General features: G+C 38.9%; 1 protein-coding gene across 1 annotated transcript; it reads left to right on the top strand.

Annotated features, from left to right (window-relative positions):
- The first annotated feature begins 27525 nt into the window (after positions 1-27525).
- sorcs3b (sortilin related VPS10 domain containing receptor 3b) lies at positions 27526-71886 on the top strand. Its single transcript, XM_042433943.1, has 27 exons — positions 27526-28351; positions 46488-46555; positions 49960-50059; positions 50229-50387; positions 50568-50641; positions 51509-51573; positions 52204-52322; positions 54119-54208; positions 54491-54670; positions 55082-55228; positions 55937-56039; positions 56461-56537; positions 56662-56753; positions 57553-57660; positions 57936-58053; positions 58238-58371; positions 58934-59047; positions 59667-59838; positions 63466-63652; positions 63967-64100; positions 64486-64609; positions 64922-65034; positions 65361-65495; positions 66116-66215; positions 67147-67252; positions 67374-67534; positions 71145-71886. The coding sequence occupies exons 1-27, from the start codon at positions 27644-27646 to the stop codon at positions 71207-71209; spliced, it is 3753 nt and encodes a 1250-aa protein (XP_042289877.1). The 5' UTR covers positions 27526-27643; the 3' UTR covers positions 71210-71886.
- The last annotated feature ends 203 nt before the right edge of the window (positions 71887-72089 follow it).

The raw sequence follows: 72089 nt of genomic DNA, 5'->3' as shown, positions 1-72089 counted from the left end.
AAGCATTCATCCTTTTGATCATCCGGCATTCATGTCAAGTTCAATGTATGCCAAGGCCTCCTGTAACGCATCCAGAGAGCACAAAAATATACACAAACACAAATTCTCTCGCTCCCTCTCTGCATCCCCTCCTCTCCTTCTCATTCTCTTGTTTCTTTCCTGCTCTTTTTCCAACATTTGCAGAGATCAAAATGGTTTCAACCCTATGCACCTCATTTCACTTAGTCCTCATGGCAGAAATGCTGCTTATGTGTTTGAAAGACAATACTTGCATTTATCACCGCTTGTCATTTTGACAGTGTGCATGTTCTAGTACCCACTGAAACACTTTATTGTTATAAAAGCAATTAGCAACTTAAAAACAACACCGGCTCACTGTAGTGCTAAATTAAAGTAATGCGAGGCAGATGACATTTAATTGCTATAATTACTGTATAATGACAACTGCTGTAATTATAGTATAACATTTTTTTTCCCCCACTATTATCATCATGATTGGCATAACCTAGTGTAAGTTCATGTCTAGTCTGAGTTACAACAAAGATTTTTCTCGCGTTCCTCAAGATAAAGTCATCTTTGCCATCTTAGATTGATTCAAATTCCATGTTAGAATATTTAACTTTGTTTGTTTGAATGTTTGAATAGTGTCATTAATATTGATCCAAACACATGACACTGAAATCTGTTATTATCCTTCCTCAAACATGCCTTTGTCAAATTTTCAGTCTGCTGTCTACGCTTTGTTGGCTTTCATTGGCATCAGGATGTCTCTCGGTTTGGAAAAGCATTATTCCCAGAAATTCAGTTTCCTTAGCTTTGAAATTAAGTCTGCTCCTCCAACAAGAGTGATGTAAACTATTTTTTTTTTGTGTATTTTTGGAAAGCACTTCATGAGGAGAAAGTTAATGTTTTGTTTATTATTTTTGTTCATTCTTGCCATGGTGGAAGCAATATTCAGATTATTTCCTTAAAATCCCCTCCAGACATGTTTTAAGATGTAAGTAAAATACTCTGAATGATAATTAGTGTCTAATATGTTTTCTTTTTCACAAAAAAAGTTCAATTATTTTGTTAAAATGACATCTACTCCTTCGCCCTCATTAAAAATTCCAGAATATATGAATATATGAATAGTAAATATTTTTTATTTCAAAAGTTTTATTTTTGTACACAACATATTTCCTACTTCACTGTAAAGTCCAATATCACTGTATGTGCGCTGAAGGTTTTATGTTTCAACATCACACTGTAAATTGAATACGGGACCAGGATTGGCTGCAAACTAATTGTGACATCACAAATCATGCTCGTAGGTACAAGCATTAAACTCAGATTTAAGGTGAGCACAGTAAGACTTTATTCCCCCAGCAGATGAATGTGAAAACAGCCTTCTAGTGTCAAACTCTGCACATACATCATTCTGCACAGTGAAGCTCAAACATCCAGCTGATGGAACAAGAAGCAAAACACATTTTGAATGGAGGGGGACTTGTTGCAATACAACAATGTATCACAAATAAACGTCATTCATTCCTAGTTTTACAGGAATGTCCTCGGCAAAATGTGCTTGTTTCAAAAGTAAAAGTATTCATCGGGCAGGATGGGCTCTCATTGTACAGTATATAGGCTGCTATTGGTTTGGTAATACAGATTTGTGAATTGATTGTGATTGTGATTTGTGATTTTAACCTTTTTAAATAGTGTTGGGTATTTCGCTCTACAGGAATGCATCATATTTTATAAGCTGGTCATTTGTTTTGTATGAAAAAATCTTTATCAGCAAAGTGAACAGAAAATATAGCTATCAAATACATGTAGAGGAGTAAAACGTACATTTCCCTCTGAAATGTAATAAAAGTAATAATAATAACTTTATTCATATAGCACCTTTCAAAAACAGTTACATATACAATAAAAACAGATAATACAAGTAAATAAGATTACAAATGTAAGATATAGACAAGATAAAATAATAGAAATATTTACAACAAATACCATCAGTTAAGAAAAAGCCAGGCAGGGAGTTCCACAGCTGAGGGCCCGAACGGCAAAGGCCTGATCACATTTAGTGACAAGTCAAGATTTTGGAACCATTAGTAGGGCTCTGCTGGAGGATCTCAGGCAGCGATCAGGCTCATAGGGAGTTAGCCGATCACAGATATAGGCAGGAGCCTGACTATTCAAGGCTTTAACAACAAGCAGTAAAATTACTTCTCTTAGTATGTGTTAAAAGACTGGCAGCATGTGTTTTGTATCGACTGCAGTCTTTGGATATTTGGCCTGCTTATACCAGAATAACGTACATTGCGATAGTAAAGCCTGGAGGAGACAAAAGCATGGATGACCTTTTCTAAGTCTGCAGAGGAAAACAATAAACTGATCTTGGTTAGCTGTCTCAGTTGGGCAAAGCAGGACTGCAACACTTTGATCACCTGAGCATCAAAAGACAACTCTGATCAAAAATAACACCTAGGTTGTGGGCCTCTTTATCAACATTATTAGATAAGGCACCCAGACTAGAGGAGAGATTGTTAACACTGCTAGTGTTGGGCCAGTGGGGGTAATTATTATCACTTCTGATTTGGAGTCATTCAACTGCAGGAAATTTTTGGACATCCAATTTTTAATTTCAACAAGGCAGGACATAATATAAGAAACGTTGGTGGTACAAGGCTTTAACAGGACATACAACTGGGTGTCATCCGTGTGGCAATGGATATTAATGTCATGCCTATGCATGATTTGTCCCAGGGGTAGCATGTGTATAGTGAATAAGAGGGGACCCAAAATAGACCTCTGGGGGAGGAGGAGGCATCTCTGAGCATTACAGAGAGGGACCTGTTTGACAGATAGGAGATGAACCAACATAGTTCTTCAGACGGCTGCGGTATTATGTTCACTTTCCATACCCTTGGTATTGTTCAGATCAAACTGACCTGAGACATTATTGGGGTTTTAAAAGCAATACAGAAATAAAAAGATACATAAAAAAACTCCTTAACATATATTGTCTATCTCAATTCCAAACAATATAGATAACATATCTGATTGATGTTTGCAATTAATCTCTGCTAGATCACATTTAACAATGGAAGTGTTGTTTTTCATGATAAAGCTATAATTTATGTAAAAAATCCACAAAAATAAAGACTTGGGTGGCATAAATCATGCTTATCTAGGAAAAACTGAAATGAAACAATGTTTTCAGTGATATCCTCAATTGATTTTCACCTTTATCATATTATAATCAAAGCCATAAAGCAAATACAGGTGATGAACAACAATAGAAACATGAGAACCAAACTTAGATTGTTTTAGTCATTTCATTTTCTTTATTGGCTCCATCAACAGGAGACAATACGATATGGAAGTCAACATTAACATGATGTAGAGTTATTAATCTGTTTATCTGTGGGAGGTAGAGTGTGAGAAAGAACGTTTTGGAATAACATTGTGCAGGTTCCCAGACTACACAGGGTAAAGAGAGCGGGAAAGCAGATGTCTTCTCAGTGCTTGGATTGTAACAATGTAGCAGGTGTATTTGTGTGTATGTCTCTCTTTATTTCTATCTGTGTGTGTGAGTGAGTGAGTGAGTGAGTGAGTGAGTGAGAGAGAGAGTGTGTGTGTTTTACATGTTCTTCACAGACAATAAGCTAATGCCATGAAGTTTCAGGTTGAAAAATTGTGTCCTTTTTCTTTTAGTAAAAATTTGAAATGGGTCAATTTGACCCGAAGACCTCGTTAAGGTTAAGACATTACGGTCCACTGTGTCAAAGGCTGAGCTGAGGTCAAGGAGAATTAAAACCAAGTCATTGAGTCATTGGTGACCTTGACCAGAGCAGTCTCAGTGCTATCTAAGGGATTGGAAACCAGATTGAAATTTTTCAAAAATTTGATTTTTGTTCATAAAAGAAAACATTGGATTGGAGCTATTTTTTTTCTTCAATAAAAATGGCAGCTTGGAGATGGGTCTAAAATTACTTAAAAGAGAGGGATCTATTGAGGGCTTCTTAAAGAGCAGGTAAACAGTGGCAAATACCAGTAGACAGCAGTTAATAATGGCTAAAGTATCTAAACCAACTGTCTGAAATACAGCTTTTAGAAACCAAGTGGGAATGCAGTCTGAAGGGCAGGTGGATGATTTTGAAAGTGCAACAGTGCGTTCCAGGGTTGACAGAGAGATTTCACTGACGTGGATTAATGTTGAAAGTGGGCAGGAGTCAACATCAAGCTCTCTGAATTCAGTGTTAAAGTGCTGCCGCATCTCCGCTATTTTGTTAAAAAAGTAATTAAGAAATTCTTCACATCTCTCTGGGTGGCTAAGCAGGGGACCAATCACAGAATTTACGGTTTTAAAAAGGATTCTGGGATTATGACCCTGTTTAGTAATCAGTTCAGAAAAATAGGTGTTCCTTTGATTTTACACTGACAAGTGAACATGAGATCTTTTAGAGAAGCAAGGGAGAGAGTAAGTCTATCCTTTTTCCATTTCTGCTCTGCCTTCCTGCATTGTCTCTTTAAAATCCTTAATTCTTCATTTAACCATGGCAGAGAAGAAGGTTTCAGCTTCTTATATGTGACTGGAGCTACAGAGTCTAAAATATTTCTGCAGGAGATGTTAAAAACATTGACAAGCTCCTCTACGGTGAGGCCATGTTGTTCACTGGTATTAAAAAATGTGTTTGAGGTAGTTAAAGCTTGACAGAAGCGAGGAACAGAGAGTGAATTTAGGGAGCGGGAGTGAATCAGTGTGGTGCGTTTGGGTTCAGGAGAGAGGAGTGGAACCTGGAAGAGCACTGTGTTGTGATCAGAGATGGCAAACTCAGTGAAATTCACATCATCCAAACAGACACCATGAAAGAGCACAAGGTCAAGTGTGTGCCCTTTGTCATGGCTGGGGTGCTTCACATACTTGCTCAAATTAAAAGAATCTAAAAATTTTATTAAAGCAAAATCAAATGAAGAGGAAAAAGGGCAACAAACATGGATATTAAAATCACCAAGAATAAGAACTCTGTCATATTGTAACATAATGGCTGATAAAAGGTCTGAAAACTCCTGAATAAAACCAGAAGTAAGTTTAGGGGGTCTTTAGATTAAAACACATAAAATGGTCAATTTATTCTTTAAAATAAAACTAAGACTCTCAAATGCAGTGGTGTACAAGTAGGAAGTAGCATATGGAACGGAATCCTTCATGTTAAGTACAAGCACCTCAAAATTGTACTTACTTTAAGTACAGTTATAAATGTGCTTAGTTGCTTTCCTCCACTTTTACTGCTTTTCATTGTGCAGATTTTTTTTTCATATAAAATTATATGGTGTATGGAAAAATCTTAATGTTGATGGCTTGGAAATTTAAAGAGAGCCTCAGCTCAAGGGATATAGTGCCATGCTTGGTTTTTGTAGTATAAAACCAACGGTTATATATCAACACTGGGGACAATTTAAACAAGAACACACACAGATAGAAACACACACAGTCACCCTCATCGGGGACAAGGATACAATCGTTTTTTGACATGAATCAATGTTGACATGTTCTTATTTCCAGAGCTGAAGCTTTTCTTCCAAACTCTGAGACGAACTGAATGGAAATTCTGCGGCATCAGCTTGTGCGGGCGACACAGCTGCCTCGGTCAATAGGCCAGAGCTGCTCATGGACTCCGCAGCAAAGCACAGGAGCAGACGGCAGAGCCAGTGGAGCTGGATCAAACAGTTTGATCTGTAAAGGCCTTGACTCAAGACACAAATTGACTGAGGGTGCAGGCGAGAGCACCTCTTCCCCAGTCAGATTGCTTTCACAGTTCATAGACACAGAGAGGGACACATTTTTGGAACAGTTCCACAGTCATTAAATCCAGGCTATTTTTGGATTCTGCGCACGCATCTGCCGAAGATCTGTCGCTGTGGTTCTGATAAAACGGGAGGCAGAATCACCTTTGCCCCCGACTCCCTCCCATGTTGGTGATGGAAGGACTTATGCTATTAGACACCACAGGAAAGGATTTCGCTCTTGTTACACTCCTGACTGCTGATTGAACACCCTAGCACGATCTGTTACCATGAGAGAGGTCTGCTGCCAGAGGCGCTTCTTGTAGTAGTAGATTATTTGCTTCCATTCAGATGGATGTACTTTACATGACATTAAACAGAAGCAATATGGGATGTGCCTGCTAGAAACCCATCCACTCTCCCCTGCCTCCCCCTCTTTTGAAACGTGTGGGAGAATTTCATGCATGATTAATCTTATAAATCTAACATCACAATCAATGATTTTTATTTTAAGGGGATATGATGTGGAATTAATGGTCACGTACATTTAAAAAGACAAAGATAATTTTGTTTACACGTGGCAATCATGTAATTTGAAATGAAAATTGGGCCCACTTCCAGTGTAGAATTTTTAAAACATGCACCAGCAAGTCATAGATCTGGAAAGCACTCTGGGCCACAAAGTGTTTCTAATGTCTTGAGAGAGTAAATAAAGAGCCTAATGTGTTTTAGTGCACACATCTAAATAAGACCCGTCAAGAGAACATAATCTTCTCTTCCCATGATGCCTTGTATATTGTAATGCCTTGGCTTGTTTGTTTTGCGTTCAAGGGACTGCTTTGAAAGGGAAATGATAGTGATATTTTCTCGTCAAATGTAATGACTTTCATTTTAGAAATCTTAAAAGTCAGCAACAGAGGGACACTATGCATCCAGATAAGCTTCGGGCCTGGACAAGCTTTATTCACTGGAGACTTAAGTGTTCGTAATTACAAAATAATGTGAAGGATAGATCCTTTTCAGCATCACAGATAAAGACAATTATTAATTGAAGCTGCATCAATGTTTTATGATATCCAGCTGACTCTACACTTTATAGTGTCAATTTGAACATTAAAGAGGAAATAATCAACTGTCAAACTGCTCTTTGTTCAAGATCGGAAAACACTGTAAATTGTTTTTCTACAATAATTGCGAAGAATTAACACATCTGTCATTTATGTTGTGTAAAAAAATTAATTTGACATCAGTGCTACCGTACATTTTTTGGCTTAATGGGTCCAAAACAGCCTATTTTCTGAGTGGCACAGCTGATGTTGTGTTAATGCGGATGTCACAGTACAGCTTTGGTTGTCATAATTGGCATTTCCTTACTGTATGCTTGAAGCTGGAAAATGACACATATTTATGTATTCTGGACACTTTGCTGAACAGTTTTCATGTAGTAAACAAACAAACAAACAAACAAACAAAAAAATCTTTTAGAGCCTTATATCAATGGCCAATTCTTAAAGACATGCTTTAAATTATATAAAATACTCTGCTTGAGAAAATATTGTGTCTGGTATTGTTGCATTTTGTCAAATACTGTTGTGTTCCCTAAAATGTTTTCTGATTTGTTCATGTGTTTTCTGAAATGATGTTGTTGTTTTTCCTTTCGTAGTTTTGTTTTCTAATTGGTTAATGTATTGTCAGTTTTGTTGTTGTGTTTTATGCCTCAGGGCCACCGTAGTTTCCAAACTAGTGTTAATGTCACAAATCCTGCTCGTATATACACGTGTTTTTGAGACAAACATTCCCTCTTCAGAGGATGGATGTGAAAACAGCCTTCTAGTATCAAACTCTGCACATACATGCACAGTGAAGGTCAAACATCCAAGTGAAGGAACAATGAGTGAAACACATTTATGAAAGGAGGAGGACAAACCTCCTCCACAACTGAGGTAAAATGTTAATCCCTCTCAGTGGATCAAATACCTGACATCATTATACAACAACAGCAACATCTCTGCAGATCTTGAATGGATCTGATCATCAGAACTCCAGACTCCATTTACTGTTTACTAAATACTATTTTCTTTGGTGTAAATAATCTTGTTTTGTCAAGTGTTGCTTTTTTCAAAGGACATACTTGCTGTAACAGTAACCAAATATTGCTGAGTACAACCATTTTAGTAAAAAAAAATATATCAGCAAAAGAGAAAACTAGTATAAACACATTTTATTCTGGCACAAGTCACTGTAACTGCAATGAATCACTGTATTGTAAATAATTGTGTGGGCAATATTAATGCAGGTAGAGGATTTTCAGTGTCTCCAAAATGCTAAATTCAACATAAAATGTATACATAAATGTGTACATAAATGTATGTGAGTGCTGCACAGTGGTATTGTAAATTTCAGAAGCAGGCTCAGTGTTTTTTATCTTGTATCTTGTTGGTACAGTTTACCTGCAGAGTCAGAAAACAGTAAGCTGTCACTACTGTGGAGCCTTTGTTGTGATTGTTTTATCTTCTTCTGTCTTTCATGAGTAGCTGACATGACTGATATTTCACACTCAACAACCTGTATTTTGGCCAAAGTTAGAATGTCTAGCAATTCATCATTTTCAGGAACATCAGGTTACTATACAGTAGGAAACTCCAGCCTCAGCTACAAAGGAAATAGTATAAAAAGTGTGTTTTTTAATTTCATTTTAAAGGAGCGTTCTCTTGTTTTTGTTGGGATTTTGTGTTGAATCAAGACAAACTGAATTGTTTTAGGTCTACAGATGAATGGATGTTGGTCTCTCCAACTGGAGATTATGTACTACAAAAACAAATCAGGACCTCAGGATGCTTTTTATTTAGAATTTTTTTTGATTATTGCTCTCAGCCCCCATCTGGGCCAGAAAACAGGAAACAGTGAAAAATAAAGTTGAAAAATGTGACAGAGCATGCATTGCTTTCTGACCATTTTTTCACCCCGAATCACATTTAAAAATCAGGTTTTACAGTGTGAGCTTCTCATTTTTGAGAGGAAGTTCTTAATAATTTCTAAGCCCTGAACTTTGTGATTGTGAGAGTGGTTAAAAATACTCAAAGCTAAGGCTGTCACTGAATTTTTACTATATACGATGATAAATTATTGAAAACAACATTTCTAAAAGGTTTGTCTTGTGTTATTGCACCTATTAGAAGTCACTGACAGTAGCCAACTGTTCATAAAAAGAGCATACAGTATTTTTAACTAGTTATAATAATTAAAATTGTCATTGGTCCAGTTCTTCTTCAAATCATCTGGGCATGTGAATGAGATGACCAGGTTTGGCGCAGCTACTCTGGATGAAAGGAGAGAATTCATTAATTTAACTGGTAAAGCAATTATGAAATATGTATGTGGAACACATTGCATCAGTGCGATGAAAGTCTGTCATTGTCCCGACTGCTGGTTTTAGCATTGACATTTTAATTGGTGATTTTCAGCTCTCATTCTGCACCAAAAATACACTGACGGCAGAGAAAGTTTCTAGGACATTTCAGAAAGAATGTTAGCTTCTAAGCTGGTCACATACACAATCATGCACACTGACACAAACACACACAGAGTGGAGTCATTGAAATTGAGTAGTCTGACTGAGCCTTGTGTGGGCTCAGTGACAGCGTTGATTAAACATTAAGGAAGAGATATAATGCCATTTTACCATTGTGAGTTATCCAACCTCTTTGTACTATCATTTCATCTTTGCCCTTGAACTCAAACACATTGCCGACTGACAGGATAGAAAGAATAATGATAATGAATTATGCATAAATGAGAACTTGAATTCATCTTTATCCAACTTCGGAAAGTTGGTGCTTTTGAGGACCCCTGAGTGTTATTTGTCACGCAGCTGACAGGAAACACTGCGGTTGGTGCTTGTAAAAATGTGCTGAGTGCCTGTGCCAAACAGAACGATTATGCGCAGTGTCGTGGACCCTGATCCTCCTCGTCTTTGGGGGGCATAGAAGGCCATGCAATGGAAGAAAAATGAACTGTTTTCTCCTTCCTTTTGTAATCCTCTGTATAACAGTGGTGAAGTACCCAGCCAGGTTTAATCCTGGAGGTGTTTTCACTTTCCATAAGAAAGACAAAACAAGAAATACAAAACAGGTGCAATATAAAAAATACAATACCATAACATTTTATTTTTAGGTTATTGCATGACACTTTGTCTGTAGCCAGCTATCTGATACTCTAGGATGCAACCACAGTTGAGTTTTCATTTCTGAAAAACAGTAAAGAGACAACACAGCCTGTGATACCAGATGAAGTGTCTACTGAGATATGAAGGAGCAGCAGACATTCACAGAGAGATTAGGATTGCCTGCAGCAGTGGTGTCTTACTGATTGCTGTTTTGTCTTAAGCTTGTCTGATCTATTGCATTGTAGCCATATTTGGAGGTCATACATGTCTTTTCCTATCCATATCATTAATGTCTAAAGCATGAGCTTTGAATCCACTCGGACAATAAGAAAAAATGCACCGTAACACACTGATATATTCATAGCTTTGTTTCCACCCAGGTTACACACTTATCACTTTCATTTTGGCCAAGATATTGCTGTTTGGATGTGTGTAATTTTCTCTCTGGGCCTTTGAATTTCCTGGATATCTTATCATCAGCCAGTGCCCTTTGATATTATGAACTTTTGAGCATGATATGAAAGGTGGTTTTGTGTCACTACAAATTGTTTCTAGAAAACATTCACACAACTTTTTGTGTTGGATGCAGGATGAGTTTGTGTGTGTGTGTGTGTGTGTGCATGCAGGCTACAAGTGAACGGCTGCGATTCAGAGGTGTTGAAGTCTCATTAAATCTGCTGCTCACCACACTGTAATAGGCAGCAGTAGGCTGCCCAAACTCTCCAAATAAGCATTAGTCAAAGGGTGAAAAGCCTGTTGGTGTATATTTTGTCTTGGAAGAATAGATTATCCCTGGTTTGGATCTCTGTCTGATTGTGAAAAACCACTACATACTTTTTTCATTTTTTGGGGGAGTTGCTCCTTATCTGAACTGAGGGTCTAAGGATAGAGGCTCATATGGATAGAGTGTCATATGGTGTACAGAATTTAAAGCCTCTTGAGGCAAATCTGTGATTTGTGATATTTGGCTATATAGATAAAATTGACTAATGATCTGAGTGTGTTTTTATTTAGGAAAACTATATTTAAACTGTCATTTTGTCTTATATTGTATACTGGACATACAGCTTTTAAAGGAGGAAATAAATATTAAAGCCCTTGAAAACTTGGTTTAATATCTTATGTATTTTTCTATAACATTAAATATTCACCCTCAGCTATTATTTATCAAAGACACACAAAAACTCTTCTGATCTGCTTCATCGGGACTGTGTGGGTGTGATCCGATCTGTTTTGACTGACAGTGGCCTGGTAACATAAGGTAGCAACCCCACAACTGTCATCATATTTTGATTCAAAATTGCAGAAAAATACGTGACATCACCTTTTTCCAAGTGAGCCCCGCCCAGAGAGAAGAGGACAGAGAAAACAAACAAAAATACAGAAATCTGTCATGTGAAATAAGCAGAAATGGAGCCTCATGGTAGTTCAGGCAGGCCCGAAGTCAATTTATAGTCACAGGCTCCATACACTCCGATCATGTCCACAACCTACCTAACATCTGGTGCTCATTCAGTCTGACAACGACTTTGAGTTCTGCCCTTGCTCCTGTGCATTGCTGCCTACTCCAGAGATTTAACTCCATCGACCTCCATTGCCTCCTTCTCCTGTATCGGCATTCAGTTGTTGTGATCTAGTTTGAAAAATGTTTATTTTTAATATGTGTTCATGTTCATCAAATGTTGTGTATCTCAGACTCTGCCAGGTGGGGTTGTGAGCTCAGGGACAGTCTGCATGAAACTTTCAGAGATTTGTTCCAGAGTATCACATGAGCCATGTTGCCATACTAAAATGCATATTGTTACAGTGAATGCTTAAAACCTTGATGTGAGTGAACTCCTGCCAACTTTGGCAGCAAATTGTGTGTTTATGTATAGTTGGACCCCATCATTCATAGTAAGGAACTGACTGAGAAAATAGATTTTCATTGCCTTTAATGAAAAGATCACATCCACACACAGCTGAAGAGTGGTGACCTCATGAGTAGAAGATAAAAAATGTTCATATTATTTATCCTAATGTGTGTAATGAAAGTGATTTCTGTTTATACAGATATGAACTTCTACCATTGACCTTCATAACATATAAATGTGCTAATATGTATTATCCTTACACCTAACCTATACAGTGTGTAACGTTTCAGTGTGGGGAGCCTACATGACCATTTGGGTTCATTGTTTAGTGGATTCCTTTCTAGAGTTCTACCTGAGCCATAAAGTTAGGGACCATTTAATAGAAAAGTGCCCCTTCCTAACCTTGGGAGTGATTATTCTCATAAGCATAACACTGCTGTGCATGACAACGTTGCATACGCAGCTATTTTAATTTACTTGTGCATAGGGAGGTCCTCCGGAGCCAGGCTGTGGTTGATGAAGGTGCCATCACCCTCAATGAGAGGAATAATTATCACAACAACACATACGTAAGTCCTCTATTAGATTAAGGCCCACTTTAATAGACTCCCAGCAAGAGTGGGAGTGGTGGCTTAATGTAATTGGTTACAAGACGACATGCAGAGGAAAGCATCACTAAAAATGAAGCAGATTTATAAGACCTGCTCTATCTCAGTTTTTCCTTTTTTTTTCTCCATCTCCCGCTGAAGCTTTATTTGACCATTCTAATCGCTCCTGTCCTGTGATCTCACAAGTGTGTCATATAAATGGCTGGCGCATTCTGTTTATTTTTCCCATCCATAATACATAGGGTATCTAAATCCTGCTGGCGTGTGCAGGAAACAGAAGGGGGGGGTGGAGAGGCGGTGTGGGGGGGGGAAGAAAGGCAGAGAAAGAGAGGGGGCTTGCTAATGGTGTGAGGCATAAAGGCTCAGAACAAAGTGGCAGAAATACATACACATGAGCCAAGAAGAGCCGGGAAGGCCATGCACTGTGGTCTGCTGGTTGAGAAGTGGTGATTTGAGAGTTTGGAGCTTTGAAAGGCTTTAGGAAGAGTTTGATCTGCCCCTGCTCGACAGTATTTGGAATCAGCCGCCTAACTATTGCCTCATGCTCACCTGACCGCAAGGTCACCTAAGACTACATTTTAATTCGGTCCTCTGGAAGGCAGGAACTGCTCTCCAGTGTAACCTTTACGTTGTGTTATCCAACAGTGCCAGAGTGCTCTCCGTCCTTCAGAAGTCAGCACTTGGCACAAACATTTCCAGACTTACAGGTTAATGTCCACAGCAGATGCTCAAGCTGGAAACTTTGAAAATATATTACAGGAGCTCCTGGTATCTGTATTTAATGAATGTGACTAATTCCTCACCACTGCACATTATCATTTTTGTGTGTGTACTATTGGTTGCCACATAAACTGTCAGAATCAAATCCCCACTAGTCTATTATCACGCTAGCTGGGAGCCTGCCTGCTCAACTACCCTGTGGTTGACTGTTTAGCTCACTCATCTACACTCATATATATGCAACATTCAATGAATATTTCAGCCTTTTTACCCAAAGCAAGACAATATCAGTGGAACAAGAATGTCATCTGTTTCAGCGAGATTATTAAAAGAAATAAAAATTTGCATTGTGCCCTCAGAATGACTCAAAGCAAACATAGACAAAATCCTATTCTATTGTTTTTTTGGGGGGCTCTTTTTTTTCCTGGAGGAGGATTTTAATTTTTACTTTTAGGTTTTGTTTCTTGCAGCAGAGCTTTATGAATAAGCTGCTGCTCAGAAATCATGTCTCCTCCTGGTCTCTTGCTGGTATTGCACAGCAAAGTCAGGTTAAACAGGTGCCCGTTTTGAGATTATCCAGTGTAAGTGGACCATTTGGAAGTGAACTGCTCACACCTCTGCTTTTCTGCAGAGTTCATGGAAAGTGCAAAATATGTGATTTTACCCATATCAAATGAAATACTGTACAATGGCATGAACTTAGAAGAAACAAGGCAACACAAGAGTTTTGTTTTGCTTTTCTTGTCTCCTGATCCCAGATTTGTCCAAAGGCATTACCTCTGATTTGATAAAGCTGTCAACAGTCACATGAAAGGATGGTTAGAGATGATGCCAGATCAAAGGGTGTCTTTCTAATATCTGTCAGTAAGTAGTGAGAGCATTCAGGAGCTCTGTTTCCCAATACTGTATGAAGTTTTCATAGAACTGAGTAATTACACCTGCCAAGTTTTATTCAAAAAAGTAATGCTTTCCACCACTTTCTCAGCCTCTGAAAACCCAATCTAAGCTTCTTGAATGACAGCATTGCAAAAACTGTAAAAAGGAAAAATGAGAGTGACTGAACTGGAATAGAAGTGTCGTGGGGGGAAGATGGATTCCTGTGCTCTCAGTGGAAAGCTGTCATAACAGTCCTCAGCAGCTGTTCTGGGAGCAGCTAGGAGTCGCTGGAAATATGTCACACACACCTCTACTCCTCTGTATAGGCCCAGGCAGGAGTCCCACCTAACTGTGTCACATTTCCATCTTATTTTGGTGAAAGCCACCCAACAGAGAAGGAGAGGTACACAGAGGAGCCGGGGCGCAGGGGGAAGATCCTTTAATTTAGTCTCACAGGAAAGTGTTAAGCCTCTATCCCACCAGGGAGGGAGAGCACAGTGTGAAGCCCCGCAGCCTTACGTTGCCCTCTCACATCATTCGATTCCGTCACAGCGCCTCCATCAGATCTGCTGTGATGAGGAGTGATTGTGTAATGGGTATGAACATATAGCCTCCTCTTTGCCAGTATCCTTGCTCTATAACCATTGTGCAGCTTAACCGGTGAGTTTTCCTCTCAGTGTGGAATAAAAAATGTAAAGCATTAGAGTTAACAACAGTGAGCAGTCAGGGGATTCAGAGTGTAAAAGTCATCCTTGATAAGACTCAGCCTCTGGTCCAACAGGAGGCAGTTTAAACTTTGGAAATTATGAATGCCCACCAGTCTTTTATACCATGTTTGTACCCTCAGCCTGAAAAGCTGTGCTCTATGAATCCTTTTTGCTCCAGTAGCTTGCAATGGCAATGTTGGCACTTTGGTAAAACACCAAATTAAATGTGATCCTTCATTTATTCATGACTTTTTAAAATCGTGCATCCAAATAGGTCCCTCATGAAGTCATCTTAAATGCTTCAGGCAAATGAACTGCAGGCAAAGAGTGTTTTACTTATGATTGTTTCAGATATGTATGGTATCTAATGAGGGTGTAAAATATTAATTATTTAAAGGCACAAAACACAATGAATGTAACAAAACTCCTGGTACTGCAACCTGATTTAATTCTGAAGTTGAGTGGCCTTTTAACACAATAATTAACAAAGACTACAACTAAATATATTATTAATGTTTCCTTGCGCTGGAAAATGCCAGCCTTGAAGTTTTAGGTCTTTGCACCTGGCTTTAAGAATTTTCTTGAGTGGTTGTTAAAGTCCTTCAACCTGCATTAATGGATTTTCTATGGCCACTGGAGGCGTCATAACAAGCTGTAAACACAGCATTAAGATATTATAAAGCTGATATGTCAAAGTGTTAGGAAACGGTTACTTATTTACACATCCAGCAGACACGGATCAACATTAGCATTCATGTGGAGTTGTGTTTCTGGCCACCTTGCAAAAGTAAGTCCAATATTCACTCTCTTTTTAGCTCTTTTGATCTGTAGTCTTCACCAACTCTTGAGGGAAATGTCTGTTTCTTTAGCAGCTAAAGCTCCACTATCTTCACCAGCTAGAAGCTAACTGTGTCTGTTTGCTGTTCGGTGATGGGCAGTTGGTGTACAGTGGGTTTATTGAAGTTTTTCCACTAAAAAACAGCTGCCTACTGCTTCTAAAAACACTAATGAGCGTGATGTGACTGAACCAAAGATGTAAAACCAAAAGAAAGAAAGATGCTTAAACACTCTGTAGAGCTGAGGTGCACTGCAGACAATATTTTATGGGCTTGTCATTATAAAGGACACCTTTCACATTACACCTAATCATTTGATCCATTGTTAATATATTGATTAGAGCAGCTTCAGGTTGAAATCTGATTTATCATTATTGGGATCATAGATATTTTGAGATATTATAGGTCCTTTTCATAAAGGCAGTGTTGTTACAATAAAAATTCAAGTGCCTATAGTACATCCTAAAGAATACAGTCGAAAAATTTAAATCAAAAAGATAAGCGGTAGAGAAACAGAGTGTCAAGACAAAAAGTCAAGCGTCTGCATGGAAAAACAAGGTGTCTCATCAGAATATTGAGTAGGGATTTGTCACTTAAACATTAATTAAATGTAGGAAATGTTCTTGCATCATGAGTATAAAATTTATGCACATAGATTTATTCAGTCCATTAGAATCAGTTGACAGTTTTATGAATTATTGGTGAATCATTTAAGCCAGATAGATCACTGAAGTCATTGTATTGGAAATCTTTTACACAAAGTAAATGTTTAAACCTTTGACAAAGACTAAAAGGCTATATGTTGAGTGTACCTTAATGGAGTGATGCAACATGGGTTACAGATGGAAGGCATACATATTTCATTTCATCTCATGTTTTAGAGTCTCTTTAATCTGTGGTTTTATTTGAGGCTTTGGATAGGTTTCAGTGGTTTGACTTTCGACTTTCATATTAACTTCAGCTGCACAGCTGCAAGAAAAAGGCATGGCAGCATCTTGCTGTATCTCAATTCAGAGACCTCCTGCATCCACTGAAGGACACGGTCCACTAAGCTGTGTCCTTCGAAGGATGTGAAGGCCAGACTGAACCTGCAGCTCCTCTCCAAATCACACAGTCTAACCTCACAGAGACAAAACTAATGGTGCATTCAGGCGGTCTTCGTCAATTTATAAAGTAAAAGGTTTATCACCCTTAATTTGACCTTGAATGGTAAATACTTGTAGTCAACCACTAAACTGCATGATACCTGAGTTTCCAGTATGACACATGTTGGACAACCGGCAAATAATGTTGGTATATAAGTCAGTATAACTTGAATTTATCTGTAATGCACTGAGATTAACAAGCAGACCAATCGGTGGTTTTTATGTCTGATTTCCATTATTTACATCTTTGCAGTGGCTTTTTCAGTGATAGATAACCAACTGAACACAAATATGTAATGTGGTCACATGATATTTCTTGACTTTACAAGTGGATGAGGACTACCTGAATGTGCCATTACACAATTGATTGGCTCGCAATGGATTACATGATAGAAAGGGCCAGATTATAATGGAAAATATCTACTTTGTAAAACATGTTGTTCGACCACGTCAGAAGGCAAAAGTGTTTACAGCTATTATTGAACGGCCAAACTCGTGAAGATGTTTAAATATGGGTATAATGGTGTTCATTTTCAGACAGTCTTTCATGGTTGTTCTCATGAAAAAGTGACAGAAATTGTTGTAGCAAATAAAAAAAGAGAGCTTGAGAGAGATCAAACACTGCTTAGTCTCTCACCTCCACCTGCATCACTGCGTGAAGTGTGTATAAAATGTCAGATTGTCAGTTTTGGAAGGTTACAGAATTTGTCGGATGCAGCCCTCACAATTCTGTCGGAAAAGTGTGGGGGGAGGGGGTTTCCAAAGCTGTTCAGCCATTCAACAAGCAGTTCTGGTAGAGTATACTGGTGCCTTAAAAGCTGCAAAGGTTACATCTTTTGTACAAAGAATGTACTGTTATCCAAAAGAACTTCATCCAAGAATAATAATCAATCCTCTACTTGGATTTGATGCTGAGATAGCTTACATGACTACCGTGGATTACATAGCTAAATGTGCACGAAGAACTCAAATTTACACTACATGGCCAAAACAAAGTATACACCTGAACATCATGCATATTAAATAGCTGAATATCTCATACCAAAGCCATGACACATTGACCAAACTATGAATCATGACGCATTAATATGCTGCTATAACACCCTCCACTCTTCTGGGAATGCTTTCAACAAGATTTTGGAACCCGGCTGCAGGGATTTGATCCCATTCAGTCACACAGAGCATTAGTAAGGTCGGCCAGTGATGTTGAGCAAGCTCTGGCTCGCAGTCGATGTTCCAGTTCATCCAACAGCTGTTGTGGATGTTGAGGTCGGGGCTCTGCGTAGGCCAGTCGAGTGTTTCCATGCCAAACTCAGGAAGCGATTTTTTAAGGACACAGCGTTGTGAATCGGCACATTGTCATGTAGGAACATAAAAGGGTGTTCCCCAAACTGTTGTCACTAAGTTGCAAGCACTATTATCTAAAATATAATTGTATGCTGTAGCATTAAGAGTTCCCTTAGTTGGAGCTTTAAAAAAAGTACACAGTAAACAGGGGTGTCTACATAGTTTTGGCAACATAGTTTGTGTGGTAGAAAAATACTAATTAGATATTTAATTATGCTGTACATTCATACAGGTAAAGCAATATGTCTATAAATTATCTTATTAATAACATATTGTTAACACGCTCACATGCTATAATACTAACTTTCAAGTGTCGATTCAGTGTCATTGTCTGTGCAGTTGCATATCCAGTGGTAGCATGTCCCACTCCATCTCTTCTGGTTTGTCCCCTGGGCTCCCACATCCTTCTCCACATTTCATTTGTCTTTATATTCTCGCCTAAATTGACCCTGGTTTTATAATTAGCTGTCTGCTCTGGTCTTCTAGGTACTGTGCATTTTTACCTGAAGACCTGCTGTGAGAACTGAGAAAATTTAATACATCCTTCTCGCAGTTTATTATGAGATTTACAGTGGCGCCTGTAAATGTGACAGCTTGGTATTCCAAATGAAAAGTAATAAAAAAAAAAATCCCAACTCTGACTATTAAATGTGTCTCATGGCATGCAATTCATCGCCATCAGTCTACTCCGCCATGCCAGATGGGATAATGATATAGATGCAACAAGTAAAGGCAGTGGCTAGTGGATGAACACTCATGCCTTGAATTATTAGTTTTCATTCTCGTGACAAGTAATCACAAAAAACTGTTATATTGCTCCTTAATTTTCACTTGAGTTTATCAGCGGCACCTTTGTACTATTAATATTTTAAGGTGTTAACAGCATGTAAATGGCTTGTATCATGTTCACATCTTGATGAATTATTGATATTGATGTGATAGTTTGATGCTGAAATGTGTTGAAGCTTCTTCACCAAGAAGTTTCAGTTAGTTAAAGTTGAAGGACAACTTCAGTTTATTGCAACTTGGTTCTTATTTTCTCAGTTTACACCATATTTTCTACTGTAAGACAGCACTGATAGCTCCAAGCTAATTTAATTTAACAGCGCAATATTTTTTTTAATCTGACAAGGATCCTCATCATGCGTTTTCAGCTACTTGAGATGCAGTAACCAGAGCTAATTTAAGATAGCTGTTGATTGTCAGTAAATAAAATAAATAGCTGCCAGAGTCCAATTTTATGTTCTTAATATTAAAGATGTGACGTGTGGGTGTAGAAGAGAGTAACGAAAAGTAAAGTAACAAGTAATGTAACTAATTGCTCTTGCTGTTGCATAATTAGCTAAATAATTTTAATTATTTTTCCAATTAGTTATTGCCAATGAGAATATTTATGGTTTTTCAAATAACCTGCCCAACACTGACTAATTGCTATTATGTAAAAAGCCCCAAATTATCATTTGAAACCTCTGTGTATAGAATTTGAACTCTAGTGCCCCCCAGTGGTGGTATCAAAAAAAGATACTGTGGCAGACAGTAATGCACAGTGCTCCCCTGATTTTCTCATTTATCTAGAAACAAAAACATGCCATCAGGATGGTTTGGAAGATGTTATAATCACATTGAAATTCTACACACGGTGGCTTTAAAAACCGCTGGGAGTGAACGTTCAATAACATTGCCATAGACCGTAATCCAGGGTTTGCAGAATCATATTATATCCAACGTGGTGAATGAGTTGCACTGAGCCAGAGAAGATATAGTGGCTTGAGCTTAGGATATTTGTGGTGGGGTATTTGCTCTGTTTTCAGTTTCATTTGTCCACTCTTGCATATCTTCATGGGTGTGTGTTTTGTATAGTCCTGGCAAGTTTTCATTTTTCTAATTCTGCCTAGAGTGTGAGTGTATGTAAATGTAAAATATATCTTCATATAGGTCTGTGCATGTAACATATAGTGACAGATCGAAACCAAAATCATTTCTCACATCACGCCATTCTGGCTAGTGTAGATTTTTGATTAACAGCTGTAATCGAACTTGAGCCCCTCTTTCTGAGCCATTTCCCCTTGGCTGTCCAAAAAGAACCACGTTGGATTTCGAGCTGTCTCAGACTTCAAAAGGGCGCGAGATGGGAAAAAAGCGAGGAAGTGCAAGTGGAGACACATAGGCAGAGAGAGAGGGTGCGGTGGGGGGTGGGGGGGTGGGGGGTGGGGGCTGGGAATGTACTTGAAAGGAAGACAGAGAGACCAAGAATGAGAGGGAGACAAAAAGGAAAAGTGTGTGTATGGGTGTGTGGGCATGTGTGGTGAGAGGTTAAGGGGCTGTTGGTGGTAAGCAACTGCCTGCCAATAGACCCCAAAAGGTGGTGGAGCAGAGAACACACCACCTTTGGCCAAGTTCTTAAGTGCTCATTTAAAAAATCTCAGGAAAGTTGCAGAGGGTTTTAAGCAGTATTGACTTTGCTTTCAGTCTGTGAGGAAAGCCTAAAGGAAACCCACAGAAAGTCCCAGTTAACCCAAACAGACGATGTGTAAATGTGGGACAAAATCCATAACGCTGAAGACGTTTCTTTCCTCTGGCTTCTCTCTTGTCAGCGTAAAATATAACACAACGGTAAACTGATACAACCATTACTTGTTTATGATGTTGGAGAAGGGAAGACAGGGAAGGGGAGCTTTTTTTCAGTTTTCATTCCAAACACGTACTGGTGCCTTTTAATTTGCTATGTTACACTGGTATAAATCTGCCCCAGCATCATACTAAAGCTAACAAGGAGAGAAGGGATTTGGATGAACTCTGTCATGCTGTTTTTTTTTTTTTTTTTTTTACCATTTTTCTAATCTAATCTTTTTCTGTTGTTGTTTGCCATCCAATCCTGCTTGAACTAACTTAAATAAGAATACCACTCAGTTTTTTAAATCTATGCACGCATATATTACTCCCACAACATGGTCTGACATTCTAAGCAGTGTGTGTGTGAACATGCATGTCCTAAAGCTATAGTAGAAACCAGAGAATCAAGATTGCGTCCATAATGTAGCATGATGACTTACTGATAGCCAGCGGATAACTGAAAACAGAGCTCACTTTGTAGATTCAGGGAATGTTTGCCTTAACTTAAACATTAAAAAATGAGATTTATATTAGAATTAAATGAGCTGCACCAGCAATGTACTGTAGCAATTGTTCAGAAAAGTCATCTTTATACTGTAGGAACTGGCACCAAATTAGCATAGCTACCTTGTTTCTGCTCACCAATCCCCTCCTAATTTCACTCTCCAACATACTGTAATGCAATTATGCATAAGTATAGCTTCACTGTGTATGAATGGCTTCATTATACATAAGTATGGCTTTACAGATTTCAACTGATTCTCACTTCCTTTGTCTGCCTGACAATGAGAGACATTAACTGTAAGTTCTATTCAGATGATGAAATGTGCACAAAAGTGTGCATGGATGTCTCCCATGGGGGAAAAAAAGTTAGTGGCATTATGCTAACAATTGGGCTAAGGTTCAAGAGAGATGAAATGTGCATATATACAAGTCAAACTGCCTGTGTGCATGAAATTGCTTGTATTTCCCTTTAAGAGACAGATCTGGTATTTTCAAAGTGGGTCAAAGAATTTCTGTTTGATAGCAGATGGTGTTCGCTCTCCAGTGGCAATAAACAAACGTGTTCATTAGAAATTAACAGACTAGCTTCATAATTACGTTATTGTATCTGTTGGTCATAATTACTGGCCAGAGTGTGGTGGTATATTCGAGGAAAAAGGGTTTCAGAAATGTTATTTGGAGTCAAAAATGTTCACATGGACATATTCTGTCAGAGGTGGTTAAATAGATGAAAGAATTCATTTATTAATTTTTCCTTAACCCTACTCAGTGTTTTGGAGGACTGCTGCTTTTCCAATCATAAGTTTGGCTCAAGACGGGAAACCAGCCTGCGAAAGTTGTCAGTCCATCACATGGTTGACAGTCACACACATTCCTGGCAAGGCTTGTAAATTTTGAGTTTGCATTTCATCCAACAAGTAGGATGGAGGAGTAGGACTGAGAGAACATTCAGAGTACTATATATATTAGAAACAAGCCAACAACCCTGTAAAGGCACGGTGCCATCCTGGGTTAAAGAATAATTTTGTTTTTTTTACAACTTGGATCTCATTTGTGTAGTTTTCGCCATCAATCCTGTTGGTGATATCAAAATTGTACTCACTAAGTTAATTGCTGAACGTTTCCTCTCTAAATGTAATCGCTGCCTGGATCATGTTTCCTGGCAACACTTTTTTTTCTAGTGTGGAAAATGCCATAGTTACTGTATGTACCTCATGTTTGTCATAGGATGTGGACGGTGGGTATACAAAAAACAGGACTTGGGGCTCATATCCTGAGTCCTGCGTGTGTTGATATTTAAAGCACTTTGGTTAGGGAGAGACTGCAGTTTCAGTTAAATATTAATACAGTACACATGTGTCTTTTACTCTACCTTTTTCAATATTAAACCAATACCATGATCTTCCCCTCACCTTAACCAAGTGTCCTGAGTATCCAAATATTATCATAAATAACACCTATCATGCTTTAGTTTCCACCATAGCTTGTACAAATGGACATAGTGAGATGTGACATGACCCATTGGTTTGCATTGGAGCCAGTTGGAAGCCCAGAGTTGTAGTTTATGGTCAGTGCCATGGAAACAGGTTGGCACCAAAGCAAACGTGAGCTTACTGGGAGCACTGGGCACAGGTCCATGATATTTTTTTGTTCCTAGGATGGCGAAGTCATGACCTGCCCTAAACTGCCTCTGATTGGCTTACGCTGATATTCTTACCCTAACCCTAACAAATCTCACTCTTCATGCCTAAACCTAAACAACCCTACCGATGAAGGCAACAAGTAATAGCCAATCAGAGGCTGAGTAGGGCGGGTCATGACTTCTCCCTTTTTTTAGGGAAAAAAAATTGGCGAGCGGTGCACAATTGGGGCAGTGTTGCTAACTTAGTGACTTTTTCACTAGGTATGGCGACTTTTAGGACACCTATAGCATTTTTTCCCCCCCAGACAGTGGCAAGCGACATAGCTAGCGACTTTTTGGACAGAACTTAGCTCCTCTCCTCGAAGGGAGTCGCCAATACTTCTCAGTGAATGAGCGCTAATGTGGCTCTACACTTTCTCAGTTCTCACAGTGGACCAATCATCAGCCAGAGACATGAATGAGCTGTGAATGTACATACCTAATAACCAATTACTGATCCCCATTGTTTTTATTTTAGATAATTTAACTTTACTATCTAAGTTTGATTTTGTTGTTTGTCAAAATAGACAGAGTTAACAATAGTGAATTTATGGGTAGATTTAGATGCACATCGAGGATCTGCTTGAAAAAAATAGCTAATGATATAGCTAGTTACAGTCAGTTTAGCTTAACTTAATTTTCTTTAGATTTGCAAAAATGTTGTATGTATGTATATATAATTATGTCATGATGTCATATGTATGCAAATTAGCATGTGACATCTAGATGTCATCAAGACATCTAGCGACTTTTCCTGCAGGCTTTATCTACTTTCCACTGAAAATAGTTAGCAACAGGGCTAAAATTAGCTACTTTTGCTAAGTTGTGCTAACAGGGTAGGTATCATAATCAAGTAACATTAAACTTACTGAAATATTGTGACAATAGTTCCAGAGAGCAGCAGGTGAGCAAATTATCAATCACAGCTGTCAATCAACACCCACACATCAGGCAGACATTAAAGCCTATTAAAGGTCTTCACCTCTCATTAACAGAGCAATAATTTCCAAAATGACCACTGGTATAATTATTAGAGGGCTTGAATTTAGCAATTGAGACCATAATGACTAACTGAAAAAAATGAGTGACTTAGTATTTCTTGAGAGAAGTTGACGCTTTTTAAATGAGAGTCTATTTGAGGCAGCATCTTGCGATTTGATTTTGAAAAATGTTCAAAATCAACATTTTGTGACTTAGCAGATATGTTCATTTTCTAATTTTGTTGATACAAAATGTAATTTGAGTGGCATCACATTTCCTATAAAATGTATTTGCCGTTGCAATTAACAGTTTATAAAAGTGATTTTTAGATGACAGGGTTGCAATGAGCGATTATTATATTTTGGATGTGCTGCCTTTGTTTTACTTCCAAAAAAATGGTTTGGATTATGTAGCTAAACTGTTGGTTTAGCACCTGTCTGATCTGACTACTTGTGTTTTTGCCCCATCTGACTATTGTAATGACGTGCTGCATTCCCAGATCTCAGTAATTACTTTGGTGAGCACTGACAGACACAATGGCCAAGTTGTAATAAACTGGAAAAATCCAAGAATGTTGAATGTTAAATCAAAGGATTTAACATTTTAAAGAATATGGATGAAGGAACAAAAACTGTAATTGACCCAGCACATCTGAGAATCTTCTGCAAAATGCCGCATTACAGCTGTGGGAAAGATGAGCTGCAGCTGTGGGAGATCAAGTAAATTATATTGATATCTTGACAGGCTCGTCCCTCTGTTCATCATGTACAGGAAAAGGCTTGAGAACAAAGACATCAAAGAGATTATAGTAATACACTGATTCACAAATGAGGAGAGTTGTATTTTCAGTGACAAGGCCAGTTTATTGCAGTGGCAAACTGTCCTAAACTACTCCTCCCGCTGTGATTTTAAAATGCCTTTCTTTCATCTAGACGATGAAGGAGAACAAAATAAGTGTTTTGCCATCTGCAATAAAAGAAAGTTTCTCTTTTTAATGGCATGGGTATTGCCGAGTTGGGAGTGCACCTTGCTGTTCATCTCCCGCATGCGAGTGTGAGCTGTCTGGGTGATGGCCATTATGGTTCCTGCTACTGCCTGTGCGTCTGCTCCACCGGGATCACTGAAGTGTTGGAACTAACAAGCTTGGGATGCAGACAGTGGATGCACAAATGGGATTTTGTCCTGAAAGCTTTAGAGTTGGCTCCCTGTCTTCAGTAGAAACAGGGGAAAGGATAGTGCCGTTTGCAGGGACTGTCTGAGTTATGCGCCACTAGAATGAGATGATTACATCTGATAATCTTGCTAATGATCTACACTGGGGAGGAGAGCACATAAAATTGAATGAGCTACACCGATGTACACAGTTTTCAGTCTCATCCTCTCATCTCTCTTTTTTTCTTATTCTCTTTTGCTGTGGCTCAGATTTTATGCAGAATTTGAGATGTTCTCCACCCAGGAAGATATGCAATATTCCTTGTCATAGTTTAAGCACACCCAGGATGTAGGACACAAGCACGCACACACGTGCACGTGCCAACACACACAGACACATTAAAACAATCCCCCCAGATATTTTTTCACACATAAACATCCCTTTCTCTTTCTTTCTCTCTCTGTCACACACACATATATCTGCACGCCTAGAAAGAGACAAACTCACCAAAATCCGCACAATGCTCTCCCAGCCCAAGGTTAGTACAGATTAAAAGATGTCTTATTGACGGAGGAGGCTCCTCCTCTTTCCACGGCCTGTCAGAGTGTATTTGGGAGCAACCCACTTCATTTTAGCAGCATAATGGGTAAACAGAGTGTGATCAGTCCAATTACCCCCTCATTGCAGAGGCGTTCTGGCGGGAATGGCCTGTAGAGAGAGTGAGCTGTCTGGCGTGAGGCGGAGTTGCAACAGTAGCACCTGCTGCCCGGAGCTCTCACTTGTATGAATCTCAATTTGTTTGTACAGCCATGCCAAAAATGGTGACCAAAAAGTGAGCCCTCTGAGGACGATGGTACTGGCTAGCCTTCTGATTGCTGTTTTCACTGCACTGTCTGTGGATCTGTGTAAGATCAGAAGGTGCTGTTCTCAGCATTGAACTCATGTCAATGTCAGTCCTTCCAGTAGATTGTTTTGTGCTTGCTTCTTGCTGTGCAGCTTTCAAGGACGATGAATTTCCTTATTCCCCCTCTACGCTATGTTTACAGCACAGTAGATGCATGCTTTTGCAGCTGAGAGTTCATCCACAGAACAGTTACAAGCTGTACGCTTAAATGTGCATTCTGAGAATGTCTGTGATATGGTTTTACCTGTTTTCAGATCCTGTCTTCACAACAAATGAATAGTGAGTAAGTGTGTGAGAATGAGTAACAGTGAGAATGAGTAAGAATACAGGAGAGTTGGCAGCACAGCAATATTCCCTCTTCAATTTTTGCAGTTCGTCTCATAACTAACAGTCACTGCCTGACATGTTCATGCAAGTGTGGAAGTTTGCGCTGCGTATCTTCAGGTCCTGGATTGGTTTAACCTTGACGGAAAGAAGTAATTGCTCTCAAGTTATCCTAGAATATGTGTAATTTCTGCCCTCACATTACAAGGACATATCTGGTTATATTCTTTATCCTGTTCTTATGATCTGAAGTTGTGCTTTTCGTCCTTGAAGGAGATGGAAATCCTTCTCTTCATGGTTTCTCCCTTGGGCAGCTGTCTGGCAGCTGATGCAAATGTATCTAACTTGTGTTTTAGCTCCTTATCACCAGGCATCATAATAAGTTCTCAAAGTAAAAAACATCCTTTTTTTAAAAAAGACTGACGGACAGTTTCTGCAACAACTGAGAGAGCTCTGTCAGCAGGAAATAGGAATTGCCTTTCAGGATTTATTTGGCTCCACTAATTGAAACTAATACCTTTCAAATAGCATATTGATTTGGAGAAGGTGCCGTTTTTCCAAATGCACACTCTAAAATAAATTAATACTATGAAATGTGAAGGTGCTAAGATTAAAACAGAGTTGTTGGAGGCTGTGTGGCACCACAAGTGATGAAGATAACAGAAAACATATTATAGAATGACTTCAAAAGCTTCTTTCCAGGGCTATTGTGCAGTAGAGGGCCTGAGGCGAGCTGTATTAGTGGTCTAAAAAGTCTTACAATGTCACCAGAAATATCAGGTGGAAAATGCTGCACCTCTGCAGCCCTGCACATCAGGAGGATATCAGTATCAGTCTGGAGCTCTATCAGGAAGTCCATCTGATTTCCCAAAAATGTTCCCTCACACACGTGCGCACGCGCGTGCACACAGTTGACAGATGAATCCGATGTTGATTGCTGCAAGAAAATGATTTTCTTTCTCCTGTCGTATCATGGGGAAAAAAATGTTGCCACAGTGTGTACAAAACACTGTTCTGCAAAACACAAATTACTTTTGCTGTCAACCGCTCCGAGTTAATCAAGTGCTGTTTTGGATAACTTTTATGGGTTTCCATAGACTAAGATGTTACTGAATAAAAACTCTGCCATCCCAGACGACAGTTAAATCGTGGAATAATTTCAAAATGTTTATGTCTGATTTCAGCATTTTAACCCCCCTTTTTTCCCCCACAAACATCCTCATGAACAATGAGCTCTATCGGTTCCTGCAGTCACTCTCCGTCGGCGCGTTTGCCTGATGCGCAGCGCCTCCCCAACTGGTCCCTCACTTTGACAAATTCCTGGACGTGAGCGGGTCTGCTGAATGGCTTCTTGCTCGTACAGATGATACCTTGAATATCTTAGAAGTTGAATAGCTCCGCCACGCTATTTTTTTCTCCCTGCTGATAGACTATCAGTTAGGAAGGACAGAATGGGACTGTGGTCATTTTTGAGTTTTTCTCTTTTGGCTTTGGTGTTGCTGTACCCCTTTCACCCCAAGTTTGTGGCTCAAGCGGAAATAAGTTCTCCTACAACAGATAACAGATTTTATCGCCTGGAGATAACGCCGCTGGAGGCACGCGTAACCCGAAAATCAACGGAGGTCGAAGTCTCATTCAAAGTCGACAATAGCTCAAAAGTTTTAAGCGATTCTGAGACGGAATCGGTCGGTGTTGGTGCTTTAAATCTGAACAATGGCAACCAAGTGGGAAATGACATACAGAGTGGACTTGGAAATGAGTCACGAATCGGCATCAAAACGGTACCAAACTACCCCAGCCGTCTGAAAATACCTGTTAAAAAGTATGATAACATTTCCGAGGACAACCAAAGGCGACCTACAGCGAATATAATGTTAGAAAGCACATTTCCTGACACAAGAAAGAGGGCAAAACGGAGTGTGGGTGCAACATACACTGAAAATGTGGATAGGAGTGTAAGTGGAGAAGCGCAGCAGAGGTTTGTGGAGACTGTCCAAGGTATTTCCAACTCCAGAGCCGAGTACCGGCGCACTGGGGAGGAAGCCAAAGGGTCTAACCCGAGGCAAAGTGAGCCGCACCTGGACACTTCTACTTTTGCTCTGTCGGGAGACTCAGCACACAACCAGGCGATGGTGCATTGGTCCGGACACAACAGCAGCGTGAGTTTCAGTTCTGCAAAAACACATTTCACCATATTATAAAGGTTGTAGAGAACGCGAAAATACCCCCACACTGATTATAATGCAAAATATTATTTTTAAGTCTAAAATGCAAACTGAATATCTTTAATATATATACATGTATCTGTCACAATTTTACGCACACCTATCTCGGCGCACAGGAGGGGATTTCACTCCAGCAAATGAATTATTCTAACATTTCTACCAGTCTAACATAGTCTTGAATTGAACAATTTTTATATTCATCATTACATTTTCCGTTATTGTCCATAGAAAGGTTATAACTGTGCGCATTGCGCGCCTGATTTTGTGGACGCCTGATGGTTATGACTGTGCACTTGCAGGATTCCCTCTCGCTTTTAAAACTACAGTAGAATCATTTATTTCAACAAATTATGTGTCACCTGAACTTTAAATCAACATTTAACCCCTCAGGTAAATTTATGGTGACACTGAGCAATGGGAAGGCGCAGGTAGTTTGGCAGCAATCACAACACATTAATTATTTATGAAATAATCAAGTAATGTCTCTCAGGAAGGTGCATAGCTACAATTAAAAGGGACTGTGACCAATCTGGCCCTTGATGTGACGCTGATGAGACACTGCCTGACCTTTTGGCAAATGAACCATGCCTTTGTCATTGACATTTGACTCACACCTAGTTGGTAGTTGTCTAATTGCCTGGACGAATACAGCATTGCAATATGTTTGTTGAAGAAATGGCGCCAAGCTTTGCACTTCAGAACAGATTGATGGGAATGCGCACAACTTAAATGGATGACAAGACATTGCAGCAACCACCCAGATCAGCCCCCCCCCCACCCCCCCCACCCCCATTACACACACACACACACACACACACACACACACACACACACACTACAGCTGCACGCACACGTGTGTGTGCCCTTTGTGATTGCACAACATTCACCCTCACCGAGACAAAGACATGGAGATTTTATCTCTTACTTTACATGTACAGCATGCAAAAGTGTTTGCAAGCTGCAGTATTTATCAGGCACAGTGATCTTAAAACTACAAACAGCCTTGTACAAAAGAAAGGAGCCACTCTGCCTTTTTTCTTCAGGTATGATCACCTTAATTTGCTGGGCACAAGGGTGTATGGCAGCAACTTAATCTGGGACCACATCTGGAGATTTGTGTGTCCCAGAAACACTTCATACATTATCCAAAAAGGTAGATATATTTTGCTCAATGGTTATATCATTCAACTTGTATTTCTCATCTGTTACAGTTTATTTTTGTAATCAATGTCATAAGGTTAGGGGCATCCCTGTCTTTTTTATTTTTATTTTATTTTTTTAATTTTACACAAACAGAAAATACATATACAGTACTTACACAAAAAAAAACATATACCTTACATTGCAAACACAAACATAACTTTACAAATTACAACGGACATACCACATATATACATATATATATACACCTATATAAACATACCACATATATACATACATTTACACTTATACAAACATACGTACATACATGTACATAAATGTCAAGTACTTTAAGTATTTGTACAAATCAGCAATACAGGAATTCAAATTAAACACTTCATTCTATAGCAGCAACTAAATGAAAAAGCCAGATAATATTAAATTATGATATCATAGAATAATCACAACTCTGTTTTCCAAGGCATCCCAATCTTTGCCCATGTTGATGCATCATTATAGATTGTTTCTACAGGAATAAACTAGAAATGCACCAAGTAAAATCTGATTTGTGGGATATGTCTTGTTGTTGGTCTGAGATGTCTTCACCAAAGATTGTCTTTTGTACTGTAGCTCACTGTTCACTGGATCATCACTGATGGGCTTGTCACTGTGGCCAGTCAACATTTGAGATTTATACATCCTGAACTCTTTCTGTGGTCCCAAAAGTACAGCTGAAACTGCAGAGTGTAAATTGATAGCGTTTTATGACTAGATGTTAGAGCTCAGGCTATATTAGATTTTTTTATTAGATGTAAATGACTGATAATAAATCTAATCTAAAAGGGACATTTGAAGGAAAATTACTTCATTCCTATGGTCTAGGGTAGTTCTATCAAATATTCTCCTTAAGACTTTGCCTATGATCTGACCAAGATGTAAAATCCTACAGGGAGTGAAATGAGAAAGATGTGCAAGGTGATGGTGAAAGCGCCAGAGGGGATCTCCAGAGTTCAGATTTGATCAAGAATTTCATTGTATAAAACCTCAAATCTTTTCACAAATCAGTTTCCCAACTATTATTCGATTTCTGTGATTGTCTGAGACATCAAAGCCTGGAGTCATAGCTCTCTGGTCTGTGACTTTAAAAGAGATAACATTGATTGGACTCGACCATGGGAATAAAACATATACTAGATGAATTCCCTTTTAAATTCAAGCTTCTTAACTACATGTAGTATTGATTGACTGCATGTTTCTTGCTTCTTAAATCTGTCCTGAATGTGAATGGGGTTGAAGATATTAAGATTCATGATTTATGATGATGTGTGCCACAAATATGGGCAAAAATAGAAATTAAACTCATTAAAAAATACTACACACACTTGGCGACGGATGTCCTGTATGGCAAATCAATATTTCAGTCATTTGCCTCACATGGGTGTTCAAGCTGTGTTATGACTGTGTGGGTAATCTTTTTAAACAGCACAGGCAGCACATCCCACACTTAAGGGATGCAGAGACCCCCTCCCGCCCCCCTGAAGGCAAAAGTCTTAGTGTGCAAGCCAGCTGACTGTTTGTTGATCGGGGAGTTATTGGCAGCCAAATGATTTGAGGCTCCTCATTGACCATTTATGCAAGCGTGTGTTTCTCCTCAAAGACAGCTGACCAAACTGGGACACTGCGATGAAGCTAAGGACAGCTAATGAACGTCTTTATTGACATTACATCCCCCCGAGCTTCTGCTGCTGAAATAATACTGTATGTTGGTGTAAATAATGTCCATGTACCTTGAGAATAAGGGTCTGGTTATCTTCATTGGCTTGCTATTTGACTCATGTTGTGGGAACACTGATGAGGCCAGCTGTTCCTCATGGCCGTGGAGTAAAATCTCTGTTTTTTTAATGTTATGTTTCATCTTGGAGGTGGCGAGAGTCAAACCAATCTGTCAGCTCCGTCACATCGTCTTTTTCGCTGCCACTGGGAATCAGACAGGCCTCTCGGGCCGCGTCGCACGCATACTTAATCAGAATGAGGTGGTTATTGTTGCACATAATCTCATTGGTATAAATAGACAATAAAAAAGAGGAAATGGCATGGCCCCGGGGGACACCTGTGTTTAAAACCGGTTCATTAGATAGACAGCCATTCCATTTAACATGCCAGAGCTGGTTGCATAGAAACTCCTTGATCCATAAAATCAAATGGAATAGGTTCCCAGTTCACAGAGGCATTTGACCAGAGTTTGTGGGTGTTACAGGATGATGAAAAGTGCATTAGAAAGCTGCCACTGTTGAGGTGTTCAGATACAACATAGGGATTTGTCATTGCATTTTCCTGGTTTTGCAGTTATAGTTTGATTTAATAAAAAAAAGCATATGATGCTTTGTCTAAGGGGCTGATATGTGACCTTGTAGAATCTTTTATTCATGCACTTTTTGTCATCCTCTGGTCCCTTGGTCTCTAGCTAAAGGGATTTTTGATCCGTGCATACAACATTTGATGAAAATCAAAAGGGGTTCACGTTTTAACATTTCAGTACAAATTGTTTCCCTCCTGTGGTACTTTGTATTAGAATATTTTGCAGCTCCTCAGCGGCTGGAAATTTCCAGTATACACAAAACCTTTCCAGAGTTTTTGTGTATATTAATATTAATAAACTATCAGACATTACTGATGCTCAGTTTGGATATTTATGTTTCAGATTTCTTTCTTAATATGGATTTTAAAGTGGTAGCTGATGAAAAAATAAAAAATAAAAAAATAAAACAAATCAAGATAATTTCTTTTCCACCAGACATTTTCCCTCTACCTGCTTGTCCCTCAGGGTGTCAGCACCATACGTCTGTTCATTAATCCTGCTGGTCTCAAGCCTTTAGGGGTGCAATGTCCAATGATGTGATTGTAAGATGCTGATGGAAATTGCAGCAATCCTACGTGCTATGTAAGAGGTAGACTGCTGGTTACTACAGCAAAAGCAATTGCTCAGGAGCCTGGATGTGCAATTTTTAAACATTAGCTGAGGAAAAAGAAAACATTTCTCATTGTTCTTTTGGCTACGGTTTTATTTTATGGCACACAAGATACAAGTTTCACCCTCTCTGTAGTAATAATTCAGTGAAATCCCAGTTTTTACTCCTCAAATGACATGCATGTGTGCCCTTTTTTCCATGAATCATTTGTGCTCAGGGACCATAATGCATCGCATCAACATAGGCTCTCAGCACTTCCTCAGCACTTAGACTGTAGTTTTGCCTCACAAAGTGCATTTTAAGTGGCAAATAAAGGCCTGCCTTCAGTTGTATGTTCAAGCACACTGTCATTGTTTGATTTCTTTCTGCTTCCCAATCTGTCCCAGTCTCTCTCTCTCTGTTTAACACACACACACATGCACGCATACACCCAGCTTTTATGTTTCAATTTTAATCAAAGTGACAAAGCGGGTGCAGAATCATATTTGACAGGTTTGCATGTGATTAATTAGTTTAATAACTGTCACCGTGTGGTAGACACATACTATAGCTGTGATTAGGTTATGAAAACAAATTTATGCATTTTCTGATTGGGAAAATCATAAAATTGAAATTCAAATTGGGAGGTGACTTCTTTATTAATTATCATAGAGACAAAGTGTGCTTCTTTATGGAAGAAGTTTTTATGCGTGATTGTCACGGCTGATTTTGTTGTCTTTAGTTTCACCACTTCTAAAATCAGGCAAACCAAGTGACCCTGGTTTGGTAACATTATGTGTTGAGACTCTCTGGGCCTTGAAGCAGTGTATTTCCTGAAGCAACATAGCAGTTACTATCATGTTTAAAGATGACTGGGATTGCTCAGGTGGCAGTCAGCTTAAATAATGGTTTGACTTGGCAGTTTACAGTGACAGGAATGTATTAGTTGCAGGGGAAATGGTTTTTCCTATCTAGTGAGATACAAAAGACCCAACATAAAGCACTACACACACACACACACAGACACACACACACATCGCGCAATCAGTAGAGATGATGGAAAACTTCCAAACACAAAATGACACATTTAGAAAATAGAATACTCACTCAATGGCTTTCCTGGAACAAATCCTTTAAAATGACTGGTTTGCTTTTGCTTTGAACAAAAAACATAGTTGAGTTATAGTCAAAATCAAATGAGCAAATAAATATGGATCTAAATGATGGCAGTTATTCAGAAATTATGACAAAATATTCATCAAAATCTTTGCAGAGGTAAGACTTGACAGACACTACATATCATTTGCATGAGCTAATGATTATATTGGAGTAAATAATAAGAGTGCCATGAGACTATAAATTATTTAAACAACTAAACATTGAATTTGAAATAACATCAAATTGTATTCTAGTTTTACTGCTGCTCCCATTTCATACGCCATCTAAAGCTGAATCCAGTAAGATTTAATTCTTGCTTTCATGCTTTTCCATCTTATCATTTTTATGTTTCTTTGCTGTATACTGCAGCAATTTCATTCAGTGGCTCAATTTTCCACATAGAGGTAATTGAAATTTCATATTATCAGATGATGTATTTGGTTGTGCTTCTGTTGCCTTCAGTTGCCCGAACATGTCCCTTTCTGACACGGAGATGCTCTGGAATAATTTTTGACCCACTGCAACCAAAAAAAAAAAAAAAAAATGAAATGAAACTTTAAGTGACAAATAGGGATCTATCAGTCCCTGGAACTGATATAATTGAAAAGTGGTAGTCCACATTTAATGTCAAGATTATACATTCTTAAATTTAATTTAATTTAATAGCTCAAAATGTCACACACACAATTCAGGTTAAAGGGCATCTGTCCAGAAAATCACTGAGTAGCATAACATTTTCATGAACATGTAATCAAATAAGCCTTATATCATAACCAAAAAAGCTAATATTAAACTGGTGTGACACACATTATCAACCCTGTCTCCTAGAAATAAAATTCATATTACTAATTTGCAACAGCAAATTCATTTTGAAGGAAACTTAATGACGCCCTTAATGACGTTTTCTATCAACAAAATGAGGAAATGTTGTTAATGAACATATCTGGCAAGTCGCAAAATGTTCAATAACAATAACATTTCATTTGTTTTCTTACAATATACAATCTTGCAATAGAGCTGCAACAATTAGTTAATTAGTCGATCAACAGAAAATGAATTGGCATCCATTTTAATAATCAATTAATTGTGTGAGTCATTTTTCAAGCCTCTCAAATGGGAGGACTGGCTGCTTTTCCTTGTCTTGCGTTATTCATGTAGTAAATTCAATACATTTGGGTTTTGCTAGGACAAAACAGAACATTTGATGATGTTATTTACATTTTTTCAGTGGTGTTCACAGGCATTTTTCATTGATTAACTGAGAAAATAATGGCGAAAAATAATAAATAATACTTTTTCATGTTAGGCAGTCAAAGCAAATGGAATAATTGTGGTGCCTGAAAATCATTCAATTCAAACTGGGAGACGACTTCCTTAATAATTATCATAAAGGCAGTGTTAACACAAACTGTGCTACTTTATGAAAAAAGTCTTGTAGATGTAAATGCACATACTAATTTTGTTTGTGATTTCATAGGACTAAGGTTAGGGAAAGATTGTGGTCTTGGTTAAATACTGAAAAAGCCAACACTGATGTGACGCATGAGTCATGATGTATTTACTGTATTAACATTTAACCAAAAATGAAAGTGCTGTTGTTGCCTTAAATCTAACACACAGGATGTAAACCTTGGTTTCTGATGTCAAGAGACCTGTGTTTGCTTTGAACACCTACCAGTGTCCTTAGATTTGCAATACAACACTCAGCATTTTTTGGTAATAACAATGTAACATACAAGGTTTGTCCTTCAGTGAGAATGATTTTGGCCCCTGTTTTGCTCTGTGGCTGAATACAGTACAAATGCAGGATGAAAAATAAATAATTCATTTTGATGAACCTTCGGGTCCCTGTTGATTAGGCAAAGCCAAAACCACAGGTAAAGAAATTAAAAATAATCTACACTCTGACTTTTAGATAACGTTACATCAAAATGTATAGTCATCACATATATGAACAGGCTTCCATCACAGCGCTATGACTTTGTAACGGAATAATTATTTGAATAGTAGAAAAAAGCTTCAGCCTATATGAAATGAAATGACATTTGATTTTACCGATCATCAATTATCAGTCACTCCATGTCGAGCCTGAACTCAGTGCCCAGTCAGTCACAATAATAATACCTGGAGAGGAAAAGGAGCCAATTCACTGAACAGTATCTATAACTGTCTAGATGGTACCAAAAGTAGTAAACAAATTGATGAAAATTGCCCAATCTGGCAACACTGATGCCCACTCTCCTCTTTGACCACCTCTGTATGACTTCAGATCATTACAAGAACATAGCATTTATGTTCCCTGGAGAAAAACTAAACTAAATCTGCCCACTAAACATAATCCTAAAAGATTTTATGTTTCCTTCAAAACATAACTGACAAAAAAAAAAAATGTAGCCTAGTATAAAAGTGTGATTTCTAGGAGTCAGGGTTGACATCATTCACTTCCGGATACTTACAGTAGTTCATCAAAACCGATGTTAACTAAATCTGTAAGAGTAGCCAATTTCCTCCTCAACACATTATGAAAAATGCAAATAAGTGGGGCACATTCAGCTCATGATCTGAGTCTCACAGCATATTTGGCAGCAAGGGGGTCATTTTAGGTGGAGGACTTTCCTCTTCCAAAATCTCGATTTGGACCCACTACTGCCTTTGGCTCCAGCTCACAGCCCCCCGGGCAGAAGCCGAGCCATTAGGAGCCAAAGCTGTGAAAGAACAGAAGAGAATGGAAGAAATGCCTGAATGGTGTTATATTGCTTAAAGTTATCCAAAATGCTAACTACTTTTCAAACTTATCAAAAAATAGTTCATATTTCCAAGATTTTATATTATCATAAATTCACTCTGGTAAATTTCCAATCTTTGTTGTAGACAATGGCTTAGTGAATAACAGAATTACACACCAACATTACAACTGGAACAAGGATGAATAAATGTAGTCATGCTACTTCAACCTCTGAACACTAAATACGAGCAAACAAGAGAGCCACAGAACAAGAGACCTGTATGGGTAGAATGCTAATGCTGTATTTTTGGCTCTCCACACTGCTTACAATGCATAAAATTAATTTTAAATTGCATGGGATGTGACTAAAACTTTGTCAAATGTGTCGAAACATTTAAATGACTTCTAAAATTGCCATCACATTTGTCCTTGTATTCCGCTTCCCTTGTTTTTCACCTTTTGTGCAAACCACATGCATTGTGCTGAAACATCGACATCAAGACACAGAAGAAAAAATATGGACCAGTCTATGTGTATTTTTCAATACGCAGTCTATTAAACATTTCTCTGACTCTTGGCCTTTCTTTAAAGAAATGAAGCAGACCAATTGCAATGTTTTATCCCACTAATGGCAACATTTTATTGTACATTGTTGTATGCCCACAAAATCTCTTCACAATAGAGCTTTATTTGTGGTGAAACCCTTTTACATTCAGTCCATTTCATTAATTTCCCCCCATTATGGACTGAATTGATTGCTGAAACCTCTCAAGCTCAAAGCATCAGGGCTATATGACCAAAGCTCAGGAGTCAAGAGGATAAGCAAACATACAGACAGCAGACTAATGCAAAAGGGACATTTCACTGGGGTTTACTTGATGAAAGCTGTATCCTCGGAGTATGTTTTCACCTGCAAAAGAACAAACAATCAATTTGGTCCACAGATAAGATGAGGACAGAGTAAGGCCTCTCTTCGACTGCACCATTTCTCTTAAAAGACGTTTGTCTTTCTTGTTAAGTGCTCTACTTCGGAGTTGTCCTCAAAGAGCCACAATCAGGATGTTGTGTTTTTATCCCTCCGCCCACTTGCAGTGTATCTTGATTTTGCCCTTGCTTCTCTTAAGCCTTAAAGAAATGTATGCAAATTTGCAACCAATACTGTATTTCTTTTCTCTGCAGGTGTTTGCATCAGATAATTTCTAATGGATGCACGAATATATTAATCCTTAATCATATGGGGAGAAAAAAAGAAGCTGCAAAATACTTCTACAATGTCGGATGTATTGTGACACTTTTCAGCGACAGTATTTTCATCATTTTGATGTACAGACTTCTCTCTACATCTACACTTGTAGTCTACATTTTAAGCACGTTTTTCTAGATGCCATTGGCTCAATAAAGGAGTCAAAACAATCCTGTTTCCTGTGCTTGGCGGTTGATTTTCTAGCACAAGATTTTCTTGTAGCACAAGAAATGAAAATTAAAAGTGGCAGCGCTACAACAGACCTGAAATGTTCTCAGTGTGAGTAGGAGATCTAGGACATTAATTAGCTAGTTGACTTTAAGAAAACACAGTGTTTGTCAAATTACTCAAACGACTGTTTTGCCCTTGGCATCTGTCTTCCTTCCTTTAATGAAGTTGAGATTGTAATGAGCTTAACAACAAATGAAACAGGTTTTATTTTTGTGTCCTTAGGATTGCATCTGCATGAACAGTCCAATGAAATGCAGTGTAGTGAGGTGAACAATGGAGTACGAGCTTGCTTTTTTCATATTGCCTGGCCAGCTTTTGGTGTCTGAGCCACTATTCTAGATTTTTCACCCCGCTTCCTCTTCCAAACCACTTGCTGCTTTCTATTCAAATGAGTAATGGCAGAGAGTCAGTTTTTACACTGTGACACAAGTATGAAAATTTATGTAAAAGCTGGGCATCACCCTCATCTGGTCTACTAGAGACACCATTTGCTCTCAAAAATCATTTTTCATAGTTTAGAGGTGAGCCCATCTTGCTGTTTCTGTTTCTAGACGTGTTTTATTCTGTAGAAAATTTAGGATATATTGTTACGATTAGTCACGTTAAATATTATACACGATGTATAAAAAATATACATGAAGTATAATTTCATGGTATTGGCAAGATGGTACTGCTTGAGGACACACAAACAACCTTGCCGAATTTGCCAAACTCACCTTTCTACAAAAACCCAGTTTGTGTTTCAAACATATACACAAAACCAATACATTGCAATGTTAGATTGCTTCTGGTGTTGCTCAAAGAGCCGCCTACTGTGCGCTGCAGCTATACAAATCAACCTGATCACCGCAATCTTCAATACTGTATCACTCTGAATACGTGGAGTCAACATGCAACCTGCTCTTCTAAATAACGGCCAAGCTACTTTGCCAATGAGGACAAGTTTCAAGGGGAGAGAGAGATCAAGTCGACCATACTGAGAGATCCTCTGCTTGATGACAACCTTCCTGTTGGCTGGTGATATCCAACTAAACCCAGGGCCTCACGTGATCACCAGTGGCGAACTGCTATCCTCTCCGGGCGTACTGGACTCCCACTCTGCTGTGACCCTGTCTTCTTCTTCTTCTTCTGTTTTGTTTTACAGTGTTTGGCATCCACAAATGTTGCATTACCACCATCTGCTGGAATGTAAAAACTTCGTAGTGCAAACTATTTACAGTGTCCACTCATTCACGACGTTGTCTATTCTATAACCAAGACCTAATTGCCTGAGTTGATGCAAATCCTTCCCGCAGTGTAACATTTAGATCTTCTCCAAATATGTCTATAACATTCAAGTATCTCCTGGCAGTGTCCAGCTCCATCTTGATTCTTTCTGACTTCCCCTGTATTCAGCAGTGCAATTTATGACCATGGCAATGAATGCCAAAAATCTTTTCTCCTCTGCTTTCCATGCAGATATTATAATCAGCTCCATTCCTTTTTTGCTCCGGTTCTTTTTGCACTTCCACCATCTTGTTATTTTTCTCCATTCTCTTAGCAGCTTTGACAATCCTGCTTCTCCTCTCATCTATTTCACTTTCCCTTCCTTAATTTTTCTTGGACACTGTGCTGACCCCACATTGTGATTTCCTCTGCAGTGCAGGCACTTTGCTTGTCCTTCTACTTTGCAGTTGTCCTTCCCACACCTCCCACATCTTCTGACTCCTCTACATACTGCAGCAACATGTCCATATTCCTAACAACAAAATCATCTGAGAGGAGCTCTGTCATATGGCCTCACCCTATAACACACATAATCAAGGTACACTCTTTCCAGCAATTCCCCTTGAAAACTCAAACACACAGAATTACTGTCCTCCCCTTCTTGGAATCTAGTCGTTCTGCTCGCCTCACACACACCTGCATCATCCCCAAATGATTCAGCCTCTACTGACAGTGGTGAACCACTTACCACTCCCTTCATCTTTGCTTCTAATCCAGGTGGGAAGCAATTCACACTGCTACCAACTTCAAATGCACAAATCTTAAGGGCTCTATATCTCTGGCGCTTTGAGACATAATCTATAATAACCATCCAACTTCTAGTTATCCTGATCAATCACACTGCTCCAAGTTTTTCCCCTACAAACTTTCCAACCACCCATAGGTCCATGAAAATCCCATCTGTGTTTGTCATGGCTGTCATCCCAACAAGATACGTCTCTTCTTTTCTCATTATTATTATTATTATTATTGTTATTAATGATAAAATGATTATGCAGTAGAAGACATCTTCATGATGTGACCCTCTAGTTGTACAATAGTACCCAAGAAACACAAAACTACTTGAAAAATGTACACTCAGGCCCACTGTACCCGTGCATCTTGTATATATGCACAGCCCAGGTAAATAAAAGAACATCTGCGCTCAAGGCTTGTCAGATTTTGTTTAATTCAATCACTTGATGGATTCAAAACCCATCTATACTCCGTTTATTAAATCTGACAAGGTCACAGAAACTGACCTCCAGACAGCTGACATAGAAAGGTGGCATATTTTGGTTAAAATCAGCTTATAAAAGCTCAAGCGTAAGAAATTATTTAATTAGTGTCGACACATTTCAGCGAGTTGTCAGACATTTTGATGTTTTGGTTAGAATGAGAGGAGGTAAATAGACAAAGGTTACTGCTGGGAGATGGCTCTCTGTATGGATGTGTTTACCCTACAGTACAATATGTAAAAGCTTATGTGTATTCATGAGAATGTAAATGTGTCTCATTTTAGCGGTGAACTTTTCAGAGGACACTAAAGGTAAATAAAATAGAGATATGTGTCAATCCTCTCTGAGAAGGAGCTGTTAGCCGTGTTCTTACAAAGAACCTTACATCATTCAGTGTTAGCAACTTGGGGGTCCCTTGGAAATTAATTTAGATCCTTCAGTTGTCCCCTCCAGTTAGGTTCAAAAACAGTGCCAGATCTACATGAAAGTGGTTGTATTTCTCACATTTCTAAAGATTTTTCCCTTCTTCCTGTGATGTGTTACTCCTGAGCAGAAAAGAAACAACAATCTAGAGGTGTGCTGTTTAGAGTAAGGGTCGCTTTTTTCCCTTGACTACCCAATTAGACAGAAATAATATTTGAGGGGTAATGTCTTAATGATGCTTTACTGGGGGCTGTAAAAGCAACAGGTTCAATTTGAATGAAACTGTGCTTATTTGCAGCTATTCCATTTTATTAATAGCCATATTGCAGTACAGTTCATAGCTAAATTGCAAGCTATGTAGACAATCTTCTGCCCACCAACATGGTGAGATGCCTCTTACGTCCCGGGGAAGTACTTTTAAAATTTCCGCATTTCTCTTTAAAAAAACAGATTGATATGGAATTCTAAAGATTTGATTTGGCCCAACAGTCTGTTTCTGTGAATGTGCAGTACATGCATGTGCTGCATGCTTGAATGCTTGCAAGAGACATTTGCATGGAGCTGATACAGTATATCACAATGACATTATGGATGTAAGATGCCTTTTTCCACGGAGGCTGTCTATTCAACCATCTGAAAGAGTCAAAATCTTTGCATGGTCAAACAGCACCTGACTTTGACATGCCTGTAATGTTTTTGTTTTTAATTTTCGCTATGCACGGGTTCCTCATGAAATCGCTGGATGTAAAAAACAAGTATCTGGGGAGCCTGTTGACAGAGAAAAAGACAGAATGAAAGAATGAAAGAAAGAAAAAAGGAAGCAAATAAAGGAAAGAAGGTGACAAGAATAGAATGTTAGGATAAAAGGATGACTAAACCCAACTCCTCAGAGAGTGAGAGCCAATCTGAAAAATGATTGGTTGACTTTCCTGGGGCAAACTCTCTTTGCTCACATCAATAAAACATAAACATGAATAAATCCACCGCTTTTGGCCTTCCAGGGTCCTTACTTAATTTCATGTATGCAAGTGAGCGATGATATGCATGGAAAATTGTATTTACCTAGAAGGCTCAAAATAATTCTGGAAGCCATTTTGTGTTTGTTTGTGCCCGGTATTTACATAAATGCAAGGCTGCACCATAAACTCTTAGAATTTTGTGTTTAATGCAGCTTCATTTGTTGGGCTCTTGTGGTGCAAGTCATGCGTTCTCCCCGCTGGTCTCAGCATTTGCATGTATAGTAGTTGCTCCCTATTGACTTGAGCCACAGATGCACAGCCTATCAATAATGTTGAAGACGTGGGAACACATAGTCTCCAGTGATGTACTCTTGATGTATCCACTTAGGGACAAATCATCCAAACAGTCATCTGCCTCACTAGTCTATTGGTCCCTTAGGTAGATCTTCACTGACCCAATTCAATGGGTCAGCTTTTGTTAATGAGCCAACAGCACAAACACGTTGACAACAGAAAAGAGAGAGCTCCTAATGACAATTATAGCTTGGGTGCTTAGAGGCCTTTTGTTATTATGTTTTGTTGCTTGGGGCTATTTTTAGAGGTTGTTTTACATCCTCAAGTAAATTTGTGAGTGTTTGATTAAATTGGATATACGTGCAAAATGGCACAAGTGATTGAAACCCATCAAGCTGTGAACATTTATTCACTGTTCACTCAATTAATTTGCTGTGCTGGATATTTGCATCCCTTTGGTTGGGAATGAACTGCTCTAGTTTGACACTGATAAAATCAACTCCAGATTCAATTTACCTTGTAGTATTTATGACTTCCCATGACACAGAGTCATTGTTGTTAGCTAAAGAGAACCGAGGAGACAAATGATCAACAATTTGGCAGAGTTTTTCTCTCCTATCTATTTTTCAAAGTAGGCAATTAGGCCTAACATCACAGCCATTTAACTAAGTCTGTACACCAAATTGATTCAGACTCTAGCGTTGGACCTTGCAGACATTGTGCATTTAGTTATGCAAATGCTTATCTCTCTGTGTGATTGGTTAATTAACCTGTAATGCAGATAGTCCCAGCCATGCACAGTGGCCGTTTGATGGCTAAATTGTGGGTCAATTGGGTTTTTAACATTTTCAAAGCAGACTTAGAGGCATGTCTTTGTTCCTTCGAGTCTTGTGTGGCTTCTCTCAGTTTAATGACTCGTTCCGTGGGTCCCATAAGGTTAATGTGTTTAAACTCACTGTAATTGAGCTTTTGACCTATCTTTCAGGCTTTTTTAAAAAATTCATAATATGCCATGTTTCTGCTCCTTGATTGTTATTCCTTCTCCCTTCCTCCATGCCCTGCCCCAAACTCTCAACCCTACCCCCCCTTTCTATCCTGAGTTATGAGCATCCCCATGGGAAGTCATTTATAATGCCATTGGAGTGACAATAATGTGTTTGCACACCATTTCACTCTGCCCTCTCTGCATTGGCAGGCTTTTATGGACCACATTTTTGTTTCCCCAGAAACACATTGTCCAACCATCCTCGGAGAACATGCAAAAGCATTTTGCCCAAACTGGAACTGGACATCTTTCAATGAGAAAAATACATTATATAACACTTCATCTTTCATCAATATTCGAGATCAACATTTGTTTGTGCTTTTGCAACTAAAGTACTTCACTATTTTGAAGCTAAAAGCAAGACGGAGGTTAAAAGTTGGGGGGGTAAGAGAGGATGGTGCGGTGCAGCCACTGACTGCATTTCTTTTCACTGTTCACTGAACAATTATGTTCAGATTTTGCTGTCATGTAGGTATCATTCCACATGAGATACAGACACAACTCTTGACAGCCCACATGGATTTTTTCAGATCCTGCAACCAGCAGACTGACATCTCTTGACAACATGAGAATCACTTGTCATTGGGATAACATACCCATAGACATAAAACACTAGATGCGACGTGTCATAGTGACTTGCCATTCTGGGATGGAAACATATGGCAGCCATCTTACCTGGGTCAAGTTTTAAATTTGATTTAATTGGAAACTATGTTGAAAGAGGCTTATGTTGTATTCATAATCTTTGAGTATTATGGCCTATATTGGGAGGCAATTACAATCATATCTCTTCCTCTCTCTCTCTCTCTCTCTCACACACACACACACACACACACACACACACACACACTAACTCACTAGGAAATACTTGCTGTTTTGCCGGGTTTTTTTTTTGGTCGACCAGCATGGGGTTTGTTTTGATGATGAGAGGAGGGGTTAAAGGCCTTGCTAACTGTAAATGAGGAGGTATTTTTGTGGATAAAGCAAGTTTTGCCTTCAGCAGAACTCCTAATGGACTCATCGCAATATCTTTTATTCTCATCACAAGGTATAGTCATTAAATTTACGTTGATAATGCAGAGAAATTGTGGGAATTTTGCAAAATTGCAAGCTTGACTGGAACTGCTGAAGTACAAATCTCCTTTCTCCACCTGGATTACTTTACCTAGATGTGGTGAACATGTACGTTAAGTGCCCCCCTCGGCCTCGAATGACAATATGTTGGCTGTTGGTTAGTGCTCCGTGTTGCTGTCAAGGATGTGGCTAACGTTACTGTTGTGTTGATTTCCCTGGGCTTCACTTTTTCACTTTCACCGGAAAAAAGTGCACTGCTAATGTCAGTTGGCAGCTAGATAGCTAATAAGCTGCTCAGCTGCAGCACATTAAACAGCATGTAAACATACCTGCAGATGTCACCTCGGACCCGTTAGATGCTGGTTTGGTCGTCATCAATTGTAAAGACAACCCAGGTAAGATAGTGGATGGTTATCCTGTGATTTATGATGTAATGTCACATCTAATGTTCTATATATATATGAACATACCATACGTGGCTGATATTTAAGCAATATCACACGAGAAGGAGTGCTGTTGTACTGAATATCAACATGGCTGTTATTCGGTTGTAGGTACAAGCCTGCAGATAATCACGGCCGTACTGATAGTCAGTACAACAGCACAACCTCAAGTGTGATATTGCTTTTACACAATAGTTCTACAAGCGCCATTTATTAGTTAACAGTAATAATTGACAACAGATTATGATTTGTTTGTTTATTTAATCATTATTTGGCTCTGCCAACACAAATAGTTCAGCGACTGCACTGTTGCCAAGCAACGCACAAACAGTCACTTGACAGTTGCTTTGGTGGCATGTGTGGTTCCGATGAGTTAACAGCTTGGTCAGACAGTACGTCATTTCATGTTCTCCATGGATGAACTCCAATAACTTTTTAGTGAGCTTTCAGACCCGCAAGACAAACAAGTTTTTTGTTTACTGGTATATTTTTTATCTTCCACGTCTCATTATAAATCACAGTTCATATCGTAGTCTCTGTATGTTTATATAAAGCATCTCACCTATGCCCACTCACCATGATCTCCCTCGCCTCGAGTCCCGCATCAAACAGTTTCTGTATGGCAGTGGCTCACAGGCTGTAGTTGGTGTAAGACGTGTGTGTCCTTGCCACTTTGCACATCCTGGGTAACATCTGTGACAGCTGGTTTACTCACAGTGGAGTATACAAGAAACTGTCTGTCGGAGCTGTTACCCTCCTGGGCTGCAGATAGAGGGCTTTTGCACCAGGCGGAAGTTTGTTCAGGAATTTTTTGAGAGATGCTACCGGGCAGAGGTGATTTCCTCACTCCTCAAACATAGCGCCCCTCAGATTTTCTATGTCTTATCTCCAGTGGACCTTTATGAATTTTTGTTTCTTCATTGAATGTTACGGTGAAATACTTTGCTCCATTCTCGTCACGTTTTAGGATGAATGAGTCAGGTTTGAGATCCTGATTCCCCTCTTTGCCCCTGCACCCGAAGTGCAACTTAATATCGTACCAGACCTTGTTCAATAAACCTTTTGGATTGTCTGGAATTAGTGTTGCAGAATATTTTAAGATGTGCTGGTCTTCAGGTGAAATTGGGGGGTGGGGTGGCCTTTTAATCATTCTCTCTAATCTCACCTTTGAAAACATTATTAGCTGAAAAGAATTCTGGGTCCTGCATTAAATACCATGAATGGCTAACAGGAGGCTAATTGATATAATGATTTAAACCAGCCTGAAGCCCAAGGTAGCTGCTGATGCTGTAGAGCTCACTTTTAGTTGTCCGGATGGATCCATAAAACTGCCTCAAGACTGTAATCAGCTTGGTCTTCTTAACGGATTGAATGTCGATGTTTATATTTTTGAGACTAAGCCAAGTCTGAAAGCAGTTCAAAGCCATGTTGTTTGTCTTACAGTGTTAGCTTCATTTTTGCTGTTCTCTAATTTGTCTAGGTCGGCTGATGTCATATGAGAGGTTTAAACTGATGTATCTGGGCTTCTTTCCTTCCCTTCGTCCTCTTTTGACGACCATCCATAATTTAACTCAAATGTTGTTGGTGGAAATATCTTGATCTTTGCGGTGCAAAGTTTGTTACAATCTAAGCTAATAATGACTGCTAATGTAATTAATGGTTATTAGAACATCTGTGAAGCAGAGTGATACATGTATAGTTAAAAGTCCCAGTGCTGTTGTTCTCTATATCAGCTCTCATGGAAGGCCTCTTGTTCAATCAAATTACTTATTAAAAGGATGTTGTATTCATTCCATGTCATTAAGTGTAGACAGGTAATGTATGCTGGTGAGGCGCTTACGTAAAGGGTTTTTAGTGCCGTCCTCACCATGTAATTAAATATGTCTGTCGGTGTTGTGTTATAGGTGATCCTGATCTTGACTAAGCTGTATGACTTCAACTTGGGGGCTGTTACTGAGAGTTCTCTGTGGAGGTAAGTTTCTTGTGTTGATTATTGTTATTTTCCCTTTTCCATCCAAATAGAAAGGTTATAGCATCATTGAAAGAATTTTATAAAAATGCAGAAGCACGGCCCTAAAAACAATAAGAATAATATATTCATAGAGGGTGCATTATACTGTAAGTATGATTTATAGTGCACTCCCTTGCTGGGATATGAACAATCAAGTTACTCTGGAAGCCAATATGAAGTATGTTTTAATAAAGCAATCTGAAGTAGTTCACAATGAAGCATGCTCCTCTTTACTTCCCGTGGTCCCATAAATAACACAACTAAGACTGCAGCAACCTTTTAGAAAAGGCCCGACCTGTTAACTGTCCATCATCTGCAAAGAAACTGTTTTTTGAAAGGCTGTTTTTGAAAGATAAACTGGAAGAGTAATCTGAGGGATTCTTTGATTGAATCTGTGGTTCTTTTTCTCTGATGTAGAAACTTCCTGATGGAGTTTTTGATTGATTGTCATCTGTAACCTTTTGTTTCAGAAGCAATTGACATGCAATTGCTACTGTATAGCTATAGTAATTCCATTCAGTATGTATTGAGAGGTGAGTAACAGTGCCCTGTCAGGTCATAAATAAGAATAGAATTCATTAAGGATTATAACATAGAGCCCAATCCGGCCTCTGATAAGCCTTTTTTCTCACCTCTCACATAGCCTGCAGAGAACTCATTTCATTTTGAAATACACGTGAAAAAGAGACCATCAGTCTGCCAAGCATAGAGTTTGAAATTAATATCTGTTTCACCAGAGGGGCCGCTAAGATTTACACCCGACTTGACACGTTTTGAAATCCCATATTGTGTACAGGAGGTCTTCCATCATCAAGGTGTCTGCTTAACAATGGCACCACGAGTAAATTAGAGTATACCTCAGGGGGTGCATGAAGGCTCTTAGTATGGGTATTAGAAAAGCAGAGATTTGAATGTTATGAAAAGAAACAGGAGTAAATGATTCCTGTGATAACACAATAAATGATCTATGACTACAGCTCCAAGCCACTGTTGGTGGCAAAATGCAATGTGCAGATCAATGGGTGACTTGTGAAAGCTACCTTAACTCGCATCAAGTCCCTTTGTGTTTTGAGATGACTTCCCTTCTCTTCTAAAGAAACATTACAACCATTTAAGAGGCCTTCTTGCATAGTCACATTCAAAGGCCGATATCCCAAACTGAAAGGAGTACTTAAGCACAAATACAAATGTGTTTAGGGGAGAGTCTTTGAAAACAATGTCACCAGCAAATGGGACCATTCAGATTAATGCACAGACAATGATAGCAGACACTGGGTATCTATCCAATTATGCAGTGAAATTACATTTGGAGGCACTCAGGTAGAACTGAGAGCGTGGATTGGATGTTTGTGGCGAGGAGAAATATGAAGATTGGGATGACAAACACATCTACCCTTGTCATAGGATGCATGGACTTGTAAAGCACAGGCAGTTTTGTGAAGTACCAGCCAGCTTTACAACTACATGTTTATTCCTGCTGTCATTAAGTACTGTATGTTGCAACAGACTTAAATGTCTTGTTTTATTTAAATTCAGGCCATTTAATTAATTAGTGTAATTAAGTTTTTTCTTCTTCTGCTTTTTTATAAATTATTTCACATTAAACCTGTATATGTCACCTTTGTATTGCTAATTTGTTGTTCTATAGCAACATAATGACACATTTAATTTCATTGCTGAAGAGAAACCTGAATAACAGAGCATGAAATTAAATATCTAAATCAGTTTGAGAGAAAAGGCCATTCTAGCACCAATTAAAGATAAAAAATGTATGAAAGGGGATTTCATCACTGCATTGGAAAGGATGTCTTTATTTTCCTTCCTCACTGTCTTCAGTGTGAAAGAATCTACCAGCATGAATGGAGAGTAAAACCTTATATGAGCTTACAATATGTTCATTGGCCTATTCAAGCACTATGTCCGTGCTGGATGTTTTAGCCCTCTAACTTACATTACTGCTGACCACTTTCCAAAGCGTACCTGAAGTTCATAAATTGATTTCCTACCTTGCAGGCAGCAACTGGTTTCATTATATGTCAGCATCGAATAAGTATCAGCCTGCAAAGACTTGCTTGACACGGTTAAAATGAAGGCTTAGTCTGCATTACTGTATGTGTCGTTTGTGGGAAAACTGCCTAATGAATATCTCAACCTTTTCAATGCAGGAAGCTCAGACTTGTATTATGCTTCCCTTGATATCCATATTTTCTTGTTGGTTGTCAAAATGTGAATCCAACACTTTTATTTATTGTTTTTATTAGAGCTTCCTTTAATGCAGTGGGAAGGAACTTTCACATTAGCCCCTGTGTGCTGATGTACTACAACTTTTTCAAATTGTTACTTTATGCTAAATGTACCCAGTGTCACTGTTTCTCACCAAAATGCATTGTGTGTATCTTCAAGGTTTAAACATGTTAAATGCATTTACTCTCTCATACAACATTTGCAAAACTGATTATTTGAATGTTTTCCTGCATTGTTTACATCCATGTTTACTTGGGTTAATAGAGTTCTTGTTTCCTTCCTTTTGCTGGCACACTGCTAAATTTTTTTGTGGCTTATTGCCACCAATTATTGATGAGTGGTATAAGAGTCATCATATATATATCCTTTTCATTTGATAGACATGGCCAATCTTGAAGATAAATGTGGTTCTTTCTTGCTTTGACTGCTGCTTCACCTTCACCAGTTGCCACCTCCCTTCTGTGTATATTATTTCACCTCTTCATCTTCTTCTTCTAGCTGTGTTTTACAGCTTGCATGCACTACACATTTCCATCACCGTCTCGTGCAGTATGTAGTAATTTGTATCGTGTCACATGTGTACTTGTACATGTGTGAGAACAGCGATGAATTTAATCCCTCTGTGTGAGTAGCACAGTTAACAACAACAGCATATCTCTGCAACTCTAAGTGACTACTGGAAGGCTCTGCTCTTTATTCAGCCAACACCCTGTGCAGAAATGTGCTGGCTGAATAAAGAGCAGACTCTTCCATATGTAAGTTTGCATTATGTTTTTTTATGTATAGCACATTTCTTGCAGGATTGCAACTAAGTGCTTTAAACGAGAAGCAAAATAACACATTAGTATGAAGCTGGTCTCTGCAAGTTGATGTCTAGTTCAGTCTATACCTGACTATGAATTTAAAGCAAAAGGCAGCATCGATGGTAGAAAATCAATCTAAAATCGCATGGTATGCTTTGGCGATGCAGTCATGTAAAGAACAATTGATTTGCAGTTAATGGGCTAAAACATGCCAAAGCACTGGCATGGTGCTTTAAAATTTGTCTCAGGCAGGTCTGAAATGGATAAATCACAATATCCTCAATTTTTTCATGTAACATGTTTTTTCTATGTGTCCAGGTCCACTGATTATGGAAGCACCTACACTAAACTCAATGACAAAGTGGGTTCAAGGACAGTTTTAAGTTACCTGTATGTGTGCCCTACCAACAAACAGAAGGTCAGCATTTCCTTGTTGCTTTTATCTCTCTTTCTCATCTCTTACAAGCTTAGTCCTGAACAGTCAAATTACAGTTTTTTTTTTTAAATTGCTGTGAAATGGTGGTATCTCTGTCTCTCTCCCTCTTTCTAATGCCATATCCCTCGTCTGGCCCTGGTCTGTACTTTAGATAATGATGCTTAGCGACCCAGAGGTAGAGAGCGCTGTTCTCATCAGTTCAGATGAAGGGGCAAGCTTTGAGAAGCATCTCATTAACTTCAACATCCTGAGTCTGCTCTTCCACCCTGCACAGGAGAACTGGATACTGGCTTACAGTCATGACAGCAAGGTAGCGTCTGAGTAAATCAACAACGACCTTTTAGGTGTTTAACCTGTTTATTTAGTAATTTTTAAATGTAGTTTTTATTGGATTCTGACATGGATGTGATGATAGCTGTGTAGCTCATTAACATTATCTTCCTCCTAAAACTTTAAGTGAGATGAAGTTTGGCCTAATTTTATTTTGCAGCTGTACAGCTCAATGGACTTTGGGAAGAAGTGGCAGCTTGTTCACGACAACGTGATGCCCGGCCGATTCTACTGGTATGATTATGTGGATCCCATTTTTGAACTGTTTTGCACAGTGATTGATTGTAATTTGCATAATTATAGTGTTCATGACCCTATGCTGTCAGAAGGATCCAGTGACCTCTTGTCAAAAACAGATCTCCCATATGGCAGTCAAGCATAAAACTGATTACATCCACGTCACGTAGACCTGAAGGAATAGTGTGCTTCTTTTTCTATAGCACAAACATGACATGCTGTTTTTGTTGTCGCTGTCATTTAGTAATCTCAACTGCTCGGGCACAAGGCGTTGAATACTGATGTGAGCCCGTTTATCCCTGTTTGTCATAGTACGTGTCAAACCCGAGTGTGTTTTTTAGCTGGGAAAGAAAGGACATCGGTTGGAGGACATCCTCTCCACATGCATGAACAGCCAGACATTTGATAAATAAGAATAGCACAGCGGGCATAGTGGTGCCCGAAACAATGCATTATTTGTGCTCTTGAAAAACATTCTTTCATGCACATTATGGCAAATAGTTATTTTTCAAAATGGTATTGCAGCCACCTACAATTTCATAACAACACAAATTTGCTATGGTAGATATTTAATGGAATAGCGAATGTTTTGTTACCCCTCCACCTTGTTGTTTCCTCTGCTGATGCTTTTGTGAATTAAGATTAATTGCCGCTGGTGACGCAGATTCTACACTGACTGATTCACAGGAGATAAAAATATGTTGTTTCACAAAACAAGGCTGTCCATCTACAGCTGTGATACTCAACCTGGCCTCCCCATCTCCTGTTCTCATTCTCATTTTTACTCTCCCTCCCTCCTCCCTCCCTATGCTCCTCTACTTCTTTCTGCTCCTCTTTATCTTCTCCTCCTCCCGCTCTTTCAAGGGCGGTAATGGGTCTGGACAGAGAATCAGATGTGGTCCACATCGAGACGCGCATCGCAAAAGGCCGTGAGTGCTGCACTTCTGTCCGCAGCAGTAGCAAGACCCACAGGACCCTTTACCTCTCATTTAGAGCGAGGTCACCGGGAAGATGAGACCTGTTCTGCTCTTCAGATTGGTCCCTGAAGTCTAGTATAGCAGAATAGGTGTCTCCTGACAAAAAATGGAGAGTTTTAGTGGGTTGATGAATGTTTCTTCTCCTAAATCTATCCCCTGTGTCTCATAGACAAACCAAAACTCCCCCCTTCTAAACAGCATGGTGTATTCTGTCAAACCAATTATGGGGTTTTCCTGCATTGGGAGAAAATATTCCTCCTGTGGTTAGAAAATCTGTATCTGAATTAGCATACACACCCTTCTTGTCTCACATAATAACATTTTTGTAGCTTGACACACTGCAACAGCTCCTACTGTATTAGTCTTGCCACAATTGCAAAAAGGCGGACTGTGTAATATCAGTGGTCAGTATTTTCTTCATTATTTAAACAGTTACTCAACTTTAAAGTTGTTTTAGAACTGTGAATTTAAAGTATATTTAGCATAAACATACTGTATAGCAGCTCCAGTGTATACAAAGCATTGTTTCAAGGTAAATGGTTGTAATTTACTTCTGATTGATTTCCTTTTTCCTCTTTCCAGGCGCTCAGTACGTGAAGTGCAGAGCACAACGATGCACAGAAGCCAACAGACAGTACCTCTTTCCTGGACATGTAGACACCAACTCACTGGTTGTGCAGGATGAATATGTTTTCACACAGGTTTGCATAGTAATAGATAGCTTGTTTTGCTCAGGTTTTGTAAGTCAATACTTCATAAATTTAGACCAGTTCATCTTTTCACACGAAGCCTGCTCTCGCTGGGAAGTTTGCTTTTCTTGTTTTTTTTTTCTTTCAGATCTGTTCATCCTGCATCCAATTCATGCTTTTCCATCAAAACCCACATAATGGTTTTCCCCAACACACCTGTTCCCCACTTCCCCAATGTGTGTTTTGATTATGTTTTGTCTCATTCATGTCAAGACACGCTCAGTGTTTGAGTTTCTGCACAGACATACTCCATGCCTGAAAAATGTGTTTGCTAGCTGAGAGCACACGGCAAAGGAACTGTGAATAGACAGGTTGGTGTCCTTATTACCATTCGCTCTGACTTTGACTCCAATTAGACAGCGGCAGTCAGGGTCATTATTAGAAATTTAATTTTCAAATGCCCTCCTTTGTCATTGATTTCCACCCACAGCTAAGTCATTTTCTTTCAGTTGGTGAGCCTTGATGCATTTGGTCACGTCTGTTAGAGTCTTCCCAAGTTTCAGCAAAAGAAAAATCAAGTGACAGTAGTTTTCTGGGGCTCAGTGTTTGTAGTAAATCATTCTGCACTCTTTCATTTTGAATAAATGCCCCTAAATGTTTGCTGTTCGCTTTTAATTTATTTATCCAGACATACAGATTTAATCTTTTGATATGATATGATGTTGCAGCAGCAATACTTTAGCGGTGACCCAGTTTCACTTTCAACACACTTAATCCACAGACTTGATTGAAATGGCTGCGATGTAAGAATGAAAATGTGTGGGAAAAAAATATATCACAGCGTGATTCAGAAATGGTGATTCAATAAAATGCACAAATTGCATTTAGCTGAGATGAGATTGACCGTCAAGGCAGAGGCAGACACAAGGAAGATGATGGTGAAAATAACTGGACACAGAGTGTCTGCGCGGAGCTGTGGTGGCACAGATGACTTTCTTGTGACTTTCATTGCTTGGGGCAGTTGGATTTAACTTGACAAAGAGTAATGAGGTTATCGATTGGGCTACAATGAAATAAGCAGTCTTCAACACCTCCAAAGTCTCTTGGGAGAGAAGGAACAGCCAAGTGCAACATCCTCAAAAATGTGGCTTGGGAAAATGCAGCTCATTGATTTTCGATAGATTATTCCATTAGAGCCCTAATGTAGTGTGTTGGGGGACAAACACCATCCCTCTAGTTGATTAGAAAATAAGCAATCAAGTAGTGTTGCCCAGCCTGTAAGTGGATGGGAAAGTGGTAGTGCATTAAGATCTTCAAGACGCACTGTAGATAAAGCCAACACAATTTTCAGTACCTCTTAGCTTCAGACTAATTGAGATAATGACAATAATTTCTGTTGTGCTAGTAATTTTAGTCTGTATTCAACACTGTGGAAAGCAGAGTAAAATTACAAGTGTTTTAGTCAGCGTCAGTCATGCGTTATGAATTAATATTCCTCCTTCAGGAGATGTTTAGGCTTCATGTCCTCATTCCACAACACAGTCACATTTAGGATGCTGGCAAATTCTCTAACATGCAGTTTGTCCCATCCCATTTTTTTCCCCCTCCATTTTGCAGAGAGTCTACATAGTCCTTTCTATGTAGGAAAAAATCATACTCATGGTATCAATCAAAATGAAAATATAAAAATAAGAGTCAGAAATAATTAATAGCAGTAACAATAGTAAAAACAAGGTGCTAGATGTAGTGACTCTAAAAGATGTCGTCTGTTTAGAAAGTGACAAAGCTTCTTTGACTTCACTGTAAAGGTAACTAAGACGGGACGAGCCAGCTACTTCGTGTCCTACATGAGAGAATCCTTCAGGCGAATGAAATTACCCAAATATTGTCTACCCAAGGTAAGCACCGAAGCCAAACAATGAGAAATAATAAAAGATGTATTATCATAAAGCAACAGGATTATTGTGTTTACTTTGAAATGCTTTTGTTTCCTTTTTTTGTAGAATCTAAGTTGTACATCTGCGTTCTTTTGTGATAAGGAATGTCACACTTTATCAAATGGTTCCTCAGAAATACTTGGCCTCCCTTTCAAATTGCTTTTGTTCGCTTGCACCAGTCATTCTCTCCCATTCTATCTTTTTCCGTCTGTCTCGCTTTCTCTCACCCCCACTTCCCTTTAGGACATGCACATTATCAGTACAGATGAGAAGCAGGTATTTGCTGCAGTCCAGGAGTGGAATCAGAACAACACTTACAGCCTGTATATCTCAGACTCCCCCGGGGTCTACTTTACCCTTTCATTAGAGAATCTGAGAACCAGCAGAGGACCCGCCGGTAACCTTCTGGTTGACTTTTATAAGGTGCGTAGTTAGTCTTGTTTGTGGGCTGCTGCTGTCACTGCGACGCTAATTCCCCTTTCCAGTTGTAACACATGGTAGTCGAAAACATCTGTCAATTTACTAAGCTGTGATTATAATCAAAGTAGGGCTGCAACTACAGATTGTTCTCATTATCGATCATAATCAGCAGATTACTTTTCTTGATTTTCTCAATGTGACATATTCAAATCACTCTTTTTGTCTGACCAACAGTCCAAAATGAAAAGATATTATTTTTAAAAACATTTAAGAAGCCACTAAAAAAAAATTTTTGCTTTAGAGGTGACTCTAAGATACCTTAGACATAAATGCAATTTATAAAACATGCATATATATTGCACAAAACTTTAAAAGTATATTAAATTATAGGCCTCTTTCTATTTTACTGTATAGGTTGAGGGGATACACGGCATGTATCTAGCCAACAAACTGGTGGACCATCACATCAAGACCTTTATCACATACAACAAGGGACAAACATGGGCCCTGCTGCCAGCTCCTGCCACTGATGTGGTTGGAAATAACATTCACTGCATTCTGGTAAGCTTGAGCCTTTGGGCAGGAGTGAATGGATGCTCTTATTCATGGGAAATGATGCTTATGACATATATCATTCATCAAATGTTTCAACCTCATCAGCTGTGCTTTCAACGTTCTTTGATTTAGAGCCACATTTGCACAAGTCCAGGTGCCAGCTTAAGCATCAGTTTGCATTTTTAGCTTCCTAAATAGCCAAGGGGATGCATCAAATCCAGTCAGTGTATTCTTCAGAGACTGTTTGAAATAATGTATATTGTTCAGTTAATAGCTAGTTACGATCTTCCACTGTGTTGTACAAATGACCACTATGCTCTCGTCTCTTTTCTGACCCCCCTCCAACCTCAGCTGTTTGAAAAGCCTTATTGATGTTTTCACTGTGCTTTAGTTGGAGAGATGAGTGAAAATGATTTGAATCAATTTTGCCAGTTTTATCAGTGCATCTTGGGGAATTTTAATTACATGCCTTGTTTGCTTTAGAATGAAACAATTCAAATGCCCTCTGTGTCCTCTCAGCCATTTTCTTTTCTTTTCTAGCAGAGGAGATGGGAGGAACAAAGTCTTTGTTTTATAAATGGTCTGTGAAAATGTTAGCACTTTTCTCTCAATGGGAAGTTTGAAGGCAGAACCAATTATAATTGCTTTTGTTAAGATCTGTCTGATACGTATTGCCTCAACCTGTGCTATATTGGAATCCATTTTTGTTGACAGCCATTTTGCTCGCTGCATCTTCATCTGGAGATGTCAGAGAATCCCTACACATCTGGACCAATCACAAGCAAAAAGTCTGTACCAGGAATCATTGTGGCTACAGGTAGAGTAACCTGAAGGATTTGATTTATAGAGTAAACTGATCACATTAGATCTGACAGAGGTGGTTAGACTTTGCTCATTTCTCATCAAATGAAGTATCCCTAGTTTCTCAGGTAAATGCATCGTAGCAGTGCAACCTCAAAAACACACACAAGTAATCACACAGTGCCCTCTTTCTGTCATTGAAATCAGACACTGAAACTTCAACCCCTCAATCTCATTTTTCAGGTGAGATGATTAGGTTGCAGCAAGTCATAAAGCTGTCCTCTGGTAGAGAATAAGGACATGCACAGATTCAGAAAATAACTCTTAACGATTTTATCAGGTGATTGTTCATTTACGTGTGTTATGGCTTTGCAGTTAGCAGAGCCTTTGCTATGTAAATAGACACTGGGTGAAATTATTCATGTTTTTATACTCAGGGAATATTGGAACAGAGCTGTCCTCCACCAACCTTGGAATGTTTATAACATCTGATGCAGGAAATAGCTGGAGACAGGTGAGACCCATCTGGGTCTACACACAGCATTTGTTTACCTTAAACAGATGATGCATTCATATTGAAAGTGTTCTGTCATTAGTGGAGCAAATGTGTTTTTTTTTTCTATGTGCACCAAATGAAGATTTTTGATGAAGAACACAACATTTGGTTTCTTGACAATGGAGGGGCTTTGCTGGCAGTATTGCACGCAGCAACACCGATTCGACACTTATGGTAGGTATCTGTTAGTTGACATCGTAATTACTGTACTGGAGGTATAGATACTGAAGGTGTTGGAGTTGTAGTGGGAAATTATGTGGGTATAATATCCGCTTTGGGGGGGGGGTTTCACGCAGCATATGATTACATTTAATATTTTGAAATGCTGATGGGCCAAGTTTGCATGATTATTGTATCGGCAATGCAGCTTCAGAACTGACAGAACCATTTCCACCAGAAGAGTCTGTTACAGCTTTGTACTCTTGGTTGGATATGATGGTTTGAGTGCTTTTATGTAAATCACAAGTAGAGCAGGGTGGAAATATGAGACTGAGCATGCCCTCATAAGTCCCTCATATTGTGGGAGCTTTGTAACGCTATCTACTTTGATGTCCCTGCACACTACAGCCCTGTCAAAAGTGATTAAGCTCTGAGAAAGGTGATTTGAAACCCCCCAAATCTATTTCTAATGCTACAACCTGAGCCATATCTCTCGTTTCTGTTGTTTTGTCACCTTCAAAAAATTTACCTGGGCTGAGGAACATTTGTTCTATTGTTCAGCCTGTTGTCGAGATAATTTTTCACACTGGAAGGAATCCAAGGTGCTTTCATTTTTCAACTGTGGCAAAAGCTAAATGAGCTGAAACCTTTTATCATATTTCTTACTTTGTTTTTCATCGCTTAACTTGTGATGTTTAATGGTATATGCATACAAAATATAGTATATTATCTGCCCAAATAGATAAACATGGATAGATCGATGGATAGACAGATGTTTATGCATTGACAGCTGTTGTTTTTATTTTTAATTCAGGATCAGTCTTGATGAAGGAAAGAAATGGGACAGGCACAGTTTCTCCTTGGCACCTCTGTATGTGGATGGAGTCTTAATGGAGCCAGAATCTGACAATCACATTATCACGTAAGCAGAGACACAGAGTGCAGTCCAGGAGGAATAACACAAATATCAGGCTGCAAGAATTAGCTCCTCTGTCAATGTAAACAAAGAAAGGTCCACTTGATTTTCCCCAGTGACTAAAACTGGCTCCAACTTTGAATCAAAGAGAATGTTATCTTGCCTGTGAGCATGAATGACATTCAGATTTACATGTGCTATTGTATCGTATGAGAAACCTGTATATCCGCATCTGAAGATAGTCTCCTCTGAATTTTGCATTTTGGTGAATCATCCTCCAGTTTCTTTGGACACTTCAGCCATCGGTCAGAGTGGCAGCTGATCAAGATCGACTACAAGGGCCTCTTTAGTAGGAGATGCATGGATGGAGATTATCAGACATGGCACCTGCACAACAAGGTATCAGGAATATTAAACATTATTGATTTATTGTCAACTTCAAGAGACAGCCACTGTCACTGTAAACACATTACTCTCGTATAATGCACGAACAAGAATCTTTCTTTCTGTCACTCTTTTGTTTCTTTGCAGAGTTTCTTTCAATCTTGTGAAAAACAACATTATTTTTTTCTTTCTTTGATAGGGAGAGCTGTGTGTGATGGGTGAGAAGCAGATCTATATGAAGCGCAGGCCAGGCAACCGTTGTATGCTGGCCCAGGACTATTCGAGGATCTATTCCTCAGAGCCATGCCTCTGTACTGCCTATGATTTTGAATGGTAATGACTTCTTCTCTCAGCTTTCCCAACAGGGAATATACTGAGCTTTTATCCTCAGTGATCCTTAATTTCTTTCATTACATGTTTACCAAACAGCCCTTGAACATCTAATTCAATTGTACTTCATTATGGCTGCTTGTAGACATTTGTAATCAAAAACAGAAGTATCAGTTTTCAGAACTTCATATGCCTTAATATCCATCTTACATTGCATATTTACTGGATAACCAATATGACTGTATTCATCGAATCTAATTATAGTTTAGAAATTGTAGATGGGAGTTAGGAACTTTTCATCATGCTACTGTAATTTGCATGTCAAGTGACTTATTAGAATTCAATTAATAATGAATCGCTAAATGAATTTTAAATATCTTTTATCCATCTGTCTGAAATTCTGTTTGATCCTGCTTGTCTGACAATCATGTCTCTAGTTATGGTCTTAATATATGCCATGCAGCTCTAACTGCGAAGCATTTGCCCCACTACAAAAGCTTGTAGAAGCTAGATGATTTGAGTAGCAGTGTTTATCATTTTATGAAGTGTCGTGTTTTTTTGGCAGTGATTACGGGTGGGAACGCCAGGCGAACGGGAAGTGCTCCCCTGCTTTTTGGTTTAATCCAAATGGTGCGGCTAAAAGCTGCAGCACCAGCCAAAGCTTCCTTAACAGCACAGGGTAAGTGGCCTCCAATGCTCAATCCATCACAAAACAATATTATTCCATTCCAGCTTGTTTGTCGAGTTGTCTAGAACACAAACAGAAAATAATAGTTTACTCCCTCATGGACCTGAAAAATGGCTCTGAGTAGGGCTGAAAAAGTAACCCAGAATGTGTCCCAATTTCATAATACATAATCATGCTGAGCTGGTTTTGTCTATGTAACCTGTTCACACTCGAATAGTGACAACACTGGGTATACTTAACGCTAGTATGCATACAAAATCAGTGTGCCATTGATGGACGTTATTGTCCCTCAATGAATTGCAGAAATGATGAGCTGCTCAGAGCTGGAAGAAAATCAAAACAAATTTCATATGGTGGTGAAACAGTGCCAGAAACACACTTTTAAAAAAGTATTACATCTTTAGAACATTTAGCTTTCTCTTGATAGTGGCTTTCCAGTGTTTCAGTTTGATTAGATTGATGTCCATTAACACAAATCATGTATAATTTCGTCTTAGTAGAAAACAATGAAGTACACACCTACAAAAACAATATACCATAGTACATACTATATAATATGGAACTGGGACACAACACTTGTCTCCATTTTTCAAAACTTTATGCTTCAAAGGTATCGGAAGGTTTTGTCCAATAACTGTAAGGAGGGAGGGAAGAACGTGTACTCGCCCAGGAGGCAGGCGTGTCGTCCCAGACCACCCAGAGGCCTCCGGTTGTCCACCAGTCAAGGAGAGCTCAGTGCTGCTGTTGGAAGCAATGTTACTTTCATGGTCTACCTCGATGACGTGAGTCATATCACATCAAACTGTCACTGTAACGTTACATGTAGCTGAAGCAGCAGTTGTACTACACGTAGTAATTGTTTTAAAGGGTAGGCCCAACTAAATTACAAGTCTACAGCCATGCTAGCTGCTCTGTGTGGCTGTACTCAGACACTGTGGTGCTTTGAGCTACAGCATGCTAACATGTTCACAGTGGATGTGCTTACCATATCACCATCCTGAGCTGTAAAGTGGCCGTGTCATGTAGTAAAGTGAATATGTCATGTAGTAAAGTGGGAGAAGTGCAGATGGACCCTTCTCATTCGCTGTTGTGAATTCTCTGGAAAATGACCTGCTGTGCTGTATTAACACATGAGCTCAATTGGACATTAAATGAACTAGAGCTGGCAGGGTAAAGCCTGTTTAATGCCAGATCCAACTGATTTGTACATTTGTGTTCTCACATACAACTCCTCCAGGTAATGTCCAGATAACTTCAGGGTTGCATTGCATGTGTGAAAGTGGGTTTAGTTTAGCCTGTTAGCATGCTACAACACTTGCTAATTAGCACTAAACACAAAGTGCAGCTCAGGCTGATGGGAATATTATTAGTTTTGCAGGTATTTAATCATTAACAAAGTATGAGACACATTGAATTTTTAACCTGATGATGGAACTAGATGAAAAGTCAGAGGATCACCAAAGTTATTAGAATTCATCCTGAGGGGAACATGAATTATTTTAGTCATTAAAAAACAATAAACAATCGACAAACAAATGAAGGTAGGCAAAGGAGCTGGACCAGATGGAATAAGCTGAGCTATCTGCTGTGCTGGACCTCTGCTAGATTAATAATGTTATTGGAAAAAGGCATCTCTTCTGACTGTAATAACTATCCTGGCATAATAGACTCATGTTTTCATACAAACCCTCTAGAGAACAAGCAGAGACCCAGCCCCAGAGAGGCTGCATTGAACAAGTTTTGACACTTGCGTCGCTCATAGATTATTTTGTGAGAAAGAAAATTAAATTGCATATTGCATATATAGACCTCTCTAAAGCATGTTTCAAATTTTAAAAAACATTGGCTTCAGTACTACTATGCTTAACATATAGAGTCACACCAAGCCTTCTGCAGTCCTCAGTATGTGTGTGACAAGGATCTTCATGTTTCTTCTTTGTGCTGTTTACTAATAAACTACTATAATGCTAATAAGAATGCAAGAAGGTGGATTATTAAAATGGCTTCATGTGTGAATGCTAATGGATGACATCTTGGCAACAGCAATAGATAAATTGATTGAAAAACTTGAATACCTTGAAACCTGTTGTAGCAAATACGGCATGGTTGTAAATGAGAACAAAGCAAAGTTCATGGTAATTATGGGCTCTCACAAAGATCGACACCAAATCGACCTTGGTTTTTTTAGTTAGGCATTACTTATCTTGATGTTATATTTATCTCTGATGGAAATGCCCTGGCCTCATTGAAACTAGATGTTGAGATGAAAGCAAAACAATTAAACAGACTAATGATCATCTTAGGTGCAAATTATGATGCCCCGTTCAGTGTGAAAAATAGTTCACTTCAGAAAGTGTTTGAAGCTGCTATTTTGTATGGATGTGAGGCTTGGCTCAAAGTGTCTCTGAGATCCGTTGAGACACTACATGACCCTGGTGAAAGTTTTGTTTGGAGTGAGGACCTCCACGCCCAAACTGACTTTTGTATTAGACGCAGGGCTTCCATCAGTGTATGCTTTAGTGAGACAAAACAGGCCAAATTCCTACAGTATGTAAGATGAAGCATTGGCTTGATACACATGATGATCTGTTGTATTATGTAGAGAAGCAAATATAAGACATACTGTAGACTAAACCTTGAATTAACTGTCCACCCACTGTAAACAGTAGACCCTATACTGAAGATCACAGAATTATATTTACTAGGTTCTTCCTACCATCACACATTGTACACCTGTGTGCACAGGCATTGTGCAGGTGGTGTATATATACATAAAAGATGTACTTTTATGTCCTCATACTCATGAGATTTGAGTAATTTTTGGCCGTAACACAAAATTATATTAATTCACTGTTTATGGGCACAGACAAGGGTCTTAGATGTTGCATACTTGCCTAAACATTAGCCTGAAAACATGACTATGTTGTTGGGTAATTTTATTTTTATTAATGTATTATATATAGCATTGAACCTAACGTTTTTATTTGTAAATGTAAAGCAATTTTGTATAATTGTATTGTGATATTTAAGTCACCAAACTAACAACTAAATGCCAAATAACATGGCAAACACTCCAACAGTTGTCAAGATGTTTTGCTCAAAATCACAAATATTGTCCTCCTGGTAGCGCTAGAGGAAGAGTCAGGAAGTCACCAGAATGAGATGGATTTATCCTCTGGGAACAATTAGGCCTATGTCTGTACCAAATTGTGTACCAATTCATCAAGCAGATGTGGAGATATTCAATTGGAGGAGTGGCACTAGATAGGATGCAGGTGGACATAGGATATCACCAAAGTCATTAGGGTTCCTCCCCTGGGGACTGTGAATATCTGTACCACATGTCATGGCAATCCATTCAATATTTGTCGAGATATTTCACAAAAAAACAAAAATGCCAAGCTCATTGTGGTGTAAGGAGATCATTAAGGTCTCCGGCATAAACTGTCTTGAAACCATGAATGCGTGCGAAATTCTGTGGTAATTCATCCAGTAGTTGTTGAGATATTTCAGTCTGGACCAAAGTGGTTGACTAACCTCACAGACATTGCCATCCCTGAAGCCACAAATGGCTAAAAACATATTTTTCCCACTTAGGCTACCTCTTGTGATAGTAGAGGTAGTATTTACACAAGTTCAATTTGTATTTGCCTTGGTTCTTAGACATCTCTGAGATTTCTGCTTCCACTCAAGTACTATGGCAGTGAATATAATTTATTTGTGGTGAATTAAAAAAAATGTGTTTCTTTGTTACTCTAGATAATCAACACGACTTCACTGTGAGCAGTTTTTACTGGAACTACTTTCTACCAAAGAAATAGTCTCTATAAACACTGTTGACAGGGTGTTCTGTGGATTATCCAGAATAACTGGGACACTGCCTTGGGAAAGAGAAGTTCCTGTTGATTTTTTAAAATGTAATTTTTCAATGCTGTGAGCAGCACAAATGAAATTCCCTTGACCTATTGTGTGAGTGTGGCAGAAGGAATCTTTGAGAACAGATGTCTCAAAGCCGGGGTAAATGAAACCAAAACTGTTCTGCGTGGCGAGATATCTCCAGGGGTAGAGTGGAAAAAAGTGTAATTTGGGTGAAAAACACTTTAATAATGGGAATATGTTTCTTCGTTTTTAGTGATCTTATCATTGGCAAGATGGCACCAGATTAACAACTTTCACAACCTCTTTTGTTGCTGTAGTTCTCTGTTTACTTCCCCTGTTCTTTTCTCAGTTGAGTTTCTGTCTTCTTTGATTCATATTCACCTACCGAGTATTTGTGACACAGCTCACAGGACATCTAAGCCCAAGCGCTTTAATAGTGGACTGTGCTTACTTCACTTGTATGCGGTCTAACAGAAGTATCCTGACCTAAGCCTTCATGACAGATGCCATGTCTTACCGTCTGTCCACAGGGAGACTCGCTGAGGACCAGCATCCAGCTAGACTTTGGGGACGGCATCAGGATCACATACTCTAACCTGAGCAGGACTGATGATGGCATCAAGCACATCTACAGAACGACTGGGATTTACCGAGTGACAGCTTCTGCTGAAAACAGCCAGGGATCTGACAGCAGCATGCTGTTTTTACACATCACCAGTATGTGAATAAGAAACATCATTACTCATTCCTGTGGCAGTGCATATAGCATGAACCTCCTCTCTTTCATGGATAGTCACATCCCCACTCTGCTGATTTTCATTTCAGTCATGGTTGTGTTACTTTTATGCATTTTAGCTTTGGAAAATGCAAACGCATACACCGGGAGCTAAATGTACATCAGCTGTGATTGCAATAATATTCAGTGTTTCCTGAATTTGTGTGTGTTTTGTGTGTGTGTGCGTTGATTTGTATGCACACATGTGCATGCATGTATGGATGGATGTGTGCTGGTGTATGTGTTGCTGCCTCAGGTCCAGTGGAGCGTGTATATCTCTCCGCTCCTATTGTAACCATCAGGGGGAAGGAGGCTAATCTGACTGCGGTGGTTTGGCCGAGCCACACCAGAACATTGACCTTCTTCTGGTGGTTTGACAACAGCTCCGAGGTGAGAAGCCTCACCTCCTCCGCCTCCTCCTCCTCACCTCACTATTGTTCCACAGACACATTTTTTTCCTGCTTACTGCATTATTTTCCATTCTCCTAGTCCTCTCTTGATGTCCTTGTGTTGTTGTTTACAATCCAAATGTGTAAATCTACAGCGCTTTCACACAAATCATGTAAAATGTGACTCCACGTGACTGCCCTGTCTTCCCAGAGGATCTAGCAGTAGGATGGGTGGTCATATTTATTTATCACGCTGATTGTGTTCACTGCAGCACCGCCTCATTATACAGTATGTCAAGGGCTGCATGCACGTAGTATTCTATATTCGACTCGGGCGATGCAGGTTTTTCTGTGTAATTGTCTGTGTTTTTACTTCTGAAATTCAGCCCATTATAACCTTGGAGGGAAGCATCTCGTACACGTTTCAGAGAGAGGGAAAAAACAAGGTCACGGTCCAGGTTGCTTCTGGGAACGCCGTAATGCAGGATTCAAAAGTTATAACTGTTAAAGGTGAGTGGGGAGGACAGTCTTCAAAGCACTTTAATTAGTGTGATACATGTTACATGAATATGCAATATGCTATCTCTGGGAAAGTATGATGTCTCTCGGTCCAAGCTGCAAGCGGCACTACACTGATGTGAACGTGGATTTATCTAATGAATGAAAATGTCACGGTAACCGAACACGGAATCTTGAGGAGCAATTAACTTCAAGGCGTATGTTGCCAAATGAAAAAAGACAAAACTGCACATCAGATAAATCAAAAAGGAAACTAGAAGTAGCATTCATATTCTAACAGACATCACTTTGCCTTTTTTCCAGAGTTCTTCAGGTCGCTGCTGTTGTCGTTCTCTCCAGCTCTTGACGAGCACAATCCTGACATTCCTGAGTGGAGGGAGGACATAGGCCGTGTGGTGCGGACAGCGCTGTCACAGGTACATCACGTCCCTATTGCTGTGAGATCTTTCCTAGAGCCAACATCAGTCTCCAGTGGCTTTCAGTGTCATTACTATTTTATACCTGAGTGCAGTATTGATACAGCAGTCATGATGTTTTATGGCCCATGTGTGAAATTTGCTCTTTTTTAGTTTACCCATGATGACAGTAACCAGACACAGTTGTCTAGTGTGAATCTGAATTGAAGCTGACATCTAAAATGTTTGCCATGGGACTTTATTGTCCAAAGCTTAGAAGTAACAGCACAAACTTTAACCTCCATGGTGGATTTATTCCTGCTTATTGTGTCATCTTGTGGCTGCAGGTTTCTGGGGTTCCTGAAGATCAGCTGCTAGTGTCTCTGTATCCTGGACTTCCAACCGCAGCTGAGCTCTTTATCCTGCCTGACGAGCATACGTCAAGTGAGCACAAGAGGAGGCGTGAGGAGGCACTAGAGACCGTAAGAACCAGTAAACCATGTTTCACACCCACTGATATGACACATTAAATTATATTTTGTGATATATGATTAGGTATGAAAAAATATGCAGTATGAATGCTTTTGCCAAAACATATCCAGCCCGGGAAATAATGTGATTAAGTGATGTTTTGTTTTTTTAATGTACTTTTTCATACTGCAGTAGCTTCTATGTAAAGAAACCAATGAACCAAAGGATGATTAAAGGAATAGTTCAACATTCTGGAAAATCCGCTTTTTTGTTCTCTTGCTGAGAGTTAGATAAGTTAGATCTAAAAATCACCAACACATTGTGACGTGTTAATTAATAAAATTAAAAAGGTTTATTAATAGATTTTTTTTTTCTTGCTTTTTATAGAGATGGGCTAGTTCACCTTCTCACTCATGATGCTAAACTAAGCTAATCACCTCAGGCAGACATGACAGACATATCAAACTCTTTGTATTTCCCAAAATATCAAGCTCTTCCTTTAAGAAAGTGTCAGGTATATGGTCATTATAAAATTTTAACCTTAAATATGTTTATTTTTGTTTATTTTAACATAATGTCTCATAATGTTCTCTGTTTATTTTTGTGTGTTTTTCTTAAATACCTCAAACAGATATCAGATATTTTTGTCACTGCCCTGAACCAAGGTCTGATCCAGTTTGAGCTGAAAGCTGATATTCGCATTATTGTGTACATCACTCAACAAACTTTGGGTAAGTTTGTTTGTAGCCTATTATTTCTGCTCACTTGGACCAAAGCAGTTGATGCATTTAAAAAACTTTTGCAGGTGTATAAAAACAAAGCTTTTAAATAGGCCTTAGGCGAAATTTATGCCTTGTTAGTACAGTATGTCTAAACATCCACGGTGCGTTTGTTCTGCTGCTTGTGCTTGTTGATGTGCAAAAGATAAGCCATGTGTCTTTCTTGGGATGATTTGACATTGAGTTCTGCCCAAACACTGAAAAAAAACAAAGCACAGATTCCCTGAATGAGATTTATATGGTACAGTATATCACAGGATTTAAATATCTTTCACAGTGCATCAGTTTTGCACCTGAGGCGGTGAGACAGTTGTTCTGTTTGAAATTAGCCGATCAATGACATGATTGACAAAGAAGGCGTTTGGTATGCACTGAGGAAATCGGCAGGGTCACTGTGTCATTAGCATATTGCAAAAACGTGTCGATCAACTCTGCATGGCTTTACCCTTTTCATCCACCAACGGATCTGTCTTCATTTGTGTCTGCATACAAAGGTCTGGGTTGCCTTTAAAATGATCCAGAAAGGTCATAGACTTCATAGGTTTCTTTCTGAAGGAGAGAAAGATGGGCGATGAGGGGAAATACTTTGAATATTGCATCTCAGCATTTAAAAAGCCATGACTATGCATAAGGTACCTGCATGACGGACCCCAGGGAGAGTCAGCGGACCTCCTAAAGGTTCTTTTTAATACCCTGAGGGGATAACATGCAGAGAGCAGCTCTTCAGATGGTATCTGCAATTGTTACATGACATTGGGTAATGAAAGTGATCTCCTTGAACTAAAACATGGCTTAGAAAAAAGGAAAATGATTCAGCACATTTGTCTTTGTGACTTTACATGCTGTCAAAATGTGACACTCATTTGATGTGTCTGTCTTTCAGCACCACTTGTGGATTCAAACTCCATCCACAGTGGGTCAGCCATGCTGATGCTGCTCACTGTGGTATTTGTTGGTTTAGCTGCATTTTTCATCTACAAATTCAAAAGGTGTGTTCACTGGAGTATGAAAGTGCATTTTATTGAATTAACCCACAAATTAGAAACAATTTGTCTTTGTTTTTGCTGGTGAAAACCTTACATAGTTGCGCTGCTATCTTCCTGTCATTAGGAAAATCCCTTGGATCAATGTCCAGACCGAGGACAGTCATGAGAAGGAACCAGAAGTGATCAGTACAGTCGGCCAGAATGACAACATGTCCAAGGTCAAGCTTAGTGAGTTTCCCTCTCAGAAAGAACTCATGGAAAAGGAGCTGGAGGCCAGGAGCAGAGGTATGTCAGCTACATGATTACTATTTTACCACCATTTACTATGATTATGTGTTACAGTATTTTAAGTGGATGTATTTCAGGATTTTGAAAAAAAAGACTACACGACAGCTGTGAGGCTAATTTTTATGCCAAAACTAAATTAAATACAGAATATTAATATCTGTGTACAACTCAGACACATTAGGATTTAAAGGATGACTGCCACTGTAAGAGACTGATACTGATTAACATTTTATTGCCATAAAAAAACGTGTCACTGAGCATCTGTTTTGAATAAATTTTAACTGTATTTGGTGCAGTGCCAAGGATTTGATTCATACAATAAAAAGACATGTAGAAGCTTTTCTTTGACTGATGCTACTTTACACCAAAGCGCAGCACACATCTGAGGTGCAAATTGCACAACTACAGCGTCTGCACGTTAACCAGATGTCACGATGACAAGTTAACTTTCTGATTGCTGTGGCTGACATCCACTGCGATGTCTTTCAGATGAGCACTATTCAGTCCCCGCAGACAGGGTAGACTATTTGACAAAGGTATCATTGCAGTGCTCTTGACACAGACATGTGGGCTGCAGGCCTTTTTTTCTGGTCACTCAGCACTTTGGCTATTCTTCATTTCACAGCTGTTTCTGCCTTCTTTCCAAGTCCTTGCTGATCGGGAACAAATTAACTCCTTTTTGGTTTTTCAGAGTGTTTATTTACAAAAGGGCAGATCCGCATGGGGCCTTTGATTTCAGGCTTGCTAGATTAAATGAATTCACAACCTGCTGTTTAAAGACTTCATTAATACTCTGAGGCTTGGTTTCATTCTCATGCAGTCTGATTTTGGCTGGGATACAAATGCTCCCAATCCATCCAAGTATACAGTAAGGTCTAGATCTATCATCTGTTTTCAAATGAGCTCACTATTGCAGGTTACTCTCCAGCTCACTGCAGGAATAATCATTCATCCATTTTGAATTTTGAATATTGCCTTCATTGGTTTATTTGCAGAGTTTATAAAATATGGAGGGTACTTCTTGTGACTTATTGTTACAGTTTCACTATGAATAATGTTAAGTGTAGATTTCATTATATTTAAACAATACCTACTATATCCCTCCCAGAATATTTCATTGCCTTTAAGGAAGGTCTTGCTCCAGCTTATCTGAAACATGCACCTCACCAGGGTTAAAACATTAACTGGTTTGAATTTAATTAATGTCTGAGTTCAGTGATTTTATGTGTTCTCATTTTATCCCAAATAGCTTCGCAAGAAGAAGAAGAACCTGCTAGTCATTGATAGTTCTCACAGCTCTGCCATAGTCAGGAAGTACAATCAGAATTCATGAACATTAAAATGAAGATTTGAACATTTAAAACTAGATTTGACAGATTAAAATCATTAATTTAATTTACGTTAATGCCAATTGGTTCTGAATGATTAACATGATGGCTCACATGGGCTCATGTATCATACTAACTAGAAATGTGCAGTTCAGTTGAAATGTGAATTAATTAAACTAAGATTCAGGATTGCTCTGTATAGATTCAACATGGCAGGAGGTTTTCAGAACAGGTTTAGCAATGAAGTCAGTATTTCCCAACTTCAGACACAAAATAAATGCTAGAAAAAATGGGCTATTTACATAACCACAGCTCTATGAGAAGTATGAATCAGTCTCTTGCTTCTGTGAGGAAGAAGTTAACTTTTTTCAAATAAAGGATGGTGTAATGTCAGCCAAGTATACAGAGGGCAGTTCGCCTCCCTTCCCCCTGATCAGCTCTTTCGCAGCCAATCTGGGCTGGCGTAGTGTGATAGATGAGCTCCTGAAGCTCAGGAGACATCCGTACAGATTTAATCTTTCAGATCTTAAAGGTAGAGTCAGTCATTCTGCAGAAAGATTGTTAATATTTGAATCAAACACCCAAACAAATACACCCCTACCTTCATACTCGTTCAGAAGCTCCGCCCCCCAAATTCATGGATGTACATTGCCAAACCAACAACCAAAAGAGAAATATGGCGGATTCCAGAGCGATGCATCAGCTGTGGAGTCACTTCTGTTCTTCTCACACTTTATCACGAGCAGAAAGAAATTTGGTCTCATGTGAGCACAACAGTCCAGCCACACTCTACACCTCTCTGCAGCCTCCACACTTCTCACTCGACCTGCGTTCAGCGTCTCTGTCCACAGAAGCAGCCGTCTGTCATCTGCAGCTCCTGGAGAGTTGAGAGAACAGCGGCCGGACAAACTGCCTTCACCAAGCTGACTGACAGCAGAAATTTACTGAACCAAAATAGTTTGCATGTCGGTTCAATGGAAAGAAATCCACAGTGTTTGTATTTATGATTCATTGATACAGTTGATAAGTTGAAAACACATATACAGCAGGATATTTGTGTGATTTAAACAGCTGCCTGCTCAGATTACGCTTCACTAAACACGACAGAAACAGACTTGGAGCGTAAAAAAACGTGGGGGTCTCTGTGTCTCTGATTCAGTGTGGATTGACACATTTAATAAAATGGAAGCATATCTGTTCCTAGAAAAAAACACTTTCTGTGTGAATTGGCCACGGCCTCTCTCTCTCCAGTTCACCAGCCCTCCTCCACCATTCAGCGGGTGCTGGTGACAGGAAACTGTCATGTCCCCACACAGACAGTTGCTCTGATGACTTCCCCCTGTCCTGTGCATGAGCATGAACGCTCCCTGCTGCTGATTGGAGTAGTGTTTTGTGGCTCTCCCCCGAGCCACTGTGTTTACATGCCAATTTACAGAGCCAGTGCTGTGTATGGACACCAGATTTTTTTTTCAGCGCACACAGAAGGGACAGCTAGCAGGTCATGAGGTATTCGCTGAATTTGACAAAAAGTGTATTGAATTAGAATCGCTGACTCTACCTTTAATTTTAAACTTGATCTTATGAATGGTGATTTTGCTACAGACTTCTCCTAACAGAACTATTCTAGTCTCAAAACATGCTTCATGTAAAAAGCAAGTTCACATAGATCACGTTTTCTTTAGCAAATCTGGACTGACAGATCTTTACCTTGATGAATTTACTGCCAGCTTATTAATTATATGGGCAAACATGAAATTGGCTTTATGACGCTTTATACAAATCACTGAATTTAAACTACTGGTACAGTTGAGAGATAAAAGTTCTACCTTTGAATAGACCAGTGTCTGCACAATCTGAACGAAGTCTTATCATCCCTCCATCACCAGCTCAGCCCTGCTTGGATAGGCCGTGTTCTCACAGTAAGACAAGAGGGGGCTTGTTAACCAAAATCCATGAGTGATTAATTTATAGTTAAGTGTAGAAGCTTGTTTGATCTTCAAGTACAAAGATTAAAGAAGACTAGAGTGAAATTTGAGTTGTTTGGTTCATGTTACAACCATGTATTACTTTGCAAAATCACTGTCATGTAAATGAAACCCAAATATCACAGATTTACACTCAAAGTTATATTTGCAAAGGAGATGACTTCACAGACGCATATCAAGTATTTTATTATCATATCCTTAAAGCTAAACTAACAACTGGTGATGTGCATGATGCCAAAGCAGTTGACTATCCCTGTATTTAGTCTGTTTTATTATTTGTTTGCATGTTTACAGGGGGAATTGGAAGAAATATGGAAAGAATTGTAACAAGGGAATTCCCAAACTGTACTAATGTCTAAGACATGCACTCTGTTACTGAGTAAGTACAGATTATTGTGTTTCAATCGTGCTGAAATTGTTTGCTTTGTTGGCATTGTTTTTGTTAATATTTCACGCTGTTAGCTGCTATCATTCAAAGTCATGTTTTTTTTTTAACTCACATAGATAGAGTAAGTATCTACTTTATAATACAATGATTAATCGATTAGTCCAGACTTGAGGGCCTCTATTTTGAGTGCGGTGAAACACCACAATTGGATGAAAACTGCAGCGCCCAGCAGCGTTTTCACACAGATGCTCACAATATGTCCAGTTATGTTAGCAATGTTCAGCTGACATTGTGCATTTTGGGCGAACGCTTTACTGCCTGTGACAAACAGTATCTTCATTGTTCTTAATTTGGATGATGTCAACATAGGAAGCACAGACTGAGTTGCTTTAATAAAACACAGTGGGCTGCTATAAAAACAATGCGAGTACACCATCAATACCATGTACACACTGGTAAGTAAAAGATATAGTATGCATAGGTTTTACTGCATACATATATTTTTTGATAAAGTTTGATAAAAGTCACTTTAAATTCAATATTTAATGACAGAGAATGATCATGACTTACTAAAAGGATATTTAGGCCCTCAAGGAATATTATGATAATATCATACAGGGCTTGAAATGGTTTAATAACTAATTTAAATTAAAAAAAAAAAAAAAAAAAGTTACAGCTCTTGGTAATAATGTTTTCCTCTTAGCATAATGTTTGCCTATAACACAAACAAATTGAACCATCAGGCTATAAAGTTTGTCAAGTGAAACCTTTTTATTTTGTTTTTGTAATTTTGTTTCTTTTCTGTGCAACTCAAATAACAAAAAGTTAGCTGCTAAGGCAGAACACATGTT

Source organism: Thunnus maccoyii, chromosome 14, assembly GCF_910596095.1.
Source record: "Thunnus maccoyii chromosome 14, fThuMac1.1, whole genome shotgun sequence".
Classification (NCBI taxonomy): domain Eukaryota; kingdom Metazoa; phylum Chordata; class Actinopteri; order Scombriformes; family Scombridae; genus Thunnus; species Thunnus maccoyii.
This window is presented reverse-complemented; position numbering and strand designations above follow the sequence as displayed.

What these genes read in the sequence shown, in the direction of transcription:
- sorcs3b (XM_042433943.1), top strand. Translation starts at nt 27,644, where the DNA reads ATGGGACTGTGGTCATTTTTGAGTTTTTCTCTTTTGGCTTTGGTGTTG. An exon ending in GGTCCGGACACAACAGCAGC is followed by an intron (nt 28,352 to 46,487) that starts GTGAGTTTCAGT and finishes GTTGTGTTATAG; the next exon opens with GTGATCCTGATCTTGACTAA. An exon ending in CATGGCACCTGCACAACAAG is followed by an intron (nt 58,054 to 58,237) that starts GTATCAGGAATA and finishes TTTCTTTGATAG; the next exon opens with GGAGAGCTGTGTGTGATGGG.